This window comes from Microcaecilia unicolor, chromosome 8, assembly GCF_901765095.1.
Source record: "Microcaecilia unicolor chromosome 8, aMicUni1.1, whole genome shotgun sequence".
NCBI classification, from domain to species: domain Eukaryota; kingdom Metazoa; phylum Chordata; class Amphibia; order Gymnophiona; family Siphonopidae; genus Microcaecilia; species Microcaecilia unicolor.
This window is the reverse complement of record NC_044038.1, coordinates 16,451,897-16,523,985: the sequence shown is the minus strand read 5'-3', so window position 1 is coordinate 16,523,985 and position 72,089 is coordinate 16,451,897. Positions and strand designations below refer to the sequence as shown.

At 44.6% G+C, this 72,089-nt stretch overlaps 1 protein-coding gene across 1 annotated transcript; it reads right to left on the bottom strand.

Moving 5' to 3' along the window:
- Positions 1 to 36,832: 36,832 nt before the first annotated feature.
- LOC115475955 (galanin receptor type 1-like) lies at positions 36,833 to 38,092 on the bottom strand. Its single transcript, XM_030212041.1, has one exon. The coding sequence runs from the start codon at positions 38,090 to 38,092 to the stop codon at positions 36,833 to 36,835; it is 1,260 nt and encodes a 419-aa protein (XP_030067901.1).
- Positions 38,093 to 72,089: the final 33,997 nt, after the last annotated feature.

Genomic DNA, 72,089 nt, shown 5'->3' with positions numbered 1-72,089 from the left:
AAGATTAGATACAAAGAGAAAAATGCCCCGCGCGCCGTTAGGCGCGCGGCACCTAGAGCGGAGGCCCTGAGTGGATCGGGGTGGACCTGGGTGTCACCCCGGAGAAGGCTGTAAGGATATGCAGATGAGCTGCAAGTCCTCCACAGCACCTGAAAGGCAGCCGGTGGTAGAGGTGGGTACCTCTCAGCTGAGGAAAGGCTTACCAGGGGTTAGGCCGAAGCCAGCATTCCTCCCCCTGAGGGTCGCCTGATCCTAGCCAAAAAGCACCTGGGAACTCTGGGCACTTGGAGAGAAGGCCCTGGGAAGGTCGGGGTGGAACTGGAGTCACCCCGGATACAGCTGTGAGGAAATGCAGAAGGGCTGCAAGTCCTCCACAGCACCTGGTGGGAGCGCTGGGCACCTAGAGCGGAGGCCCTGAGTGGATCGGGGTGGACCTGGGTGTCACCCTGGAGAAGGCTGTAAGGATATGCAGATGAGCTGCAAGTCCTCCACAGCACCTGAAAGGCAGCCGGTGGTAGAGGTGGGTACCTCTCAGCTGAGGAAAGGCTTACCAGGGGTTAGGCCGAAGCCAGCATTCCTCCCCCTGAGGGTCTTTAATGAATGAGCCTTGACCCGACACGGGCCGTGTTTCGGTGACTAGCACCTGCGTCAGGGGTCACAGTGATGACGTGGAAAACTTGGGGAATAACTCGAATATTTTCATCTACAATATTCCTTACCCCACGTCTCATGTAGTAAAAGCTACAAAGCACCAAGGCACTTTCACTTTCTGTATCAAAATGGATGAAAAAGATTTGCTGATGGAATCTCAAGAATCCTGACTTTGAACTGATATCTGGGTGACAAAAAAAGAGACCTGGATCGGACATTCTTTTTTTTTATTTTTATTTTTTTTATTTATCATTTAAATTTTTTACATGCGGAACATGCAATATGTAATACACTGTACAACTTGGTCAAAAACAAAGGTAATTACAACATTACTTACAATAAGGAAAAGAGCAAGCTATACAATTAATTAGACCACAATTCTGCCTTGAGGGGGAAGTGATTTAGATAATAGGAGATCTTAAACAGGAAAAAAAAAGAAAAATGCATATATGGCCTGGCCTTCTATCCCCCTTAGTTTAATACTTGAATGATATCGATTACTCTACAGGTTTATTAACTAGTTTTTTCATCTCCAAGAATGCTTTAAGATGTTCCGGTTCAAAAAAGGTATATTTTACGCCTAAATATTTAATCAGACACTTACATGGGTAAGCCAATAAGTATGTTGCCCCCAGAGCTCGGGTCTCTTCTCTATACAATAAAAATTTCTTTCTCCTGTCTTGAGTTGTTTTACAGACATCCGGGTATATCCACACTCTCTGACCACAAAACATTTTCAAGGCACTTCAGTACAGCGTTCAAATCCTGTTCAAAGACAAACGATATTAAAAGAGTTCTACGTTGCTCAATATCAGATATAGATGTCTCCAAAATTAATGAAATATCCAACTGTGTTTGAAGGTTTGAAGGTTTGTCCAAATTATTTTTCTTGCCACTATCTCCCGGCTCAGCTAGTAAAGGACTTGGTAAGTAGTATGCTCTATTTAAGGGAGGAATAGCTGAGTCCGGGTACAGTAGAATTTCTTTTAAATACTTCTTAAAGAGCTCAGTAGGACTCAATTCCTGAATCCAAGGAAAGTTTAATATTCTAAGATTAAGTCTTCTATTAAAATTTTCAAATTGCTCAATTTTTCTATGTATCACCATTTTATCCGTTACTAAGGATTCAGTCACTGCTTTTAATGATTTTACTTCCTGCTGGAATACCTCAGTTTGTAACGTCGCTTCTTGTTTAGTTTTTTCAAAAGAGTTGGTCAAAGAGTCAATTTTACTTACTAGTTGAGAAGTATCTCGGGCAGATTTTGTAAGTGTCTGGTTTAAAGCCTGCAGCATTCTCCATATCGCCTGTAGACTTATCTCCGCCGGAGGATTCCCCTCCAAAGTTGTTGCCTCGACGTACAGGGGAGGGTTAGCGCCAACCGAGGTTTGGTTTGAAACGACTTCCGTAGCAGACTCTTCCTCCTCTCCCTGCCCCCTAATCGCTGGATGCGGAGGTCGATTATCAGGCGGCGAAAGTGATATTTCTAAATCCGAGGGGGCCGGAGCTCCTCCAACGGCCCCCAGATCGGCGTCGCTCGCCTTCACAGCAGGGAGGGGCGTTGTGAACCGGTCCAGTGTTTGCTGAAGTGGGGAGGAAGTTCGAGCCGTTGGCGTCTGGCTCTTTACTATCCCCTTCCTTTTAGTATGAGGCATTTTCAGTGAGAAGATAGGTAAGAAGAAAAAACAAGGCTCTCAGCAAATTCACCGTGGCTAGTCCTCAAACGCTTAGGCCGCCATCTTGTCTCCTGGATCGGACATTCTGCTGTCAATATTCAGATGGCAGTGATCAGCATTTTATTGATTTCCGCCAGTGTTAAATCCATAAATTCAATACCGGGCCATGTCTAGGCACCGGTATTGAGTTTCTGGGTTTGCGGATGCAGCTAGCATAGAGCCGGTTAAGTATGATATTCACAGTGTGTTTTTTCTAGCAAAAAGGGTGCCGGTACTCATATGCCAGGCCACCTTTCAGGGGTGGGGTGATCACTGAGGGACCCACCCCTCAATAGCCAGGCCCCCTGCAACCAGTCATAGAATCTTTGACAAGGCAGAATTGGTGTAGAGCCTGAGCTCTTTCATTAAAACTTGGGGACCATGGGTCAATTTTAGCAGACAATGGAAAAGGTGCCGGTACTCAGTACCCCCAAGTACCCCCTCAAAAAAAACCCTGGATATTCAGCTATGGCCCGCAGTGGTGTGCTGGAGCAGGCTCTCACAGGCTCTCAAGAGCCATTTGTTAAGTTTTTAAGAATTTTGGGAGCCGGTTCTCCATGGCTACTTTAACAAATGGATCCCAAAATGTGGGCTTGGGTCCCTCCTGAATTCTCTCTTACTTTGCTGGCGAGAGAGAGCCCACTGTTAACAATTTACCAGCACACCCCTGGCTATGGGCTACTGCATAAAGATAGGACTGACTTTTATATAGTTAACCTGGCCCGTTAAGTGATGAATATCAGCACTTAATCGGTCAACTGCTGACTCCGCCCGTAACATAGCCGGTTTTCATTTCGGCACTAACCAGTTATTTTTGGCAGCATTAACCAGTTAAGTGCCTCTGAAAATGAGTGGTTATCCCTGAATAGGCAATTTAACCGGCCAGGAGCCGATGTTGATGGGAAAGACCCGATCATGAAAAGGTTCCTAAAAAGAGAAACCCAATAACCTAGGCTGTTTGAGTGGCAATTTATAAGCAGAAATACACAACAAAAATATCGGAATCTGGAACGTGCTCTCAGAAATGCACTCTTGCTCGTGAGAGGACTGGATACATGAAATCTGGGGGAATCAGCATACAAAACCAAACACAGGGTGGAAGAATACAAGTCCCAGAGACCAGCCAAAACACAAGAGTAAGGCTCCAAAACAAAACAAAAAGAAAAGGGTCCCAATAAACTTTGCTTTGGAGCTCTTACTCCTGTGTTTTGGCTGGTCACTTGGACTTGTTTTCTTCCACGCTGTGTTTGGTTTTGCTTGCGTTACTGTGGAAGGAGCGGGACCCCCTTTCTCCTTTGTTTCCATTGGAACCAGCATACACACAGTCCCAGGATAGCAACATAAAAGGTGTAATGCTGTTGAGTGAAAGGATGAGGCATTTTTATCTCTATGTGGAGAAACAGATGAATGGTAAACGCATGTATGAATGAAAGAGTATTAGTGAGCCCTGTGTCTCAGTATTTCCCAAAGGAAAAAGCTGGGCTTCCCGACAGCTGGCTACAGGCCCGGGAAACTCTTGCCAAGGTCTTCTCATATTAATACTCGTATCATCCAGTTCCATGTGTGTTAGAGAAATCAGTGACTCAATAGAAATGCTAAAGTGAAAAAAAGTCTTTCAAACCCCCTCCCCCCCAATATTAGTATAAGGACCGGCCTATTACATAATTCAAAAGCATGGCACTTCAGGGATAAGGAGCAGGGGCATAGCCAGACCTCGGCGGGAGGGGGGTCCAGATCCTGAGGTGAGGGGGCACTTTTGCCCCTCCCCAATGCCGCTGCCCCTCCTCCGCCACTTTCGATCCTCCCACCTCCGCCGCCACTTCCGACCCCCCCACCTCTGCCGCCACCGCCGACCCCGCTAGGTACCTTTGCTGGCAGGGGTCCCCAACCCCCGCCAGCCGAAGTCCTCTTCAGCGCCGGTCTGATCTGTTTCTGTGAGTCCTGATGTCCTGCACGTAGGATTGTGCAGGACGTCAGGAGTCAGCACTCACAGAAACAGATCAGCGAACGTGCCTAAAGAGGACTTCGGCTGGCGGGGGTTGGGGACCCCGCCAGCAAAGGTACCTGGTGGTGGTGGGGGAGGGTCGGCGGCGGCGGAAGGAGGGGGTCAAAAGTGGCAGGGGAGGGTTGGCGGCGGGGGGGGGGGGGTCGAAAGTAGAGGGGGCCAGGGCTAAATCTGTGGGGGGCCAGGGCTAAATCTGTGGGGGCCCATGCCCCCGTAGCCCCCCTAGCTACGCCCCTGATAAGGAGTAAGAGAAGGGGGAAGGGGAATTTTCATTAGGAAAGTTATTGAGGGGGATTTAACTTAGTAGGTCCTCTTTCATATTCCCGGTCAACCGGAACCATTGCTGGGATCCAGGATCCTGGATCCTGGTGCCATGAGACTCTCATTGTTTCCTAATCTGATCACTAAATGATGGTATGCCTTATGAACCTGTGTCTCCTGGCTAGACAGGGGGTGAGCAACAACCTCGGTCCTCAAGGGCCGCGACTCAGTTGGCTTTTCAGGATTTCCCCAATATGCATGAGCTCTATCAGCATACAGTGGAGGCCGTGCAGGCAAATAGATCTTATGCATATTCATTGGGGAAATCCTGAAAACCCGACTGGGTTGCGGCCCTCAAGGACTGAGGTTGCCCTACCCTGCTCTAGATCCAGTCACCAGCTATATTCCCCAGGGCCGTGAGTGTTGCATTCGTAGCTTCCCCACCCCTGGTTCACTGAGAGAACAAAAGTCTTGACCCAAGAATCGAAACGGAACCTTCTGCATGAAAATATACAGCACGTGATACTGAGTTACGAAGCCAGCCCCCCCCCATTTTCTTTGGGTGGTTAATAGATTTTAGTTACTGTCCTAATGTCTTTAATGTTACTGACTCACAATCATCCAGTAGACGGTGCCTGCTATTTTTCAGTGGCCGCTCTGCAGGTTTTTTTTCCCCTTAGTTAAAGGGAAATTGATAATCAGTTTAGAAACCAATAAGCAAACCAACTGTAAACAGATTACTGTAGATAGTGGTGCATTAAAAACAAATGAAAGAAGATTCTTTGAATAATGACATTGGTTTCCTCACCATTCTCGCAATGGAAGTATCATTTTTGACCGACTACGATTAGCTGTACTATATTCTGTGATCTGATGCTTCAGAACTAGTCTTTATTTTTTATTAAGTATTTCTAAAACAGAAGAAAGAAGAAAAGGTATTTTAGGATGATGCAAGATGTATGATGAGGCCAGATGCTGAAGGGATAACTCTTAACCTGCATAATTTGTTTCTTTTTTATTATTATTTTATTACATTTTGAAAAATTAGTACTACTACTACTTATCATTTCTATAGCACTACTAGAGATACGCAGTGCTGTACACTTGAACATGAAGAGATAGTCCCTGCTCGACAGAGCTTACAATCTAATTAGGACAGACAAACAGGACAAATAAGGCATAAGGACAAAGAGAAGCAAGATTCCGGAATCTCAAAGAGTAGCAAGATTCTGGAATCCCAAAAAGTAGCAAGATTCCGGAACCCAAATAATAGCAAGATTCCGGAATCCCAAAGACTACTACTACTACTTCTTATTTCTATAGCGCTACTAGACATACGCAGCAATGTACACTTGAACATGAAGAGACAGTCCGTGGTCGACAGAGCTTACAATCTAATTAGGACAGACAAACAGGACAAACAAAAGATAAGGGAATATTAAAGTGAGGATGATAAAATAAGGGTTCTGAACAAGTGAATAAGGGTTAGGAGTTAAAAGCAGGTGGGAAAATGTGGGATACAATGTGGGACAAATGCAACAAATAAATAATATACAATAAGAATCTAAAAGGATATAGTGGAATTACAAAAAGTACAGAGAAGGGCGACGAAAATGATAAAGGGGATGGGACGACTTCTCTACGAGGAAAGGCTGAAACAGCTTGGGCTCTTCAGCTTGGAGAAAAGATGGCTGAGGGGAGATATGATAGAGGATTATAAAATACTGTATGGAGTGGAACGGGTAGACATAAATCGCTTGTTTACTTTTTCCAAAAATACTAGGACTAGGGGGCATGCAATGAAGCTACAAAGCAGTAAAGTTAAAGCGAATCAGAGAAAATATTTCTTCACTCAACGTGTAATTAAATCTGGAATTCATTCCCAGAGAATGTGGTAAAAGCAGTTAGCTTAGCAGGGTTTAAAAAAAGGTTTGGCTATCTTCCTAAAAGTCCATAAGCCATTATTAAAATGGACTTGGGAAAATCCACTGCTTATTTGTGGGATGAGCAGCATAAAATGTATTGTACTGTTTTGGAATCTTGCCAGGTATTTGTGACCTGGATTGGCCACTGTTGGAAACAGGATACTGGGCTTGATGGACCTTCGGTCTGTCCCAGTATGACAACACTTATGTACAATTAAATGCACCACCATAACTTATTTAATACACCACATTACGGGAGCTAACCCTAATGCAGAAAAAGGAAAGAAAATTACAAAACGAATTAGGGTATAGGGTTGACTTTTATAATCCCCCTATACCCATCTTCCTCAAGAAAATAACAAAGGAGAAACTATATTTACTTATTCATAAGAAAAGCATCCAGTTGAGACAGATCATCATTAAAAACATAATTGCTCTGCTGATAGAAATGTAACATCTACAGGGAAACCATGAGAAAAAAACTAGCTCAATAGCTGACACAGATTTTAATTGAAGAAATTGTCTCCTCCTCACCTGGGTAGCTCAACATACATCCGGAAAAATAGTGATCTTTTGACCACTATACAGCAAATCTTTCTTTGAAAAATAAGCCTTTAAGGGTAACAATTTATCTTTCTCAGTTGCAAAAGTAACAAGCAAACTAGCTCTAGTAGAAACTACATCCTGTGAAGGTCTCAAGAAACTGAGTTAAGTTAGCAATTGCTGTCCTTGCTCTGCTGCTATTGAACTTGACGAATAAAGTAATTTAGACGATAACAGAACAACAGAAATATCCACAACAGAAACACTCAAAACCTGCTTAAGATAATTCCTAAACAGTACCTCTGGTGGCAAATGATGGGTTTTTGGAAAATTCAGTAACCTAAGATTTTTGTTCCTTAGGAGTCCTTTTACTAAGGTGCGCTGAAAAATGGATTGACGCATGCCCAAAACCCATGTCTACACTACCGCAAGCCTGTAAAAAAGGCCTTTTTAAATTTTTTGCCGAAAATGACAGCGGCAAAATCAAAATTGCCGCATGTCCATTTTGGGTCTGCGACCTTACCGCCAGCCATTGACGTGGTGGTAAAGTCTCACGCGGTAACCGGGTGGTAATGACCTACACACGTCAAATGCCACTTGGCACACGTCCGATACGTGCATAAATGATTTTTTGGCCACGCGTATCGGACACAGACTGAAAATGAAATTACCGCAAGAGCCATGATGTAGCTGGACAGTAACTCCATTTTGGCATGTGTTGGGCGCGCATAGATGCTCACGTGGCTTAGTAAAAAGGCCCCTTAGTGAATTCTTCAAAAATTCAATGCGCCTTTGAAGAGTAACGTTATCCTTTATCCTTGCTAATCCAAGAGATTGTACGGAAGACAATTGAGAAGAAAAGTGTCTTCAATCTTTTTAAGTCTACCATCTACTTCACCCATTTTCACAGCTGTTCCATTTGGAGAATTTCACAATTTGGCCAGTCATACCCTTTAGCAACAAATTGTTACTGGAGAGTAGAGTCCAAATAATCTTCAAAGTAACTTGATCTGAAACCACTGGAGCAGCAGACGTTACAAGAGAGTCCATAGGCAAAGTTATTAGAACTGGAATAGGTAACAATTTCCTAGGAAAGACAAAGACACCTGTTTATCATTTAAATTTCCACCACTTCTAGAAGTAGCAGGGACTTGTAACTCTGTTGGTAGTAGAGAGGTGTGGTAGCCGTGTTAGTCCACTTTTAAAGATAATCAATAGAAATCAAACAAAATAAAACATAGAAAAGAAAATAAGATGATACCTTTTTTATGTTTCAACTGTTTTTATTGATGATTCAACATTATAAACATTTTAACATTGCCAGTATATCTAACATTGGGCATTGTAAGTAATACAGCATATTAACTCGCATACATCAATAAATTCTATCATCAATAGTTTTGCGAATCTCCCCCCTGTCCCCTTACCTACCCTCCCAAGCATGCTCATTAACAGCCAAACATTTATGGGGTGTTTGTTAAATATACATCACAGTCATCTTATACATTCCCCCCCCCCTTCCCCCCTTCCTGTCCTCCCCCCCCCCACCTCCTCCCCTCCTAATGTTCACTAATAGCTACGTTGTATTTATGGGTTCATGTATGCGTACCATTATTCTATAGGATTATCAAAGCGTATTGAGTATAAGACTCCGGCCTCTCTGCGATAAGATATCCAACACAGGCCCCCAAACTTTAAGGAAACATTTTTTTCGACGACATGATCCTTTTGCATCTCTTGCTTCCCATGTCATTAAAAGATGCACCTGGTTTCACCAATGCCAGTATTCTGGGGGTTTATCCGAAGTCCAGCATTGCAAAATACACTTTTTTGTCACCAAACATAACTTGCGACTTAACAATATTTCATCTGCCGTAAGGCCGATGATACCTTTTTTATTGGACATAACTTAATACATTTCTTGATTAGCTTTGCCCTTCTTCGTCAGATCAGAAATAAGCAAATGTGGTAGATGACAGTATATATGAGTGAAACATCAAAGCATTTTAGTGACAGTCTTACAGGGTGGGGATGGATAGGAGATATGCATGGGAACATCAAAGCATTTCAGTGATAGTCTAACTCTGTCGGTGAAATTGAATCACGTGCACTTCCAGGAACAGGGGAAGGCACCCTCTCAATAGGGCTAAAAGATGCCCACAAACTTGAAGATGACTGGATTGAAGAATTCAAGTGAGAAGCTGTACTCAACGGAGCTGGAGTTGATAGATTTCTGTCCATGATGGGACCACTCACGAGGGTGTAGAAGACACCTTCCCTTTAACCTTACGCTTCACCATTTTCAAAAGAAGAAAGAAGCCTACCGCTCCAAACTGACACCAAATTGGCACTTAGGTCGCACGCCCCACGGGCCATGCATCCGCAGCCACTAGCAGGGAGGCTCAAAGAAGTAGGCAGCAGTGATCTCACTGCCAGGGGTGGAGCTAAGATGCAATGTACTGGGAAACTAAATTTGTTCTTTGGGCTTTCTTTCTCCACACTCCAGGTCAGATTCCCATTATTTGTTTCTATTTATTTTTTAATCTTACCTTGGTATATATATATTTTTTTTAACTTATACATTTTTATTGAAACAACATCTCAGTTACAACATAGAGCCTCTGGCTCTAAGCAGGTTACAACTTATATTTTATCTTAACTCTTAGCTTTACATAAACATTTATCCCCCCTTTTCCCCCCTGCCTTGATATATTTTCTTATTATCATGGGGAAAAGAAAAAGGAACTTTGGTCACTCACCTGGCGAAGCCCTTGACATCGGCTTGTGGCCTATAAAGAAGAGATACCGAACGTGGGGGACGGATAGTGACAGGTACAACGAGGAGAGATGCTGGGCAGGATGGATAGGGACACAAAGCAAAGATGGATGCTGGATGGAGAGACAGAAGAAATGTCAAAAGACAGGAGACCCTGGAGAAAAGTTAAGAAAAACAGAGAAAAGCAGAAGAGAGACACTAGGACTAAAGCAATGCTCGAACAACAAGGCAGAAGAAAAGTATTTTTTTCTGAATTTATTAATTGTAATATGTCAACTGTGGGAAATATGTAGCCTCCCCCCCCCCCCCCCTCCGACCCCACTACCAGGGCCCATTCCGTCTTAGTTATGCCACTGGAAGTGACTGGCAGAAATTGTTCTCCCCCTCTCTCCCCCCAAGCACACTTGCTATGCAGCAGAAAAAGGTACATTAAGGAGTGTTATTCTTGAACAAAACTGGCAGATTGTTAGGAAACTGGAGATCTGTTACTTTCAAATTTAGGACTCATGATCAGAAAATTGCAGAAGATGAAAATAAGTGAGAAGCTTTGGGGGGATTGCGCTAACAGCCCTTCAAGCTTCTAATGGGACTATCATTAATGATAACTGTGTGCTCAGTATTAAGACAGAACATCTGGAGAATATTACCAAAAATAGCAATTTGAGAGTCTTGAATTTCCCCAGAACCAGACTATCATTAATGCAGGATCTTCTTAAGAAGCTCTAGTGCGGAATTTAAAACTTCTCTCTGCAGTTGTGAAGATGTTCTGCATATCGGTATCGTCTAAGAATGACAGCGTAAAAGAGGGAGCATTGGATGCTGTTCTCAGGACACAACAGAGCCTGGAGCTCAAAGCTTTTGCAGAGTCACATTTACTAAGCTGCGGCGAAAAATGGCCGGCACTGTGTTGGCGTGTGTATCGGACGTGCCCAGGTCCATTTTTCAGCGTGCCTGTAAAAGAGGCCTTTTTATTTGGTTGAAAACGGACGTGCGGCAAAATAAAAATTGGTGTGCGTCCATTTAGGGCCTGAGACCTTACTGCCACCCATTGACTTTAGCAGTAAGGTCTCACACATTAACCGGGTGGAAATTGTCAGCGCACATACACTGCCGATTACCGTCCGGTTCGCGGCATGCAGTAGAAAATAAAAAAATATTTTCTGCCGTGCGTATTGAACGAACGTAAAAAAATAGAATTACCGCCTGGGGCTTGTGGTAGCCGAGCGGTAGTTCCAAATTGATGGGCATTGGACGAGCATAGGCGCCTTCATGCCTTAGTAAAAGGTCACCATAATGATGAGATCACAACGCAAGCCCCTCTGTTAGCGACTTTCGCTTGCAAGTCCAATAAACATGTGATGATATAAAGACATTTCCTGTGGAATCGAGATTTGCTTTTTTTTTCCATCAGAAGATAAGAATATATATCCAGATTTTTCACATGTAAAAGAAGTTTTCATCAGATGAAACAACAGGATTTGGACCTGGGTGCAGATTTTGAAATAAATTTTCCATGCAAATGTTTAGATAGATTTCAGAGAATTAAATATTATGAACTGTTTTCAATTAGCGTTTTCTTTACAGAATAATATTACTGTTGATGGGGTTACATTACCTCAGGATTAGATATTGACTATAAAATGTAATAATCTTTGGACTCAGAATTTAATTGATTTTTGCTTTTTTTTTTCTTTGATCTGATCTTTATTGAATCCTCTTTGATAGGGCCAAGTGCATGCTGGTACTTTTTGTAATTCTTTTTTTTCCCCTTTATCTATTACTAGTAAAAAAGGACCGTTTCGGTATGAAAGGAAACGGGCGCTAGCAAGGTTTTCCTCCCCCCCTCGCTCTCTCCCTCTGTCCCCCCAAGTTCCACAGCCCCCTTTCCTCCACTCCGTTTTCCATGGCTTCCTCCCTCCGTCACTCTCCTTCACTCTGTTGTCCCTCCGAGTTGCAGGCCCCCCTCCCTCCCTCTCTCTGTCATTCTCCTTCACTCTGTCCTCCCTCTGAGTGCCAGTCCCCCCCTCTAAAATCGCCAACCCCCCTCTCCCCTCTCTTACTGGGGTCCCGTCGGCAGCATTGAAGAGCGAACAGACTCAGCGAGTGTACTGCCTTTCCTTCTCTTTGCTCTGAGCTCTGACTTTGGTCCTGCCCTCATTTCCTGTTTGCGCAAGGGCGGGACCAGAGTCAGAGCGCAGAGAAGGGAAAGCAGCATACTCAAAGGGATGTATGACGTCAGTGTTATCTACCGCAGGTAGCAGACCACATCCGAGGGAGCCATGGTCCCAGGCAGCGTCAGAACGTTGGTGGTGAGAATTATTATATAGGACTACTACTTCTACTACCTTAGGCCCTTTTTTACCAAGCTGTGGCAAAAGGGGGCCGGCGCTGGCGTGGGCACGTGTTTTACACACGTGCCAAGGCCCTCTGTTATTGCAGCTGGTAAAAGGGAAGTCTCGCTTTCCTACAGGAAAGACCAGGCGGCAAGTAAAGCACTTCACTCTGTGGCCATTTCCAGGGGGAGCCCTTACCGCCACCCATTGAGGTTGAAGTAAGGGCTCCTGTTAATATGTGGCCTGGCTTCAGACCTACCACTGGAATAGTGGTGGGCTAAGCTACACAGGCTAGGGCAACTGGAAAAGTACTGACTAGGCCAAATAACAAGCTAATGATATCATATTTGAGAATCTGCAAAAAGCAGGTCTGAACAATGGGTCTTCACACAACCAGGTACAACTTTCTAATTGAATATAGCATCTATAATGAAATAATAATGGGTAAAAGGAATAAAATGAGGTTTTTAAAGTGGGACTTATTTTCCATCAGATGGCACAGAGATCATAAGATGTTATGAAAGGTATTACAAAAGAAAGATGTGAAACTGGTATCTTAACAGAAAGATATTTTGGTAAACGACAAAAACAAAATGTTCCAAAAACATGTTGACTTTAACGGATATGGGGCAATCTCTTGAAATAGCTAGAACGGAAAGACAGATGGTACAGATGCGCATCTGGCCGGATACGAAAGTATGATCTCAGAAATTGAGAAATATTAGAAAAAAAGGTACCTCACAATAGACTCCTATTGGGATCTGTGGCTATAAAAGGGATAAGATTTTGAGAGAAAGTTGGAGTCCTTCCCCAACGCTTTCTCAGACAGCGGAGCCCTGTGCGAGTGAACCCAGCATCTGTTTGATGTCTGTACTTTGAACAACTTGGTAAGAATAAAGCCTTCTCTCTGAAATCTATCTCTGTCTTTATTTCCAAGTATTCTTCATCTTTCATTGATACTACAAACTAAGCCACACACACAACTAACACTCTATGTCTATATAAATTACTGTGACATTTTAATAGAATACATGCAACTACATAGATGACCAAGGATTCACTTAGATCCTGATAGACAGAAGGCCATGGTCATGGACAGTATCCTAGACTTACGCCTTCTGGTATCTACACAAGAGACATATCACTGGGATGGAATATCAAAAGGATTTAGGCAGGCAGCCCAACACATAGTGGAAGCGCAGACCCTTTGTCTCTGGAGAAGGGTATTCCTGGGGCGCAATGAGGGCCTTTAAAATTTACACTCCCGTGTTAACCAGGCAGCATGCGGCACTGCCCGATTACCACCAGGTACTCTCAGGCACTGCAAAAATAAATCAATTTTTGTAGCGCCAGAAATGACGGCGTGCTAGGGGTGGGAAGTACCACTGGTCTGCTACAGTAGCCTGGCGGTACTTCCCGTATAGTGAGTGGTAAGCCCGTGTTTGACTTACAGCCGCTTTGTAAAAAGAGCACTTATAGTCCTTTACTAAGCTGCAGTAGCATTTTTAGCTCATGATAGAAATCAGCTGGCAGTAAACACTGAAGTGGCCATTATATGGGAAGCTGCCAGGTGCCCTTGACCTTGATTGGGTACAGGATGCTGGGCTTGATGGGCCTTTGGTCTTTTCCCAGTATGGCATTACTTATATTCCTACTAGTAAAAGAGGCCTGTTTCCAACAGAAAGGAAACGGACGCTAGCAAGGTTCCAGGGCCCCCTCCCTACTCCTACTCCTCCTCCTCCTCCTCCTCCTCCCCCCTCTGACCCCCCTCCTCCTCCCCCTTCCCCCCTCCTCGTCACCCCCCTCCTCCATCTCCCGACTCCCTCCTCCTCCCCATCCCCCCTCCCACCAGGACCCCACCCTCTCTCGTCTGAGGACCCCCTCCCACCCCCTCCCCACTCTTATCTCAGGACACCCCCTCCCCCTCTCATCTCAGGACCTCCCACCCCTCCCCCCTCTCTCTCGTCTCAGGAACCCCCCTCTCTGATTTCTGCCACCCAGCGCCTCCCTCCCTCTGTCTCTGTGGCTTCCGAGTGCAAGGAGGACATGTGCTGGTGCCCCAGCCCTTCGTACGTGGCAGCTGCTGTTTAAAACGTTTTAACTCCTGCTCGGCCGGCAACACTCAAGTCCACCAAGTACAGACGCTACTTCAGACAGGCTGTGGTTTGCTGTTCCTCTGGTCCCGCCCTCATTTCCTGTTATTAGCTAAAGATATTTAGGGGGTCTTTTACTAAAGATTAGCTCGAGTTATCTGCAGCAGGATAGAAAATGGGACCTGCTGAAGATAACTCGAGCTAACCTTTAGTAAAAATCCCCTCAGTGAGGGTGAACAGCCGTCTTCAAATCCAGGCTAAAAGCCCACCTCTTTAACGCTGCTTTTGACTCCTAACCACTACTCACTTGCCCTGTACCCTTTTATCCCCACCTCTTTAATTCCCTTACCTCTTAGTTGTTCTGTCTGTTTGTCTGTCCTATTTAGATTGTGAGCTCTTTGAGCAGGGACTGTCTTTTCATGTATGGTGTACAGCGCTGCGTATGCCTTGTAGCGCTATAGAAATGATAAGTAGTAGTAGCAATGTAGAAGCCTGCCCTTCCAGATCAGCAACGCGGCCGCACAGGCTTCTGTTTCTGGGATAAGCAGTATAAAATGTTTTGTACATTTTTGGGATCTTGCCAGGTATTTGTGACCTGGACTGGCCACTTTTTGAAACAGGATGCTGGGCTCAATGGACCTTTGGTCTTTCCCAGTATGGCAATATTTATGTACTTATGTAAAAAGGGCTTTTTTAAAATGGAGGCAGTAAATGGCCACGCGCTAAAATAAAAAGTAGCGTGCAGCTGTTTACCACCTGAGCCCTTACCGCCATCCACTGACCTAGCGGTAAAGGCTCACTTGCTACACCTGCAGTACTCATGCAGCGCATGCCAATGTGGCCGTGCTGCCGATTACCACCAGGAATGCCCGCCCTGTGAGGTAGAAAATAGAAAACTACTTTCTACAGCAGGAAACAGCGCACGCCAACTTCGAAACTACCATCAGGTGGGTGCACTAACCGGGTTGTAGCATTGATCTGGCACATGCTACAGGCGCGGGAGCTCTACTGCCGCTTTGTAAAAAGGCCCCAGAGAGACTAGTAAGGCCATTTTTACAAAGCAGAGGTAAGCCCAACGTGGGCTTATCGTTCGCTAAAAAGGAAGTAGCGGACCTGTCAAACCTCTTTTGTGGGAGGATTGTGCCTTGAGCACATGCACAATCATCCTGCAGAAGTCCCGTATGATCAATGCTAATAATGTGTCTAAATTTGCATGTCATTAGTGTTGATCATGGGGCAGTGCTGTAGCGAAGGCGGCTGACACCCGGGGCGGTTCGGCGCTGCGCACCCCCCCCCCCCCAGGTGCAGCACGGCACACTCCCCCTTGGCGCAGCACGGCGCACTCCCCCTCAGCGCATGCACGCACCCCCCCCCCGGAGTGTGCACCCTCCCCCCCCCCGAGCACATTCTTACCAAAGGGGACGGTCGGGAGGGCCGCTCCGCCCCGAGTGTACGTCGCTGGGAGCTGCGTCGGCTCCACTGGTTCCCTGCTCTCTCTGCCCCGGAACAGGAAGTAACCTGTTCCGGGGCAGAGAGAGCAGTGAACCAATGGAGCTGACACCCCCCCCCCCCCAGCGGCGTGCACCCAGGGCGGACCGCCCCACCGCCCCCCCCCCCTTCCTATGCCACTGTCATGGGGAGTTCATTCCCTACACTATTCCGGCGGTATTTTTACTGCACTGTTTGGAACATAACCGGGATTCTGAACATCGCCCCCTAGTGTCTGAAAGTGGGCTCTTTAATAAGATTTTTCACAACAATTATATCTTGATACAAAAACTTACATTGTACTAACAGCATAACACTCATAAAATGACCAAATGTCAGCATAAAACACATTAAAACAATGAGGTAAACTCCTTAGTTTTGCACCATTCTGACCATTGGAGGGGAGTGGGAAAGAAGAGGGTAAGTGGTGCATTTCATTCCTTTTCTTTATTATGTGGTGTAGACTTCTGTCTAATGTGGAATTGGACAGGTTCCAGAGCAATGAAGCACAATGTCGCAGAGATGCGGTCTTGATCCATCTCTGCTAATATTCTTGATGGGCATCGGACTGCAGACTCATCTGATGGAAATCAAGACAATTAACAGAATATCAGCTCCAGAGACAGGCAGTCGATGAGAAGAATGCTACCATCTGGGAACGTGTCATTCTCATTAATATCTGGATGCCAGTCTTTCTCTTGCAGAAATAAGAAAATACTTTCTTTAGACTGTGGGAGCCTCTGTTAACATCCACGATCTATGAGGATATTAGTGGTATAAAAGCTTGATGGATTTAACTGTCTGAAAATTTGGCATAATTTATTAGGAGCTATTTGGGAGTTCTAATAGGCTTAACAATTCTATTTGTTTCTCAGTAATATGTTTATGATTGTATCATTTGTGTAGCCTCTTTAGTTCTGGTCTAATTTATTTTCTATTTTAGCCACATAATTATGTACTGCACAGGGAAATAAGCCCTCAAAAATGTATAACAGATTTGTTTAATATTAACATATTTGTTTTTCTTTAACTCGGCAGTTTCCTGAGGCTCTTTACTATTTCTAGCTCAGTTGGAATCAGAGCTGGGATTTGGTACCATTAGCCTTCATAGACAAAGACCCAGCGAGAGTCCGCAGCTGGGGTCATGCTCTAAGGTTCTTTCTGGAATTCTCCAATCATAGGTCCTGAATCTAACCATTAGGTGTCACTCTTAAGCAATGACATGATGCCCTCTGCTCCAGAGGCTGAAAATGCTGTCTCTGTAGCAGTGGCGTAGCCAGTATGGGGCCACGGGGGCCTGTGCCCCTGTAGATTTGCCCCTGGACCCCCCTGACGATGACCCAGGACTTCAGACTAGAACGAAGCCTTGCGTGGGATTGGGAAGAAGAGGATCTCGGCTGGTGGGGGTTGGGGTTCCCCCCCAGCAAAGGTAGGCGACGGCAAGTTGGCATCGTGAGGGGAGGTCGAGAGGGTCGGCGGTGGGGGGGGTTTGGCAATGGCGGGGGGGCAAAGTTGGTGGTGGGGGGGGGGGTTCAGGAATGGTGGGGGGCGGCTAAAATGTGTCCCCTAACCTCGGGCTCTGGACCCCCTTCCCGCCAAAGTCTGGCTATGCCCCTGCTCTGTAGATCCCAGCCCCAGGAAACTAATGAAGGGATTAAGCCGGGGTGGGGGATGACCTTCTCTATGGAAGGCACTGGCCACCTGAGCTACCAGGCTAGCCCATTATTAACCTACAAGCAAAAAAGCCTGTTTCTCCAAAAATGAAACGGGCCCTAGGAAGACTATCGTCTAAGCGATTTCTCCTCTCTCCCCTGCCCTCCTCTCCATGTCCAGCGACTTTCCCCAGCCCTCACCTGCCCCCCTTTTAAGTATCCAAGTTCCACTTCAATCCCAGCTCTCACCTGCTTGCCCTCTTCTTTCACAACAGCCCTCCATTCCTTCCTGCCGCCCTTCCTTTAAAACTTTTATTTTACCCGAAGTCGCAGCGGCGTCAGTGAAAGCGGCAGGCTTGGCTCGGCTCGCCTTCAGCCTTGACTTTCTTTCCCTCTCAGTGTCCCGCCCTCGCGGAAAGAGGAGATTATATCACTGGAGGGCAGGACACTGAGGGCAGTAAAGGCTGGAGGTGAGCTGATTATGTAATAGCTCATTTGCATATGGTTACGAACCCAGCCGGCCGGCCAGCCAGCCATCCAGGGACGTAGAGTGACAAATTATTATATAGGAGATTTTTAGTTCAACTACTAAGCCCACACAAGGCAGAGAAGTAGCCTAATGGTTAGAATAGCAGGCTGGAAATCAGAAGGCTGGGATTCAAATCCCACAGCAGCTCTCTGTGCTCGTAGGAGAGGGCAAAATTGCAATAGTTGCCATTGGAAATGTGTTGGAACTAGCCAAGGATTAAACATAATGTTGCTTTTTCTACCTCTTACATTATAAACTCTTTCTAGATATGTGATGTCACTCAAGTGTATGTCTCAGAAACCAATATTTACATTTACATGTTGAAACATTTCAAGAAAAATCCTTCATCTGTAGTGGAGAAATGTCAAATTAATTGACATGACGGACAGCAACAGATATTAACAGCTGTTCTCAGTCTTGCCATAGAGATCTTCATGGTGATGGCAACCAAAAGGTGTTTTTGCAAAATAATCTAAGAAACTCGCAACATTTTTCAGGGAACAAGCTACTTCTTCTAGGCAGGGAACCATGATGAAAGCCTTAACTCTGCTGGTTGAAGTTCATCCACTGAAGAGGATCCCTTGTTTTTTGTTTTGTTTTTTCATAGCATTATTTTGTCTCTTTGTATCTCATAATTCCCAAGTGGCTGAAGGTAACATGGAATTGTACATTGACCTTTTGTCAGGCAATTACAAATGAGGCAATGTGAGTTATCAAATTAAATAGCAAACAGGTATTGCATATAATCTTCTAAGTGTGGGGCTTTAGGTTATTTTTTCTGGTTAATGCAGCGACAATCTAAACTGTAATTATGCAAATAAGCTGATACAATTGGATTGCGTTTTGCAACACAAATCAATCCACACATCTGTTAATAATGAAGTAATGGGGAATTAGCTGGAACATATTTATGCAGAATAAAGGATGTGACAAAATGTGGGTCGCTTCTGGTGAGGACAAAGGGGCTGGTAGGAAATCTAAAGGTGTATAATTTAATGTAAATGTGAATTCCACAGTAAAGCAAAACCGAAAGACTCCATCATCAGCAACTTATGAAATGTCTGACAGACTGAAGCGGTAGATTGCTAATACATTTTTTTTTCTTGTTAGCTAAAGATATTTAGGGGGTCTTTTACTAAAGATTAGCTCGAGTTATCTGCAGCAGGATAGAAAATGGGACCTGCTGCAGATAACTCGAGCTAACCTTTAGTAAAAAAAACCCTCAGTGAGGGTGAACAGCCGTCTTCAAATCCAGGCTAAAAGCCCACCTCTTTAACGCTGCTTTTGACTCCTAACCGCTACTCACTTGCCCTGTACCCTTTTATCCCCACCTCTTTAATTCCCTTACCTCTTAGTTGTTCTATCTGTTTGTCTGTCCTATTTAGATTGTGAGCTCTTTGAGCAGGGACTGTCTTTTCATGTATGGTGTACAGCACTGCGTATGCCTTGTAGCGCTATAGAAGTGATAAGTAGTAGTAGTAATGTAGAAGCCTGCCCTTGCAGATCAGCAACGCGGCCGCGCAGGCTTCTGTTTCTGTGAGTCTGATGTCCTGCACGTACGTGCAGGACGTCAGACCCACAGAAACAGAAGCCTGCGCGGCCGCGTTGCTGATCTGCAAGGGCAGGCTTCTAGATAGAATGTTGCTAGTGGAAGAGTAGCCTAGTGGTTAGTGCAGTGGAACATGGGATGTTGTTACTATTTGAGATTCTGGAATGTTGCTATTACTGGAGATTCTACATGGAACGTTGCTACTATTTGAGATTCTACATGGAATGTTGCTACTATTGGAGATTCTGTTGCTACTATTTGAGATTCTACACGGAATGTTGCTATTCCACTAGCAACATTCCATATTTAGATTGTGAGCTCTTTGAGCAGGAACTGTCTTTTCATGTATGGTGTACAGCGGTGCGTATGCCTTGTAGCGCTATAGAAGTAATAAGTAGTAGTAGTAAGTAGTAGAATATCACGCAAGGTTCAGGGCAGCCATAAACTGACTACTACAAAATAGAGGATGGCCAATGCAACACCTGCTATTTTTCTTATGAATTTCCTCTAAACACTCACTGCTGGCCTAAACTTGAACATGTCTCTATATCAGTTCCCAGTTGTCTGAGTTCATGTCGGGCGTTGAATGGGGTGGGGGGGGGGGGGTTGTTCTCTCCTGTGTTTTCCCTTGCTGACCTCACTGATGGTGATTATAGTTTAATCAACCATCTTTAACTCTATCTCCCTCCCATCTCCACTTCTCTACAGCAATACATTTCACACGGGCATCCCCGAGGTTACTCCATCAATCAGCAGAAGATGCTTCCAGCCAACAAAAGGGCTTTGATTAAATGACACCAGACTTGAAACCGTGTTTGTGTTTTATTTCATAGCTTAGTACAAAAGTGACCTCGATCCCAAAACAAAACAAAAAAATGGAAAACAAAGAAATAAAAAGTGTTGGGTCATTATTTCTGCAGTTCAGAAAAGCCCAAGGGCAATGCAGTGAGCAAGTCTGTGATTCAGAGTTCTGTGTTCACTCAGTTAAAGTGCTCAATACAAAACCAAATAAAGAAACGTTTCATTGAAGTTTTTCACTGGTGGTGTTTTCATTATTTAGGGGTCCTTTTACTAAGCTGCCTTAAAAGGGGGCCTGCGCTAGCGTCAGTGTGTGTTTTTAATGTGCGCTGAGGCCCCTGGAAAAAAGGCTGTCTTTTTTTTTTTTTTTAAGAAATGGCCATGCGGTAAGTGAACCACTTACTGCAAGGCCATTTTTTTTGGGGGGGGGGAGGGGGGCACTTACCGTCACCCATTGAGGTGTAACAGTTCCTGTGCTAAAGGGCAGCGTGTGGCACTGGCCGATTGCCACTGGATAAGCACTTCAAAAAATCATCTAATATAATAATTTGTACCTCAACGTTCTATGGCTGGCTGGGTTCGTAACATCCTGACGTCAGCAAGCCTCCAGCGTTCCCTTTCCTCTTACTGTCCCGCCCTCACATAAAGACGAAATGACGTCAGAGGAGGGTGGAACAGTGAAAGGGAAGGAAATGCTGGAGGCGAGCTGACGTCAGGTTGTTACGAACGCAAGCAAGTGAAGGCAATGGAACGCTGGAGGAGACGCGAGACAATGGAGTGGAGGCCAGGGCGGAGGACAATCGCTGGACATGGAGGGGAGACCAGAATCCTGGGATATGGAGGTGAGGGCAGAGAAGAATCGCTGGACATGGAGGGGATGGGAGGCGAGGGGAGAATCGCGGCACACGGAGGGGACGACAGGGCAGAGGAGAATCGCTGCACGTGGAGGGGAGGTCAGAATCGCGGGACATGGAGGGGGGAGGGGAGGGAAGAATTGCGGGACACGGAGGGGAAGGCAGGGGAGAGAGGAGAAATCGCTTAGATGAGAGCCTTCCTAGGGCCCGTTTCTGTTTGACGAAACGGGCTTGATTGCACTAGTAGAAAATATTTTGGTAGCACTGGACATGGCGCGTGTTGGGGATGGGAACTACCACTGGGTTGCTGTGGTAGCTTGGCAGTAGTTCCGGATTGGCGTGTGGCATGCTAATTGCCACGCACCAACCCTTTAGTAAAAGGACCCCTTAGTCTGGCATCTTCAACCTGCTCCTTGAGCTTCCAGCTGCCTTGGAATCTGCCTTACCTGGGCTATCAGTTTTCATGTGCAAATACCCAGGATATTTTCCAGCTTTTATTAACCTCCCCCCCCCCCCCGCCTTTCTATGTGAACCAGGTAATGTAGTGACAGTACTGTGGCTGACAGCAGGGACCACGATTTCCTCTGGAATCCAGTATGCCTGCACTCTTGAACCAACCAGTAGATATCACTGTTGTGTGAGTGATGGGACTCCCCTACTGCCCCCTCCCCCTCATCTCCCTGGAGATGTGAATGGTGTTATCTCACATCCACAGCCTCAGCTGACTCAGACAGCAGGAGTCAGTTTACAGAATCTGACTTGGATTATTGTTGTGCTTCAAGAATGAAGGTAGACTGAGGTGGCCTCGTTGTTAATGTAGACATAACATCTGCCTCTGCTCTGTGAAAACATAAGAAGAGTAGCCATACTGGGCCAGACCAATGGTCCATCTAGCCCAGTATCCTGTTTTCCAAACAGTGGCCAAACCAGGTCACAAGTACCTGGCAGAAACCCAAATCGTGGCAACATTCAGGGCTGCCGAGAGACTGGGCCGGGCCCGGGACAAGGCCGCCCCTGGGCCCCCCCCCCCCCCCCCGAGGTCACGGCTGCTCCACCCGCCACCGGGCCGGGCCCCTGCACTATATGTATATCCTTCAAGAGGTAGTGTGTCATGATTTAGGCTCTACACTTTTTCTGATGTTTTGGTGCTACCTCAGTAAGGTCAAAACACAATCTCTCCACTGCAAAACACTATACACAAACTTGTGCAAAAACCCACTCATAACCTTACCAAACCATAACAGCACTAATTCCAAGGACAGGACGAGCTACAACCTTATGCATGGAAAGGCAGCACTATAATTATACCGGGCTCTAAAACACCAGTACACAACCTAATGAAAAACAAAACAAAAAGGGCTGCAAATACTACACACTAGCAGAATACTGTACCTTATCACACATGAAAAACACATGGCAACAGATATGACACAAGAACTAGAAATAAAAAAAAATATGAAGGCAAAATACTGAACTAGAAAGTTACCTGAAGAAGTCAGACTCAGCATGCAGCAATACTAGAAAAATTGAAACTTACATGAAAAACATCACAGATACACATTTCCAAAAGCTGACATAAAAAATTCTGAATAAAATACTTTTTTCTACCTTTGTTGTCTGATCATAGTTTTTCTATTCGCTTTGGTCCCAGTGTCTTCTGTTTTATGCAGTGTCTTCTTTCCATTTGATATTTTTTTCTCTCACCATGTCCACCATCCTCCTGTGTCCTTATGCGTCCTGTCTACCATCTGTAGCCCTGTCCCTATCATTCCTCCAGTTTCAGCATCTGCCCTGAAAGTGTTCCGATCCAGCCCTTAAATTCAGCAATTTCCCCTACATCCATGAGCATTTCTCCTCACTCCCCTCCATCCATGTGCATGTACTTCCTGTCTTCCCTCCCCTCCATCTATGTCCATCATTTCTCCTCTCTCCTTTTCCCTCCATCTGTGTGCATCTCCTTCCTTTGTCTTTCCTTCCCTGCCCTCCACTCCATCCATGTCCAGCATTTCTCATCTCTTCCCTCACCTCCATCCATGTGCATCTCCCTCCTGACTTCCCTCTCCTCCATCCACCCATATCCAGTACATTTCCTCTCTCCCCTGCCCCTCCAATCATCCATCCATGTTCAGCAATTCTTCTCTCTCCCCTGCCAGGCATCCCCTCCTGTCCAGCAATTCTCCTCTCCCCCTGCCCTCCTATTCAGCAATCTCTTCTCTCTCCCCCATGCCTCTACCCTCTTATCCAGCGATCTCTTCTCTCCCCCCTGCCCTCCCCTCTTGTCCAGCAATCTCTTCTCTCTCCCCCTGCCCTGCCTTCCCCTCTTGTCCAGCAATCTCTTCTCTCCCCTCCTGTCCAGTGATATGTTCTTTCTCCCCCCTGCCCTCCCCTCCCTCCGAGATCCAAGGCCCCCCTCCCTCTCTCTGAGATCCAAGCCCTCCCTCCCTCCAAGATCCAAGGCCCCCTCCCTCCCTCTGAGATCCAAGCCCTCCCTCCCTCAGAGATCCAAGACCCCCCTCCCTCCCTCTGAGATCCAAGCCCTCCCTCCCTCAGAGATCCAAGGCCCCCCCTCCCTCCCTCTGAGATCCAAGCCCTCCCTTAGAGATCCAAGGCCCCCCTCCCTCCCTCAGAGATCCAAGCCCTCCCTCCCTCCCTCGGAGATCCAAGACCCCTCCCTCCCTCCCTCCCTCTGAGATCCAAGCCCTCCCTCCCTCAGAGATCCAAGGCCCCCCTCCCTCCCTCCCTCTGAGATCCAAGCCCTCCCTCCCTCCGAGATCCAAGGCCCCCCCTCCCTCCCTCTGAGATCCAAGCCCTCCCTCCCTCAGAGATCCAAGGCCCCCCCCTCCCTCCCTCTGAGATCCAAGCCCTCCCTTAGAGATCCAAGGCCCCCCCTCCCTCCCTCAGAGATCCAAGCCCTCCCTCCCTCCCTCGGAGATCCAAGACCCCCTCCCTCCCTCCCTCCCTCCCTCCCTCAGAGATCCAAGCCCTCCCTCCCTCAGAGATCCAAGGCCCCCCCCTCCCTCCCTCCCTCTGAGATCCAAGCCCTCCCTCCCTCCGAGATCCAAGCCCCCCCTCCCTCCCTCTGAGATCCAAGCCCTCCCTCCCTCAGAGATCCAAGGCCCCCCCTCCCTCCCTCTGAGATCCAAGCCCTCCCTTAGAGATCCAAGGCCCCCCTCCCTCCCTCAGAGATCCAAGCCCTCCCTCCCTCGGAGATCCAAGACCCCCTCCCTCCCTCAGAGATCCAAGCCCTCCCTCCCTCCCTCAGAGATCCAAGGCCCCCCTCCCTCCCTCTGAGATCCATGCCCTCCCTTAGAGATCCAAGGCCCCCCTCCCGCCCTCCGAGATCCAAGGCCCCCCTCCTTCCGAGAACAAAGCCCCCACCCCTCCCTCCCTCCGTCCGAATGTCAAAAGCGATCTTCTTACCTCGTGGTTACAGCGCGAGCAGCACACAGTGAAAATCGTGCAGGCTCGCGCTTCAGCCTTCCTTTGTCTGTCTATCAGCTGAGGTCCCGCCCTTGCAGAAACAGGAAATGAGGGCGGGACCTCAGCTGATAGACAGACAAAGGAAGGCTGAAGCGCGAGCCTGCACGATTTTCACCGCGTGCTGCTCGCGCCGTAACCACGAGGTCAGATAAGAACAAGACGATCGCTTTTGACATGATTCGGAATCGGATGGAGGGAGGGACAGAAGGTGGGCCCTGGAACTCGGGTGAAAGGGACGGACGACGGGTGGGCCCTGGAACTCGACGGATGATGGGCGGGCCCTGGAACTCGGAGGGGAGGGGCGGAGCTATGGGCATGCGGCGTCGGGCCCCCCTGGAGGCCCGGGCCCGGGGACTTTTGTCCCCCCTGTCCCCCCCTCTCGGCGGCCCTGGCAACATTCTATGTAGAACCCCAAAGAGTAGTAACATTCCATTCAGAATCTCAAATAGTAGCAACATTCCATGTAGAACCCCAAAGAGTAGCAACATTCCATTCAGAATCTGAAATAGTAGCAACATTTCATGCTACCAATCCCAGGGCAAGCAGTTGCTTCCCATGTCTGTCTCAATAGCAAACTATGGACTTTTCCTCCAGGAATTTGTCCAAATCTTTTTAAAACCCAGATACGCTAACCGCTGTTACTACATCCTCCGGCAAAGAGTTCCAGAGCTTAACTATTTGATGAGTGAAAAAATATTTCCTCCTATTTGTTTTAAAAGTATTTCCATGTAACTTCCTCGAGTGTCCCCTAGTCTTTGTACTTTTGGAACAAGTAAAAAATCGATTTACTTCTACTCATTCTATACCACTCAGGACTTTCTAGACTCAATCATATCTCCCCTCATCTGTCTCTTTTCCAAGCTGAAGAGCCCTAACCTCCTTAACCTTTCCACATACAAGAGGAGTTCCATCCCCTTTATCATTTTGGTCGCTCTTCTTTGAACCTTTTCTAATTCCTCTGTATCTTTTTTGTGATATGGCAACCGGAACTGAACACAATTCTCAAGGCGTGGACGCACCATGGAGCGATACATTTTCAGTCTTATTCACCATCCCTTTCCTAATAATTCCTAGCATCCTATTTACGTTTTTGGCTGCCGCCACTGCACACTGAGCAGAAGAGGTCGAGGTTGTATACAAAAGAATTCTCAAGACCAGTTTGGTTCTTTCTCTTTTGTATAAAACATTTTTATTTTGGTCTCCAGGCCATTAGGGTTTGCTCACCTTTCAATCATCTGTACGTATCAATCAAGGACAAATATTTTTTTAAAAACACCACAGACTTTGTTTACGTACTGAACAAGTTGTCAACCTGGTGCTCTAGCCACTAGGCTACTCCTCTACTTATTTAAGACTTCATTACAATTTATGATATATCATGCAACACAGGGTAATATTAGCAATAAATCATGTAAACAGTAGTAATTCCTTACTGATATTAAGTATTCAGAAAGGTTAAACCCTCAAGATAATGTGTAGGGCTAGTACACAGTCATTAATTATATTCAGACTTCCCCAGACCTAGACGAAATGCAAATTTTCACTCATCGGCATCACAGCAATTTAATTCCAGTCAAACCTAATTCTGTGTAATTTCATACTGACAATGCTGAATATTTTCTGATTTAAGTAATATTATGCAACTGCTTAATAATTTAGGTACTCTGATAATAAATTGGATTGACGCAGCAATTAGGCAGCTTTGTCACTTGACTGACCAAGAGGACTCATTCACTTTGGAAATCGAGTGAATGCAAACACAATAGGAAGAGAATGGGAAAAGAGAGGCCAACTTCTCAACACCATGACCTGCTGGTTTCACCTACTGTCCATGGGTCAAGCATTTCTCTTCTATCACTTCAGTGGACATGTAAATAAACTTAGGCAAAGGGAGTTGCTGAAAACTCATATGGAATCATCATCATTATTATGTAGGTTCTGCAGGATAGCGTAACATAGATAAAATTTATAGGATGAGTTGACCAGATAGATTTCATGGACCATCACTCACTGTATCTGCTTCATTTACAGAGGCTACAACATACTTTCAGAAGTGTATGAGAATATAACAACATAAGAAATGCCACACTGGGTCAGACCACAAAGGTCCATCAAGCTCAGCATCCTGGTTCCTTGTGATTTACATCCAGAGATACGTGGTTTCTAGGGCCAATATTCAACCTGCGGCAATCAGTGTTGTTCCAAATGCTGGCCACCATGGGCTGAATTATATCTGGATATTTAATACTTGCTCATATCTGGGGACTGACATGGAATTTCTGGATCTTTCCAGAAGTTATCCAGATACTCTGATATCTGAACCTGGAACCCAGCTAGCTATCTTGTCAAATTAGGACTATTATGTACACTGTTCTACTTGCCTGGATGGTTATCTGGGCACTGTCAATATTAGCAGCACTCAGATCACTTCCGGCTCTTCCCCAGACTACCTTGGCATTAACCAGATAGTGCCACAACAGCCATATGTGATATCCAGCAGCACTATCTAGTTAAATGGGGGGAGCTGGTCGTCAGGAGTTAACCAGATAGGAGCTGCTCTTGCCTGGATAACTCCCATTGAATATTGACCCCTAATAATGGTTTATTGACCTTTCCAAAATAAGGAGGAAAAGACCTCATAAAGACCAAGATCAACAATACTCAGGCTCCATTGAAATATAGCCACTTGACAATGTGATCGGTCAACACATAATCATTGGTCTAGAAAAACCTCCAAAAATTGTTTAGTAGACTTAACAATATCAAAAACTTGAATTACCCTTTATAATATCTATCAAAGTCATATGTCAAAAAGTGCAAAGCAGTAGTAATAATTCTACTACTCAGGCCCGGGAGTCTACCTGGATGGCTTGGGAGGGTTGGCGGTGCTCTGGGGGGTTTCTTATTATGGAGGGCTAGGGACGGAGAGGGAAGGAGGGGGCATTATCAGGGGTGGGGGTAGGGGCTTTGGAGTGTTTTTTAAAAAACGTTATACGGGTGCCGGCACCCACAAAGCTAAGTGGCCTTATTTAGGATAGTTTTTCAACTGAATACTGCTGGCACCCGCAAAACCTTGGGCTCCTCCCCAGTGCCGACCCTGGTGCTGCCCCTGACCTTCCCACTTTTTGTTTGGGAGGTCTGTGGGAATATCTAGCAGCACTGCCCGGTTAAATGCCACTGAATATCCCTACTTGGGCGCTGAGAAGTGATTTAAGTGGGCAGAAGAGGCTCCTGTCCTCTTAAATCTCTTTGAATATCGGCCCCTTAGAGTTTCTTGAATACATGTGTCTATTTCTTTCTCTAGATTCACAAACCTTTCTTGGCATAATAGCTCTTTTGTAAGATCCCTACAAGTGTATGAACATGAGAAGAATTTAGCTAAGGAAAGTTGAGTACATTTCCTTTTGGACTTCTTGCCACACCATGGCCAGTTAACCAGCATTTCTTCCTCTCCCGAGAAGCAGCAATAATAATTAAAACTGGTCTCACCTATCCTCTGCTCCTGGAGGATCCATTCCAAAACAACATGCACAGTGGGAATTGTGTGTGCGTGAATGCGTGGTGATGTGGCCTGGAACAATATTGAAGTCCTTGTCATTTGCTGTCATTGAGGAAATCAATATCTAATTACCTTGTTTATGTAAATTGAAACTGTTTATTGTGCCGGTAGGTCTGTGGTAATAATGCATTAGGAACATTTAAAGGAATGAAGGCAACTTTGTTAAATGTATTTTTGCAAATGCAGCTTGTGAAAGTTTGTGAGAAGGAGAACCTCCCCACCCCCCATCTGTGCTGGATCTTCGAAACATAGAAACATGATGGCAGATGAGGGCTGTATGGTCCATCCAGTCTGCCCAACCTTAGAAACCACTAACTCCTCCTTTTCCTAAGAGATCCCACGAGTCTGTCTCATGCCTTCTTAAACTCTGACACAGTCTTCTTTTCCATGACCTCCACTGGGAGGCCATTCCACGCATCCAGCACACTTTATGCGAAATAGTATTTCCTCAGATTCGTCCTAAGCTTCATCGTACGCCTCCTCATTCCAAAGTTTTCCTTCATTTGAATAAGGCTCAGCTCCTGTACATTAATGCCACTGAGGTATTTAAACATCTCAATCATATCCCCTCTCTCCCGCCTCTCTTCCAGCATATACAGACGTATGAGGAGAGACTTGTTGACCTGAACATGTATACCCTGGAGGAAAGGAGAAACAGGGGTGATATGATACAGACGTTCAAATATTTGAAAGGTATTAATCCGCAAACGAACCTTTTCTGGAGAAGGGAAGGCAGTAGAACTAGAGGACATGAAATGAGATTGAAGGGGGGCAGACTCAAGAAAAATGTCAGGAAGTATTTCTTCATGGAGAGAGTGGTGGATGCTTGGAATGCTCTCCCGCGGGAGGTGGTGGAAATGAAAACGGTAACGGAATTCAAACATGTGTGGAATAAACATAAATGAATCCTGTTCAGAAGGAATGGATCCTCAGGAACTTAGCCGAGATTGGGTGGCAGAGCCAGTGGTGGGAGGCGGGGCTGGTGGTTGGGAGGCGGGGATAGTGCTGGGCAGACTTATACGGTCTGTGCCCTGAAGAGGACAGGTACAAATCAAGGTAGGGTATACATAAGAAGTAGTACATATGAGTTTATCTTGTTGGGCAGACTGGATGGACCGTGCAGGTCTTTTTCTGCCATCATCTATTATGTTACTATGTTGAGGTTCATAAGTCTGTCCCCATACGTTTATGACCGAGACTACTGACCAATTTTGTAGCTGCCCTCTGGACCCACTCCATCCTATTTATATCTTTCCGTAAGTGCGGTCTCCAGAATTGCACCCAGAGTGATAACTACTACTACTTATCATTTCTATAGCGCTACTAGACGTACACAGCGCTGTACACTTGAACATAAAGAGACAGTCCCTGCTCGACAGAGCTTACAATCTAATTAGGACAGACAAACAGGACAAACAAGAGATAAGGGAATATTAAAGTGAGGATGATAAAATAAGGGTTCTGAACAAGTGAATAAGGGAGTTAAAAGCAGCATCAAAAAGGTGGGCTTTTAACTTGGATTTGAAGACGGACAGAGATGGAGCTTGACGTACCGGCTCAGGAAGTCTATTCCAGGCATATGGTGCAGCAAGATAAAAGGAACGGAGTCTGGAGTTAGCAGTGGAGGAGGAGGGTGCAGATAAGAGAGATTTACCCAGTGAACGGAGTTCCCGGGGAAGAATGTAGGGAGAGATGAGAGTGGAGAGGTACTGAGGAGCTGCAGAGTGAATGCACTTATAGGTCAGTAAGAGGAGTTTGAACTGTATGCGGAAACAGATAGGAAGCCTCACACAATAATTACAAAATCTAAAATAAAGAGCAACGGCAATGACTTTATTTTAAGAGACAAACAGAAATTGTAATGGCAGCTTACAGGCAAAATCATTTATTTTCAAACGTAAGATTTAAAACATGCAAGAGATTGATGAATGTTTTGCTAGTATAATTATTTTACATTTTAGCGTGAAAATCCTCCAGGGTGGGTGAATTAATTAAGAAAAGTCCAAAGAATGTAAGTGCTTTGCTTTCGTACCAATAATTTTACAAAGCATAGGAAAACTGATTCTCATGTTCTTTCAGGGGCCCTATTACTATGCCGCCTAAGCATCTACTCGCGCCCAATGTGCGCCAAAATGGAGTTACCGCCTGGCTACCACGTAGCTCTTGTGGCAATTTCATTTTTGGTGCGCGTCTGATACATGTGTCCGAAAAATTATTTCTGGATGTGCAAACTGGGTGCGCGCCCAAGTGGCATTTGATGCGCATAGGTCATTACCGCCCGGCTACCGTGTGAGACTTTACTGCTAGGTCAATGGCTGGCGGTAAGGTCGTAGACCCAAAATAGACACATGACAAAATGTATGTCCATTTTCGTAAAAAAAATTTTTTAAGGCATTTTTTTGTAGGTGCGCTGAAAAATGATTCTGCGCATGCACAAAACACGCGTCTACATTACCGAAGGCCATTTTTCAGCACACCTTAGTAAAAGGACCCCTCGGTGTCTTTTATAAGCTGTTAGATCCTGTAAGAAATCAATGACAATGCTGTAGAGTTTGGGTGACATAATTGTAAAGCATAGTTGAAATAGGTGACAAGAAGTTTTTAAAAAAATTTTCAAACCTTTATATACCACAGTTACTGACAAACAGATCACAGCGGTTTACAAGTACCAAAATCCATAAAATAAAAAAAGAAAAGAACACCAGATAGGAAAGACCCCTCACACAAGCACAAGCAGAAAGAAAATCACACAACAAAGTAAACAATCAATACGTATAAACAGGCGCTGGACCAAGATCAACACAATAGTTTAGGTGCAATCACTAAAGGAAATTTGAAAAAAAAATGGTTTTCAAGAATGGTTTCAATTTAATAAAAGACTGCTATGCACAAATGAATTATGGAAGGTCATTCCATTATTTTGCGGCTAGAAACTAAAAAAGCAGAATGATGGGTTGTCTCATAATGAGCTTGCTTAGGGCCCGGTAACGCCATCCAATGGGCATCAAGGGATGTAAGTGACTGTGTTGGCGTATATGGAATTAAAATCGAGGACAAATACTGGGGAGTACCAAGGTTACGAGGCCCCTTTACAGAGCGGCGGTAAGCCCAACACAGGCTTACCGCTCGCTCTTCCGAGACTACCGCCGGCCTATCATTGCCGCTGGCAGTAGTCCCGGCCTGAGCGTGCACCATTTCCAGGGGAAAAAGAAAACCCCAGAAATGGCTTGTGTGGTGGTAATGGTAATCGGGCATCATCGCATCCTGCCTGGTTACCTCTGGATTAACGTAGGAGCCCTTATTGCCACCTCAGTGGGTGGCGGTAAGGGCTCCCCATCGCATGGCCTTGCGGTATGAGCTCTCTTACTGCATGGCCATGTGTCTGGGGGCTTTCTATCCGCAAGGACCGTGGTGCGTGCGAAAAATGGCCCCTGCCACTAGCGCGGGGCTCTTTTTCCTGCAGCTTGGTAAAAGGACCCCTTAAGCGTTAAAGAAAATACGGTATTGAAAAGGTAACCAGTGCAATTTTTTTAAAAATTGGGGACAAATGATCAAATTTTTGAGCTCGACATAGAAGCCATGCTGATGTATTCGGCAAGGGTTTACAGAGGTTTAAGATTGTTTTTAGAAATATCCTTGTAGACAGAATTACAGTAATCAAGACAACTGATTCAGTAGGCATGAATCAAAGTATGAAAGGAAGCAAAGCCTACAAAATTTTGAAGTTAATGAAGTTTCCTTAAAGCCAAAAAAACCTGCATTAACTACAGATAAAACCAGGTCAGTAAAGATTACACCTGAACCAACAAAGACACCCAAATATCGAAAGCTTTGTACTAGAGTAAATGCAAGATCAAAAAGAAAGGGCTTTAGGTTTGGTTGGAGAAGAAGTCTAGTAATCCAGTTCACTACAGTTTTAGCGGGATTCAGCACAAGTCTATGTTCAAAAAGCCACTGTGCTAAAGAATTTAAGCAATGTTGTGAAGGATGTAAGCCAATATTCAGTGGTGAGGTAGGATAGATCTATAAAATATCGTCAGCATAAAAACGTTGACTTGACGTTGAAAGAGTAGCTAACGGACTATTTATTAAAAAGAAAGTTCTTTGTGGACACACACGTGGGGAGGGGGGGGGAGTGAAGGGGTAATTCTACAGGTTTGCCTAAAGTTAGGTACTTCTAAATGTGAATTCTATAATGGCAATTGTTATTATAGAAAACTAGCGTAAGTTAACATTTATGAACCTAACTTTGGGCATGAGCATAGTTACACTAGCTCAATGGCTGGAATAAATGCTCATGCCTAACTGTAGGCAATTAGTAAATGCTAGTATTCTCTAGCTTGTGCATATATCTGCTAGGCATACCCTTGATCCACCCATCCCCCCTCCCAAGTCTACGCACTCCTTGCATTTGCGTGCTCTGCATGAGCAACTCTTAGAACACCAACTAATGGCAGTTACATATGTAATTGCTAATTAGTGCCAATAAGTGCAACTTAAGACCAATTATAACTAAGAATTAGTAATTCATGTCAATTAGCAGCTAATTAAGGGCCCCTTTTACCAAGCTGTGGCAAAAAGGGGCCTGTGCTGGCATCGGCGTGTGTTTTTGATGTGCCCCCAGTTCCCCTTTTACCACAGCGGGTAAAAGGTAGGTCTTTCCTTTTTTAAAGAAATGGCCATGCAGTGTGATAGGGCTGGTAACCGAGGCCCTAGGGATAAACAGCAACCCCCAGAACTACAATACCCAGAACCCCTTGGGAGACTGAAAGAGAAGGGCAGGCTCGAAAACCCAGAAGGGATTTTTTGCATTGATAGGAGGGGGAGTAGCTCAGGGAAAGGTGGGCCATTTACCCCATTCACCAGTAGGGGGAGCAGACGAGAAGAGGCCCAATTCCCATGGCTGCAAAAGCAATATATAATTCCACCCAGCTGTGAAGGGAGCAGGGCGCATTTCTTGAAAGCTCCCAGAAACCAGGGAGGGGAGAAGACCTACTCATAAGAAAGGGAATCCATGGAGTATGTGGAGGATGGAAAGGACCTGCCTATAGAACTTCCTTACCTAGAGAAGCAAGCTACCATGGATTGGGAAAATACAAATCCAGACCTTTCCAGCACTTAAAGGCAGTGTGGGAGGCCACAGAAGTTTTGTTGCTTTGAAGTGGGAGGTGAACTGGCTGCCTTGATTGTTGCAGGGCACCTGAAATGCACTGGAGAAGGAAAGGTGATTTAATCATTGTTTTTTTTTTTGTTGTTGATGAACTTTCTGAGTTGAATTGTCTGAACTGTCTGGGACAAAGAGAAGGGGGAGAACTGATAACAAGCTCTTTCGGGGGAGGGAGAACCCCACACTGAATTTTTAGGAGACTGCTTTTGAACTGAGTTTTGAATGGAGCATTTGAACTGAGCTGGAACCCTGTGAGTGGAACAGGCTTCCCGTGGACAACCCCTAGTGGAATCAAAAGACCCCCTTACAGTGGCCATTCCGGGGCACTACCCGATTACCACTGGGTATGCACTGGCTCTACAAAAAGAAATATATTTTTGTAGCACCGGATATGACGGTGCACTGGGGGTGGTAGCCCAGAGGTAGTTCCACTGCTGTGGTAGCCTAGAGGTAGTTCCTTTTTAGCGAGCGGCAGTGACGATCCTAGGTCGGCTGCCACCCGAGGCGGATCGCTGATGCGCACCCCCCTGGGTGCAGCACGACCCCCATGGCTCAATGACACCCCCCCAGTGCATCAACCCCCCCCCCCCCCCGGTGCATTCTTGGCTGCTGGGAGCGGCCCGCATGACTCTGGGCTCCGCTGGCTCCCTGCTCCCTCTGCCCCGGAACAGGAAGTAACCTGTTCCGGGGCACAGGGAGCAGGGAAACAGTAGAGCCGACTGGCATGCGGCTGCTCTCTGCACCCCTCCAGCGGTGTGCTGGGGCGGACTGCCCCCATCGCCCCGCCCTTGCTATGCCGCTGGCGAGCAGTAAGCCCGCAATGGGCTTATCACTGCTTTGTAAAAGGGGCCCTAAGCTATTAAGTTACATACACAACTGCCCTGATTCTATAACTTGCTTGTGCAGCTTTGCACACTAAGCGTAAAAACTGTGTGTCCAAGTCAGTGGCGTAGCTACGTGGGGTCGGGGGGGGGCCTGGGCCCCCATAGATTTGGCCCTGGACCCCCCTGCCGACAACCCGCTCGACCCCCCCCCCTCCTGCCATCGCCTGCCTTTGCTGGCAGGGGAACCCAACCCCCGCCAGCCGAGGTCCTCTTCTTCCCGCAAAAGGCTTCCTTCTGTTTCTGATGTCCTGCAAGTTGAACGTTGGGGGTTGGGGTCCCCCGCCAGCAAAGGTAGGCGACGGTGGGTTGGCGGCGGGAGGGGGGGTCGAGAGGGTCAGCGGCAGGGGGAGCAAAGTTGGTGATGGTGGTGGTGGGGGGTTGGCAGCACCGGGGGGGGGGGGGGGAGCTAAAATGTGCCCCCTCACCTCGGGCTCTGGACCCTCCTCCCGCCAAAGTCTGGCTACGCCCCTGGTCCAAGTTTATAGAATTAGAGGGAGGATTAATGTCAGGGTATCGAGCCACTCTGGGGCAGTAACGTAGTTAAAATTAAAGGGTCATAGATATTGCCTTCTTGTGGTACAGCCAAAGCGGTTTACATATATCATATGCAGGTACTTTTTCTGGCCCTAGTGGGCTCACAGTCTTCCTTTTGTACCTGGGGTAACAGAGAGTTCTGGGCTCCTTTTACCAAGCTGCAGCAAAAAGGAGCCTTCTCTGGCATTGACGTGTGTTTTTCACGCGCACCGAGACCCCCTTTTACCGCAGCAGATAAACAGGAAGTCTCTCTTTTCTGCAGAAAATGGCTGTGCAGCAAGTAAAGCACTTGCCGTGTGGCCATTGTTTTGGGGGGGGGGGGACCCTTACCATCACCCATTGAGGTAGTGGTAAAGGTTCCCAAGCTAACCCGATAGTAACTAGGCAGCATGCAGCACTTCCCGATTGCTGCTGGGTACACTCCAGCGCTACAAAAATATTTTTGTAGCACTGGAATGATGGCGTGCTAGAGGTGGGAAGTTGGCTTACCGCCGCTCAGTGGCGTTCCTAGGCTGGCTGACACCCGAGGCGGATCGCCGATGCGCCCCCCCCGGGTGCAGCGTGGCCCCCTGCAAAATTACACCCCCTCCTGGGTGTATTTTTACCTGCTGGGGGGAGGGGGCCGTGCGCCTGTCAGCTCCAAGTCCGCTCATTCCCTGCTGCTCCCTCTGCCCCGGAACAGGAAGTAACCTGTTCTGCGCAGAGGGAGCAGCAGGGAGGGAACGAGCGGACTCGGCCAACAGGCGCGCGGCACCCCTCCAGCGGCGTGCACCCAGGGTGGACCGCCCCCCCCCTTGGTACGCCACTGCCGCCGCTTAGTAAAAGGGGCCCAAAGTGTTTTGCCCAGGATCAGCAGGAGCAGCAGTGGGAACTGAACCCAGTTCTCCAGTTCTTGTCCTACTGCAGATAACCACTGGGTTGAATAAGGTCAGAAAACTCACTGGTATTGCAGAATTTTAAGATCTGATATTCAGGGATGTCCACTAATTTCCTTATTGGCTGAAGAATATAGTGCGTGTGTGTGTGGGGGGGGGGGTTGTTTTGTTTTTTTACTAGAGGTAGGGGAGGGAGATAGTGGTATGGATAGGGCTTCTGCTTTAAGGTTTTGACCTATCAACTCTAATAAAACATTCTGGCTGCAAAAAAAAATTAAATATAGATTCATTGGCTAAACACAGGATAAGCATCACTTCCACTACCTCTTTCTCACCCCTCCCTGGCTTCTTTTCTGTCCTTCATTCAGTTTTTACATATTTTCTGCACTGATGAGGCCTAAGTGACAGAAATTTACATACTTGATTCAACCAAAAAATAGCCATTTTTGTATCCTGAAGAACCCCAAGTTAACTGGAAAATGCACCATTTATAAACAACTATGAATAGAAGTCCTATGTATAGCGCAGTGGTCTTTCCTGGTTCACCATAAATTAATAATAATTACCCAAACTACTTAAAATGATGTCCTGCCCCTATGAAAATAATTCTAACCTTATGCACAGATTGTGCAAACTTTGAGCTGTTTAGGCTGCAGAGATAACATCCATTGATGTTTAAAATGATATTCCTACATGCTGATAGACTGTTGGCGCAATGGGATTTATGGTACATTAAATACTGCTTCTTTTTTTTTTTTACATGAAGTCTCACAGGCAAACTGTCTAAAGGTAATTTAATTTCTCTGGGTGGCAGGATCCTAATGGGGAATGTGTAATTTTATCAATGGCCCAAAATAAATGTTAACGATCTTTTGTTTTCTTGAGTACTTTGGAGTTCCTCTTAAAATGTACTTACAGACTTGAAAGCCATTAGCATTCATTAAGCAATATTCTCACCGGTGACATTTTTTTTTTTGGGGGGGGGGGATGATGGAAATAGAAAAAATTCAGTTCCTTTCCCGCTTCAGTAAACTGGACAGACACACTTGATGGGGAACACTTCACAGGCTTGCTCGATGGCAAAATCAAAGGAGACGTTTACTCACTGGCAGTGAACTTCAAAGCAGTGGGATGGTTGGATCTGACAGATGTTTCGTATACATTTAGAGAGAGATGACAGTCCTCTCGCATCTGCCGGATTTTGCTTGAGAGCAGCTGCGCTCTTTCCTGATGGTGGAACTTACCGAGTCCTGACACGAAAGTGTTTCTGGTGTCTGATGGGTTACCGAGCCCTCCGAGAAAGAAAAATTAAACAGCGAAGTCATTCGCCTGTGGTATTTGCTTTTGATTTCCTTGGCTGATCTATAAAGGTCTCCCACGAAGCAGTAGCAAATGGGGTTGAGACTGGAGTTGGTGAGGCCAAGCCATTGAGCAAAAGGTCTTAGGTGCAGTATCCAAGGAGAGGGGGCCACGTACTGGGACGACTGCGAGATGTTGAAGTCTATCCAGATGTCCAGTATGTAGACGGGCAGCCAGGAAACCGCAAACAGGGAAAGCAAGGCTACAACCATTTTGGCAATCTTCTTTCGGATTTTCAGTCTGGACGGTGCCACCGGTTGACTGCTGGAATCACAGCCTTTAAAATTAGACGTGGCCCACCAGAGTTTGCGCACTGTCAGGAAGCAAATGATGGAGTTGAACAGAACTGGCAAGCAATACAGAGCAGAAAAGAGTAAAAAATTGTACGCGTGCTTGAGCCTTACTTGAGGCCAGATTTCCCTACAGATTGGGAACACCAAAGGTAGACCTTCAAAGATTCCTATCTCATCCCTTTTATTCATAAATATAAGAGGCATGCAGATGCTTGAAGACAAAATCCAGACGACCACTATGGTACAGAATATCTTCCTCTGAGTGAAAAATGACCTGGCATTTAGAGGGTTGTGGACATTATAATATCTGTTTATGCTGATGACTGTAAGGCTTAGCACACTTGCCGAAACAGAGACCGCTTGAATGAAAGGTACTGCCCTGCACAGAAAGTCTCCGTAGACCCAGACTTTGTAAATCAAGTTTCCCACCGCGATGGGCATGCAGAGACATACAACCAGTAGATCACAGATGGCCAGGTTGATTAACGGCGTCCTGGTGGCACTTAAGCTGGACATCTTGCTATTACGTTTCTTAGTAAGCACTTTAATAGACATTATATTACCCACAAAGCCCAAAACAAATGAGATAACGTACATCGTAATAAGAGTAATTGTGGTAGGCTCTTGCACAAACAGGAACAGCATCTTTTCTAATTCTTCCACATTTAGTTCTTGGCTTCCATTCCCTATCGCTTGCAAGGATAGGTTTTCCCTTTTCAGTAATGATAGCAAGGTCCAGTTGTAACGTGATTGACTGATCGAAGAATTCATTGTTCTCCAAAAGCTAGACGCCACCTGGCAAGAACCTGCAGTCGGTTGTCAATCCAAGCAACTCCTTTCTCCTTACAATATTCACCAAATGAATGGTTCTAGTTGGTTGTGGCATGTTTTATTTTACTCTCTCTGGGGAAAAAAAGAGACACGGATTAGAATTTCCCACCTACTTTTCTAAACACCGACTGCAAAGACAATTCGCAGTTTCTGCCAACTGATTATTACTCAAATATAATCATTTTTTTAGGCTTACAGTTTTATTTGCAGTGTGTTGTGGAAATGCATTTGGAAAGAACTGTCATGCTGCTGTGCAAAAATAGCCATTCCCCTCATCCTTTGAATAATTTAAATGCAAGAAAGCGGATTTGTAATACTTGTTTGTTAATGGTAAACAGCTGGGGGTTTTTTTTCCTGCTTTAAGTTTTACTATTCCATCATGTTTTGAGCAGAAAAGTTTGAAAATGCTGATCCAACTCGGTTTTAATCATAGAAACGGTTTTCCAGGCAATTAACATTGGCCCTTCAACAGTGCAGCCAGAGCTCACGATTCCCTCGTCTTTCCTTATAATTAAGGCCCTCCATCTCCATTTCCAAGAGGGAACAAGCGGGTTGTGGTGCTGAACGGACAGCTCCTGCATCAGCATTGAAGGCGCTGCTAGACTGCCACATTACAGCAAACCCCCTTAAGATTTTCTGACCACACACCAGCTTGAAAATCTGCTCCCTACAGCACATACATTTAACACTTCATGTCGTTCACATATCTAACTAGAGAAAATCTCCCAAATGCTGGTAAACAAATTACTCACCTTGTAAAGATGAGCACCTGCTTGACGCGTTGGAGCCTGTTTGCAGGGAGAGTTGCAGAATGTGTGAATGCCTTTTGCACCGGTATTCCAACGATTGATCCGCCAGCCTCTCTGTGTACAATTCTGTTTTCTCAATACACACCACACAAAACCGAAAGTCTCAGGCCTTGGTTTGGACTACCGTAATATATATATATATATAAAATTACAAAACTCCTTCCTTTGTATGTTGAACACAAAGCTTTTATAAAATAATAAACTTTATTGATAAATATATATACATTTCTTTTTCAAAATTGAAGATGCTACATCAAGATGCATTGTAATCAAAAACGTTGAAGAAAAAAAATAAGCTATTTTTTTTCTGTAAGATTTTTTTTTTTTGTCAGGTTTTTGATGGTGCTTTGTGTAAGCTGTTTTCATGCTCCCGGTATAACCTTGAAAGCCTTCTTCATAAGATATTGTCTTCCTGACTGTCCAAAGTTAGTCTTGGTTGTACACTTTTGCAACGTTTCTTTTTATTTGGAAGGGGGCGTGACCTGATTAAACTTGCGTGGCCTGAACTAGCATGTAGTGTGGCTCTGAAGACCATGGCTCCTGAATAGTAGACCACTATGCCGAGTGTAATGGGAGTCTGTGCCAACAGCATCAATCATGCATTTCACGTCTCTCAGGGACAGATGCACGATCGCCCAGTTCAAAGTACTCTTGATATATTCTCAGAAATGCATTCTTCCCACTAATGCTTCTTATATATTGCTATGGTTTATGAAATGATCCTTTCAGTGCCCAACGTTGGTGCACAGACTGGATTTGAACACATCAAAGAGCAGATTCGCAGCACGTAATAGCCCCGTTTTTATCTTTCTTGTTCTGTTTTCAGGAAATCGATTTTTTTAAAATAGTTTTACTTTTAAATAAAACCCAGCAAGGTTGCTGTTTCCTTCTGTCCGTCATGTTTGTATGTATCATTGATTAAAGCGTCAAATCTTTGCATTATCCTTTAACATCTGATGGCAAAAGAAGGCCAATGGCAGCTGTGACTTATTGCTCATATCTGTAGGTTTGTAAGATTTAGGTAGGGTATCAGGTCCCTTAATTTGATGTTCTTTAAGGTTGATGTCTTTCTTACAGATTTCTCTGCTTTGTGTATTTTAACTCCCTCCCGTGTCCCACCAGCAGGGGACTGTATAGGGCACAGTTTGCTCTCTTCTTTTGAACTGCAAAATTCAATTTCTTTCTTGGTAAATCTGTTCAGCCCGTGTGTACTTGTAATCACATGTTTCCCAAAATATGTCTGTCTATCCAGCCCTCTTTTCTCCTTATCGCTGTAGGGTTTATTTTCATTTGCTTTCTCGCTGATTTCGTGCTATTTTCCCCCTGTCTTTTGTACTATTAGTACCTGATCCCTGCTGGTGGCTTATTGTACTTTGTTATTGAAAGGTCACAGAATAGTGGAACAAATTATTTTTCTATCAAATGGGGTATTTTGTTTCTTCGTTTTCTGCTTCATTTAGTGTGCTCTCATGGATGCTAAAGATGTGGATATTTGCTTCTGGCTTTTGACTGCTGGAGTTCTGTAAACCTTGGAGGCTGGGGATCTAAGCAGAAGTCCTTGAATGGTTGAGGGAGGGGGAGGGGGAAGAGGCGCAGTTTACCTTTCCTGTTGTCCCATACAGGCTAAGGAGAGGTTTGTTGGAACTGGTAGCAACATGGAACCTTGCTACTTTTTGTGGATCCTGGCAGGTACTTTTGACGTGGATTGGCCACTGTCGGTTTGGCCCAGTATAGCAATTCTTATGTTCTTAAGTAGCTCCCGGTAGCGGTCATCTTCAGACTGCATCAGGGGCGTAGCCAGACAACAGATTTTGGGTGGGCCTAGGCAAGAAGTGGGTGGGCACCAAGTGTTCTCCTTCCCCCCCCCCCCCAACCACCACCCAAAAAATATCTCAGCTGGTGGAAAAATGCTTCTTTCCACCTTGGCAGTCTGCAGCAGCATGCGCAGGTGCCGGTATCGTGGAGAGTAGCGTTTTCATTACCATCAGGAGAAAGTCTTCTGCTGCTTGAGCTTGGGATCCCACCAGCTACCATTAAACGTGTGCTACTGTTGGGTGGGCCTGAGCCCTGAATGGGTGGGCTCTGGCCCACCCAGGCCCACCTGTGGCTACGCCACTGGACTGCATACAAGAAACCCTTCAACCGGGGCCACATTTATTTATTTATTTAATTTATTAATTACATTTGTACCCGGCGCTTTCCCACTCAAAGCAGGTTCAATGTGGCTTACATAGTAATTGGGATTACAAAGTATTGGTGGAGAGAAATAAGTTGAGTATTATCGGAGTAATAAAAGAAATAGGAAGGTAGGGATGTAGGGAGCAGGAGAAGTATGAGCAAGGGTAAGTGAGCCATTGGAGGGTAGATGAGGCAGATCATTTAATAATACTATCCACTTCCAATAGTATTCCCTACATTTTTGCCAAATTACTATAGCTTGCATATTTTCAGCTTTTAATTTAAGGGGTGTGGACCAGAAGAAGGAACTGCTACGGCTCAAACGCTGGTCTTGAAATCCAAAAACAAAAAAATTCCCCCTTTTATTATTTTGTTGTTTATCAACCTTTAATGTCTATGCATACCTGTGACTAACAGGCACTCACACTGTTCAGAATTTAAGAGGTGAAACTCTGATTTGGACTAAAATTTAAAACAGGAGTAGGGGAGGAAGGAGGATTAGACAGTACTGAAAGTGTTGAGAGGCAACAGAGGTCAGCAAGACAAATATATCTCATGAATAATCATTATTCATAAGGACATAGTGAATGTTTGGTGCACCGTAGGGGCATAGTGAATATTTGGTGAACCAAATCCACTATGGATATTTGGTGCACCGAATCTATCAATGACAGTTGCTCTGTAAATGGCAGTTCTCAATTATCACCTGATGGATTACAAGATAAGTGTTCCTGTGACAATAATTCTTTGATACCGTTTATGGATAAACTAGTGAAAAGGGCCCGTTTCTTAACGCAATGAAACGGGCGCTAGCAATGGAATGAGTTCCTGCCATTCATGTTTCCATGGTTGTATTCTGAATATAATTGTTGTTTACATGTGTAAGATTTCTTTATATACAATATTTTTTGTGTAAACTGGGTTCAATGTGGTAAAAGTTTTCCTTGTTCAGGCCCTTCAATCAGTTTAACAATCACATCAGAAGAGCTCCTTACTCGTGAGAATGCAACATACAGTTGCCCATGTGAGAGACTGAGAGTGACAGTGTGTTTTACAGACAGTGTAAGAGAGAGATACACAGAGTGATTGAGTGTGTGTGTGTGTGTGTGTGTGTGAGTGACAAAGTGATTAAATGTTTGTCTTCCCTTCCGTTCTGTGCACTTGCCTCCACTGATGTTCCTACCTCCCTGTATATGATTGTTTGTTAGAGATTCAATCCACTCCACTTCCCTCCTCCAAGTTCCGTTCTGTCTGATTGGTGAGGGTGGGAACAATGAGAGCCAATGAAATGCTGAACTACAGACTTACAAACCCTACACTGCCACAGTGCCACGGAGTCAGCTTCAGAACATTGGAGGTGCTTTTTATTATATAGGATGATTTACATTTTGGAACTGAAGTTATTAATGAGAACTTTGCTGTGTTTTATTACATGTTTTTTGAGGAATGTTGTCTTTAATTTATGAGGAAGTGCAATGATAGAAAACAGTGACCAGAACATAAGAGTAACCATACTGGGTCAGACCTCTGGTCCATCTAGCCCAGTATCCTGTTTTCCAAACAGTGGCCAAGTCAGGTCACAACTACCTGGCAGAAACCCAAATCGTGGCAACAATCCATACTACAAATCCCAGGGCAAGCGTTTGCTTCCCATGTCTGTCTCAATAGCAGACTGGACTTTTCCTCCAGCAATTTGTCCAAACCTGTTTTAAACTCAGATACAATAACTGCTGTTACCAAATCCTCCTGCAAAGAGTTCCAGAGCTTAACTATTTGTTGAGTGAAAAAATATTTCCTCCTATTTGTTTTAAAAGTATATCCAAGTAACTTCCTCAAGTGTCCCCTAGTCTTTGTACTTTTGGAATGAGTAAACAATCGATTTACCTCTACTCATTCTACACCACTCAGGATTTTGTAGACCTCAATCGTATCTCCCCTCATCCATCTCTTTTCCAAGCTGAAGAGCCCTAACCTCTTTAGCCTTTCCTCATAAGAGAGTTCCATCCCCTTTATCATTTTGGTTGCTCTTCTTTGAAACTTTTCTAATTCTGCTATATCTTTTTTGAGATATGGTGACCAGAACTGAACATAATACTCGAGGTGCGGACACACCTTGGAGCGATACAAAGGCATTATAGTATTTTCGGTCTTATTCACCATCCCTTTCCTAATAATTCCTAGCATCTTGTTTGCTTTTTTGGCCACCACCACATACTGGGCAGAAGATGTCAGCATATTATCTGCAATGACTCCCAGATTTTTTTCTTGAGTGCTGACCCCCTAAGGTGGACCCTAGCATCAGGTAACTATGATTCAGATTATTCTTTCCAATGTGTATCACCTTTCATTTGTCCATATTAAATTCATCTGCCATTTGGATGCCCAGTCTTCCAATTTCCTAAGGTCATCCTGCAATACTTCACAGTCCACACATGTTTTAACTACTTTTAATAGTTTTGTATCATCTGTAAATTTTATCACCTCACTCGTCATTCAGATTTCCATATCATTTATAAATATGTTAAATGGCACCAGTCCCAGTACAGATCCCTGCAGCACTCTACTGTTCACCCTGCTCCATTGTGAGAAATTACCATTTAACCCTACCCTCTGTTTTCTGTCCAATAACCAATTCCTAATCCACACCATAACCTTGCCTCCTATCCCATGGCTCTCAGGAGTCTCTCATGAGGAACTTTATCAAAAGCTTACTTAAAATCTAGATACACTACATCAACTGGCTCACCTTTATCAACCTGTTTATTCATGCCTTCAAAGAAATGAAGCAAATTGGTGAGGCAAGACTTCCCTTGGCTGAACCCATGCTGACTCTATCCCATTAATCCATGTTTGTCTACATGTTCTGTTATTTTATCCTTTATAATAGTTTCCACTATTTTGCCCGGCACTGATGTCAAGCTTACTACATAAGTACATAAGTAATGCCACACTGGGAAAAGACCAAGGGTCCATTGAGCCCAGCATCCTATCCATGACAGCGGCCAATCCAGGCCAAGGGCACCTGGCGAGCTTCCCAAACGTACAAACATTCTATACATGTTATTCCTGGAATTGTGGATTTTTCCCAAGTCCATTTAGTAGTGGTTTATGGACGTGTCCTTTAGGAAACCATCTAACCCCTTTTTAATTTCTCAGATCACCCCTAGAACCCTTTTAAAAAAATTGGCGTCATATTGGTCACCCTCCAATCTTCAGGTACTATGGATGATTTTAACGACAGTTTACATATTACTAACAACAGACCAGCCTTCTTTAAATATAACAAATGTCAAAAGACCTGTACATTGCACAGTTATGCTACTTAAAGAGATGTAAAATAAGAAAAGAAGGAAATAGAAAATTAGAAAATAAGGGTGATCTTATGAGGATTTGCACTTCAACCATTTTTTTCGGAGAAGAAAGAACATGATTGTTCGTATGGTGTGAGATGCAGTTAGATCTGATGATCCCCATAAAAAATTAAAAATTCACTTATGTCATTGCAGTTATATGGAAAATTGGTGACGAAATTTTGGATGTTTGGGACATTTTTGAAATTTATATTTACATGTTAGTCCTCATATTTCTCTGTTTGGTGGTTTTCAATTAGAATTCATGTATTCCAATGGGCATCTCTAGCTTTTATTGTGTGCTAATAACGCTAGCACACCTTTGTAAAAGACCCCCTCCCCCCTAGTTTGTACCTAAGGCAATGGAGAATTAATGACTTGCCCAAGATTGCAAGGAACCACAGTGGGATTCTGGTTATCAGCCTGCTGCTCTAACAATTAGGCTACTCCTCCACTTCAACAGATGAAACTAAATATGGAGAAGAGTGAGGTATTGTGGATGGATAAGGGATCAACAATTTCAGCTGGAGGTCAAGAGGTTGCAGTTGAAAATGAAGTAACTGGTGCATGATTTAGGAGTGCTGCTGAATTGTCAACTTATAGCGAAGCCCCAGATCCTTCAGTAGTTCACAGGTTTTTTGGACAAATGCGGAAAATTCAATATACAGGGATTTGGGTTTTTTTTTTGCTGAAGAAAGATCTAGTAATGTGGCAAATTCTTTTGTAATAACATGGATAGATTACTGCAATGCAATGTATGTGGAGCCAAATCACTATCTGATTAAAAGTTTACAGTTGATACAAAATTGAGTGCTCTTGGAGTAGAAATCATGAGATCATATTTTGCCAATTCTTGAAAGAGCTAAATGGGTTTTTAGTCCTAATTTTTAAAATCTTACATTCTTGAAAGTGCAGATATCTAGAAGAGAAATTGCTCCCTTATCTTCCACATTATGAATAAGATCAACTCTCCAGTGTCTGTTAGGCATTCTGAATCAAAGAGAAGAATGAAGGAAAGAGATGGGATGCAGGGATTTCTCTGAAATGGACTCAATAAGGTAGAACTGTTTACCAGATGACATAAGAAGAGAAAGGGAATATAGGAAGTTTAGGAAATAGGTAAAGATATAATTCATTCAGGCTTGGGGGGGGGGGGGGGGTGAGGGTAAGGTGCACTATGAAGGATGAGGGGAGGGGAGGGCAAGCATTGTAATTTTTTTTTTTTTTTTATTTATGTTAATTTATATACCGTATCTTATTGCATCTGCAAAACAGAACGGTTTACATATATATAAAAAAATTGGTATATACAAATAAACAGACATAGGAATTCCATTCATGACAGGAAAGCACAGCAATCAAGATAAACTACATAATAAATCAATACAAGTTAAAAATCTAATATCCAGTTAAGCTATCCCATTTTTCTTTGTCTTTTTGACCTTATCTCATTATGCTAAGTTCTGTTCTACGTAGCTTATAAAGAGAAAGGTTTTCAGAAGTTTTCGGTAATGGAGATAAGATTTCTCTAATCTGATCTCCTTTGGAAGGCTATTCCAAAGGGAGGGTGACAGGTAGAAAAAAGCCGATCTCCGTGTAGATTCCCACTTAGCCTTAGTAAGAGGGGGAATGACTAACCTGTTATCTGTTAGGGATCTGAGAGTTCGCATAGCGGTGTAGGGGATTGTTAAATTCGACAAGTAGCTAGGGTTTAATGTGTGAAAGGCTTTGTGTGTCAGGACAAGAGCCTTAAACTTTATTCTTGCTTCGACCGGGAGCCAGTGCAGATGATGCAATAAAGGTGTTGCTCGATCATCCCTCCGGGCCCTGCAGATCATACGTGCTGCTGTATTTTGAATTCTTTGTAATCGCTTTAAGTTTGCTTGAGTAATCCCAGCATATACAATGTTACAGTAGTCTAAACGTGAAGTAATATATGCCGATGTCAGCGTTTTGAGAGAGTCCTTACTTATTGAATTTCTGACTGACCGAAGCCGTCTCAGATGAAAGAAAGATTTTTTCACTACATCGGATACTTGTTCCTCAAAGGTCAATGCGGAATCAATAATGACCCCGAGATATCTAAAAGACTTAACTGTTGGAATATTCTGACCAAATAGGTAAAGCTTGGGTAAAGCTTGGGTGCATATGGAGAGGAATGGCCAGTAGGAAAAAGGAGATGATGATGATGCCCCTGTAGAGCCTCATTTGGAATATTGTGTACAATTCTGGAGACCGCACCTTCAAAAAGATATAAACAGGATGGAGTTGGTCCAGAGGGCAGCTACTAAAACTCTCAGTGGTCTTCATCATAAAGTGTATGGGGACAGACTTAAAGATCTCAATATACTTTGGAAGAAAGACAGGAAAGGGGAGATATGATAGAGACATTTAAATACCTACATGGCATAGATGTACAGGAGATGAGTCTCTTTCAGTTAAAAGGAAGCTCTGGAATGAGGGGGCATAGGGTGAAGGTGAAAGGGAATACACAGGAAATACTTCACAGAAAGGGTGGTGAATTCGTGGAATGGCCTCCTGGTGGAAGTGGTAGAGACGAAAGCGATGTCTGAATTCAAGAGACCTTGGGGCAAGTACAGTACATGGGATCTCTAAGGGATGGGCAGATTAGATAGGCCATATGGAGGTGTATTTTCAAAGCACTTAGACTGACAAAGTTCCATAGGTTACAATGTAGCTTTGTAAGTCTTAAGTGCTTTGAAAATGAGTCCCATGGTCTTTATCTGCCTACATGTTTCTATGTTGTAACTCAGATGTGGAAAGTATACTTTGGAAAGGGATTGACTAAGAGGGAGTGGAGGAAAAGAGTATATCATTTTGCGTGCTGTACACTGAGACAATTTAATAAATGTGAAAATAAAATAAAATTTGGGCAGTAATTGGGAAGTAGGACTGGTGTCAGTCTATGCCCCAAAATTGGTAGGGAGAGAGAGCGATTAAATAGATCAGTGTTTAATCCTGAAGAAGTGGAAACCGTGCAAAGTGCCAGATTCACCTTTAACTCTGGCCACCTTGTTGAACAGGCTGGATGGACTATGCAGATCTTTATCTGCTGACATTTACTATGTAAAAGCAGTTTCAATTGGGCTACAATCTCTATTGAACAGGAATGATCTCTTATAAGTATTTGGACAGCAGCACATCTGACCAGTAGCACTATAGAAACATTAATTACAGGTTACCGATTGATCAAAGAATTAAATTAAAATCATGTTACTAGTTTTTAAAGTGCTGAATAGAATTGTTTCTCCACGAATCACAGCAACTTTATGAATTTATCAACCTTTGCAAACTTTGAGATCTGCAAATGAGGTTTAATTAGAAATTTCATCTGTTCACCGTATTAGATTGGAAGAGTACAGAAGATCAATGTTTAAGGTAATTGATCCAGTCTTATGGACTTCTCTACCGATGAATTTAAAGACTGGCTCAGAACCTGGGGAGGTTTAAAAAAGAATTGAAGACACTGTTATTTGAGCAAACATTTTAGGGTCCTTTTACCAAGCCACGCTAAAAAGTGTCTAGCGCTGGTGTCAGCGCATGGGCGTTCTGTGCGCTGTAGCTATTTTTAGCATGGCGGTTAAATGGCCTCCTTGGCATATTTTTCTGTAATGGCCACTTGCTAATTTCCCCATTAGCGCATGGCCAGTACAGAGAGAGCCCTTACAGCCACCTATTTAGGAGACGACAGGGGTTCCCTTGCTACTCCCATGCTAATCAAGTAGTGTACGGTAATGTACTCACACTATATGATTAGCAAAGGCACACCTACTGCCTGCCCATGGGCACGCCTCCCACACTGGAAAATAAAAACTGCGTTAGGTCTACTGTGCCGGAGTATAATAGAGTAGTTCTGCTTTAAAAGTAATGTATATAGCTTTGATGAGAAGATCAACTGAAGAGAAGACTAGCTGCAGGATGGACTAATTGTAATTAGTCTTTTTAGATTGCAATTTGGGCTAGATTCTCTATATGGCGCCTGAAAAATGCATGTGGTAAAAAAATGCGCCTAGGCATATTCACTAAAGGATGCCTAAATTTTATAGAATTGGCTTAAATTTCCACGAGGTATAGCCAACATGTTGAGTGCCTCTCCACACAATCAAATTTGGTTGAGTCCATAAATCCAGACACCTAAATTAGGCACAGAGCGGTGTATTCTATAATAATGCGCAAAGATTTTCATAATGCCCAAGACCCACTCACTCCACACCAATAACCACACCCCTTTTTCAACTATTTGGTTTCGAATTTACACGCATCACTTTACAGAATACACTTAGCAAGTTGTGCGCATAAATCTTAAGGCCAATTAGTGCTGATAATTGCTTGTTAACATCTAATTAATAGCACAGATTAGCTAGTTAACCAAATGATTTGCATGCATTGTTGTAGAATACGCTTCGATTTCCACGCAAAAATTAAGGCACGATATATAGAATTTGGGGGTTTGTGTCTATGTTTTTATTGCAAGCCTCCAAGAACTTGACAGATTGTGTGGGTTAGCAAATTTTTTAATAAATAAACTAAATAAATAAATAAATAAGTAATATTAATTTACAGGCCTATTGCCAGGCTTGGCTCCTTAGCAAACAGGAGTGAGGGCTCAATGTGAGTCTACCAAAGTAGACCTTCTGAGGGTCCCCTGAGGTTGTCGAGCAGGGGAGATTCCCCTGGTAATTCAAGAATATCTGCCATTTACTTTACCTCTACTAATAGTGCGACAACTCCTGGCCTGGCAGAGGGGCAAATTTCAAAGGGTAGAGCTACTATGGTTGTTCAAGGCCCAGGGCAGTTCCCCTTATTCAGGACCCAAATCCCAAGAATGATCCTGCCAAAAACATGAAGCACAAACATAGTCCTTCAATATCCCTGTACACGTAATCTAAACTAGTCGTTACCTTTCAATCCTTATTGCCACCCTCTCTGGGACTCAAGAGCCATCTTCTATTTTCTTTTTCCCCCAGTTTCTGTAATACTATTTTCTCCTTTCTTAGACCTTCAATGCCATCTCCATCAAGATCTTCATCCCCACTCCCCTCGTAAACCTCATGGTTCTCTGGACTCTGCCCTTGCTGAGGATTCCCAGCAATGACCCACAGTAGCCTTTGGTAGTGTTGGTTTTGGAGGTGACAGTTTTCTATCCCCTTCTTCCCCTTTCTCCCAAATTTCCTACTCTCGGCACAGGCCTGATTAAGGCTCCCTGAACAACCTGGACATATTGTTTTAGGGAAAAGAGAGGACGTGGCAGAGACCATCAAGGGAGAAAATAGTTATGAAAGCTCAGGGCCCTAACGGAGTCCAATTTTGATTTATCTGGAAATGTAGAAGGAAACTTGATTGGAAAAGAGAAAAGCTCCTTGGATTTTCTGCCTATAAATACGATACTCAAGTAGATGCAATAACATGGATTTTAACGTTTGCTCAATTAATAAAATGAATTTTCATGCTCATTTGCCATCGGTATGCTGCAGAATTTTAAAACTTTGCCCACAGAATTCCCGGTAACATCTAGCAAAACCTATGGAGGGGCATAATCGAACAAAAACGTCTATCTCCATGGGCGTTTATCTCCGAGAACGGGTCCGTGAAGGGGCGGACCAAACCGCATTTTCGCAAAAAATAGACGTCCATGTTTTATTCGACAATTTGTGAGCTGGGCGTTTTTGCTTTTCAGCGATAATGGAAAATGAAAGCGCCCAGCTCAAAAACGAATAAATCCAAGGCATTTGTTCATGGGAGGGGCCAGGATTCATAGTGCACTGGTCCCCCTCACATGCCAGGACACCAACCGGGCACCCTAGGGGGCACTTTTACAAAAACAAAAAAAAAGGTAAAAGAGCTCCCAGGTGCATAGCACCCTTCCCTTGTGTGTTGAGCCCCCCAAATCCCCCTCAAAACCCACTGCCCACAAGTCTACACCATTACTATAGCCATAAGGGGTGAGGGGGGGCCACCTACATGTGGGTACAGTGGGTTTGGGGGGGTTGGACGACTAAGCATTAAGCAGCACAATTGTAACAGGTAGGGGGGGGGGATGGGCCTGGGTCCACCTGCCTGAAGTCCACTGCACCCCCTAACGACTGCTCCAGGGACCTGCATACTGCTGCCAGGGAGGTGGGTATGACATTTGAGGGTGAAAATAAAAAGTTGTGAAATATCATTTTTTGTGGTGGGAGGGGGTTAGTGACCACTGGGGGAGTCAGGGGAGGTCATCCCCGATTCCTTCCGGTGGTCATCTGGTCATTTAGGGCACTTTTTGGGGCCTTATTCGTGAAAAAACAGGGTCCAGGAAAAGTGCCCTAAATTCTGGCTACAAACGCATACTTTTGTTCCATTATCGGTGAAATGCGCCCATCTCTGTTCAGCCGATAACCACACCCCAGTTCCGCCTTCGCCACACCTCTGACACGCCCCCATCAACTTTGTCCGCATCCGCGACGGAGTGCAGTTGAAAACGTCCAAGTTCAGCTTTCGATTATACCGTGTTATTCGTTTTTGTGAGATAAACGTCCATCTCCCGATTTAGGTCGGAACTTGGGCGTTTTTCTCGTTCGATTATAAGCAGGATTGTCAGTCACACTAAAAAAAGAAGCCTCACTTATCTACAGAAGAGGTAGCAAGGCCTAGTCACATTTCTTTAACTAGAATTTAGTGTAAAAATACAGCTTATGTGAAAATGGATAGTTCGTCCCTATCTAGCATTGTTTAAATATTGCACCCAAAAGGCATCAATCAAAATTCAATATCTTATCATTTCTGTGAAATGGTCTGGCTGGTTTCAAGCAGGTTGGGGATAGGGAACGTCATTTTGGATAACTTTACTTTGATTGAAACATATTGATTTCAAAGTGCTCCACAGGCATAATACACATTTCAAAGGAAAATCATTGGATAAACACAGAAGTTCATGCATTTCAACAGAAATGAAGATCAGTCTTTTTTGGGAATGAACGATATTGATGCTTGTGAACGCGGAGATATGTGTATCACAGAAGTCATTCAGAATATACTTCCCTGGCCTGAGATCTCAGGCATTACCTACCAATCAACTTTTTATTGTGGTCAACTGTTTTTTTTTAATTGAATTTTAAAAATGTCAGCATTATAGTTTTCAAATATTGTAAGAAATGGCAATTAACAGAAAACCAACTGAAACTCTAAATAGATTACAACAATGTTACAATTGATGAAGAATCCAGCAATAATATCCAAATTTATATGGTCACTTTGGAAATTTTCAACAACATGCTAACAGCAAGTCCGAAGGTTATCATGTAAATACATGAGACCATCCTTTCAAAATTATGATGTCGATGTACAACCCCTGAAGAAGCCGTTCTGAGTGAAACGGGTCTGGCAGCCGTCGGGTGTCAGTTAAGCGCTCGACCTCCTTTATGTTTCATTAATATGAAGATGAAATTGTTATAAAATGGGAAATTTAATCAGTAATTGTTGTGCTGCAAAATTGGACATTGTTGTATGAACAAAAGTCAGAGTTACCTATAGAAATCCATGGGAGACGTATGTGTTAGGTGGGAAGAGTCTGATAGGAACGGACGGGGAGAGGGATCTTGGGGTGATAGTATCTGAGGATCTGAAGGCGACGAAACAGTGTGACAAGGCGGTGGCTGTATCTAGAAGGTTGTTGGGCTGTATAGAGAGAGGTGTGACCAGCAGAAGAAAGGGAGTGTTGATGCCCTACTACTACTACTTAACATTTCTAGAGCGCTACTAGGGTTACGCAGCGCTGTACAATTTAACATAGAGGGACAGTCCCTGCTCAAAGAGCTTACAATCTAATAGATAAGAGTGAGACAAATATAGGACAATCAAGCCATTGTGACATCACTGATGAGGTTGGCTCTTAGGCATTGGTGGAATGAGGCATTATGACATCACAATCTCAGCTCTGGATACCAGAGACTGAAACTCTTCACACTAAGGGGGGAAGTGGGCCAAGTATAGGACAGTCGAGCCATTGTGACATCACTGATGAGGTTGGCTCTTAGGCATTGGTGGAATGAGGCATTATGACATCACAATCTCAGCTCTGGTTAAATCACTGCTATATGTAATACTGCTACTACTACTTAACATTTCTACAGCGCTACTAGGGTTACGCAGCGCTGTACAATTTAACATGGAAGGACAGTCCCTGCTCAAGGAGCTTACAATCTAAAAAGACAGGTGTACAATCTAAAGACAAGTGTAGAGTCCGTCTGGTAGGTAATACTATATCTCATGAGAGGTTAGGTGCCAAACGCGGCATTGAAGAGGTGAGTTTTAAGCAGAGATTTGAAAATGGGTAGGGAGGGAGCTTGGCGTAGGGGTTGAGGAAGATTGTTCCAGGCAAAGGGTGAGGCAAGGCAGAATGAGCGGAGCCTGGAGTTGGCAGTGGTGGAGAAGGGAACTGATGCCCCCGTATAAGTCGTTGGTGAAGCCCCATCTGGAGTATTGTGTTCAGTTTTGGAGGCTGTATCTTGCTAAGGATGTAAAAAGAATCGAAGCGGTGCAAACAAAAGCTACGAGAATGGTATGGGATTTGCGTTACAAGACGTATGAGGAGAGACTTGCTGACCTGAACATGTATACCCTGGAGGAAAGGAGAAACAGGGGTGATATGATACAGACGTTCAAATATTTGAAAGGTATTAATCCGCAAACGAACCTTTTCCGGAGATACGAAGGCGGTAGAACGAGAGGACATGAAATGAGATTGAAGGGGGGCAGACTCAAGAAAAATGTCAGGAAGTATTTCTTCACGGAGAGAGTGGTGGATATGTGGAATGCCCTCCCGCAGGAGGTGGTGGAGATGAAAACGGTAAAGGAATTCAAACATGCGTGGGATAAACATAAAGGAATCCTGTTCAGAAGAAATGGATCCTCAGGAGCTTAGCCGACATTGGATAACAGAGCCGGTAGTGGGAGGCGGGGCTGGTGGTTGGGAGGCGGGGATAGTGCTGGGCAGACTTGTACGGTCTGTGCCCTGAAGAAGACAGGTACAAATCAAGGTAAGGTATACACAAAAAAGTGGCACATTTCTTGGGCAGACTGGATGGACCGTGCAGGTCTTTTTCTGCTGTCATCTACTATGTTACTATGTTACTATAGAAATTTGGAAATCTCTTTAAAAAAAGTTTTACAAAAGGATTTGTTAAAATAATAAAAAAATTAATAAAGCTATAAACGGGATATTTATACCACGAGGTTTTTTGAGACCAGTGATGAACGATACAACCCCAGCAGAAGACACCGAAATTGTAGTACGCGTTTGAGTGTTTTGAGGTCTTTTTCCTCGTGTTTTAATTTTATTTTCAAAGTGACCATATAAATTTGGATATTATTACTGGACTCTTCATCAATTGTAACAAATATTGTGAGAACAAAGATAAACAAAACTTCTAGACTCGGCAGATAAATAGAAGGAAAACTTAAAATACGCAGGTTCCCAGCTCTGTTGAAAGAGGTATAAGGTGTTAAATCTTTGGATTCAATCATTATCTCGAATTGCTATTATGCTCCTACTAAAAAGAGAAGCTCAGCTGAAGGTAACCAAGAGCCGCAGTCATTAATTCCCCAGAACTTTGACCCTACAAAGTTTTTAGAAGATTCACAAGATGAACCTGGTTGGTTACCTTTGCTAATGAGAGAGAGAAGCTTATGATTTTGAAAAAGCTTTTCAAGAAAAAAAAAAAGACATGCTTTATTGTGGCTCCAAAGTCCAAATATTCCCTGATGTTTCTAGAGATAACACAACTTTGGAGGAAAGCATTTCTTGCTTTGAAAGCAACTTTCTTTTTGAAATATCCATATAAATGTCTCTTGTACTGTTTTGGGATCTTGCCAGGTACTTGTGACCTGAATTGGCCACTGCTGGAAACAGGATGCTGGGCTTGATGGACCTTTGGTCTGTCCCAGTGTGGCAATACTTATGTACTTGGGATTCTGAATGGAATCTTGCTACTCTTTGGGGTTCTAAATGGAATGTTGCTACACTTTGAAATTCTGCATGGAATCTTGTTATTCTTTAGAATTCTATAATCTTGCTACTCTTTGGGGTTCTACATGGAATGTTGCTACTATTTGGGTTTCTGCCAGGTACTTGTGACCTGGATTGGCCACTGTTGGAAACAGGATACCGGGTTTGATGGACCTTCGGCCTGTCACAAAATGGCAATGCTTATGATCTTATGTTTAGGGTCTTATGTTTTTTTTGGGATTCATTACAATTAGAGAAATGTTTGTAGTTATAAATAAGAGGGATAAAGTCAGTTGTAACATCATAATTTTTGTTAGGAAGTATTCCTAACTATTCTGCAGAATTCAGAATGTATTTTTCTTGTTTGTATAATCCATTCAGTTCTCTTGGTTCTGTATAATTAAAATTCTCCGTTTTTTAAAAACAGCACAATCCAAGACAATGAAAATAAAAGTGTATCTGTTTAAGGTCTCTCAAGTACTACTGGAACAAATCTAAACCCCCTCCCCTTCACTTTACTCTTTATATCCGAGCACAGAAAAAAAAATGTTAATATATTCATAAAAGTTGGATTGTTGAATGAATCTAATCAAGGTCAGATCAATCAAGTATTTTTTTTATTTTTGTTACATTTGTACCCTGTGCTTTCCCACTCATGGCAGGCTCAATGCAGCTTACATGGGGCAATGGAGGGTTAAGTGACTTGCCCAGAGTCACAAGGAGCTGCCTGTGCCTGAAGTGGGAATCAAACTCAGTTCCTCAGGAACAAAGTCCACCACCCTAACCACTAGGACACTCCTCCACTGTTGCTACTATTTGAGATTCTACATGGAATGTTGCTATTCCACTAGCAACATTCCATGTAGAAGTCGGCCCTTGCAGATCACCAATGTGGCCGCGCAGGCTTCTGCTTCTGTGAGCCTGACGTCCTGCACATACGTGCAGGACGTCAGACTCACAGAAACAGAAGCCTGCACAGCTTTCTACATGGAATGTTGCTAGTGGAATAGCAACATTCCATGTAGAATCTCCAATAGTAGCAACATTCCATCTAGAATCTCCAATAGTATCTATTTTATTTTTGTTACATTTGTACCCTGCGCTTTCCCACTCATGGCAGGCTCAATGCGGCTTACATGGGGCAATGGAGGGTTAAGTGACTTGCCCAGAGTCACAAGGAGCTGCCTGTGCCTGAAGTGGGAATCGAACTCAGTTCCTCAGTTCCCCAGGACCAAAGTCCACCACCCTAACCACTAGGCCACTCCTCCACATTTTCTTAAATGTTTCTCATAAGATAACAGCACAATTTCCCTGTTTTCTTTTTCAATCGTGTAAGAACACCTCTGGATGACCCACTTCCTATAATCCTGCTGCATTCCATAAGAGCAGCTTTTAACTGAACCCATACAAAGAACAGCTCAGAGGAAACAAGTAACCTGAGGGATGTGAGTATGCAGTAACCTTCCTGCCCCACCCCCATCAGCCGGAATTCATAAAGGGGCCTTTTCACTAAGCTGCTCCAGAAAGTGGCCTGCAGCAGTACGAGCGCGTCTTTTGGCCGTGCGCCAGGCCATTCTTTTTTTTTACCGTGTCCTGGAAATAGGGCCTTTTATTAAGGGACTGGAAAATGGACGAGCGCCAAAATGAAAACCAGCACACATCCATTTTCAGCCTGAGACCTTACCACCACCCATTGACTTAGCAGTAAGGTCTCACACGCTATCCGGGCAGTAAGCATATAGCGCGTGTCCACTGCAGTTTACCACAGGTAAGTGCCCCAGGTAGAAAATAGAAAAGATCTTTTACTGCGCGTGTTCGGCGTGTGCCAAATTCAGAATTACCACCCAGGGCATGCGGTAATGCCGATTTGGCACAGGGTAGATGCATGTAGGTGCCTTTGTAAAGTGGAGGAGTGGCTTGCTGGTTAGAGCAGGGGCGTAGCCAGACTTCAGCGGGAGGGGGGTCCAGAGCCCGAGGTGAGGGGGCACATTTTAGCCCCCCGTGGTGCCGACGACCCCCCCTGCCATTTCTGACCCCCCCTACCACCACCGCCACCACTACCAACTTTGACCCCCCCCTGCTGACGACCCTCTCAACCCCCCTCCCGCCGCCAACCCTCCCCTTGCCACCGCTGGCTACCTTTGCTGGTGGGGGACCCCAACCCCCACCAGCCGAGGTCCTCTTCTTCTGGCGCAAGGCTTCGTTCTGTTTCTGCGAGTCTGATGTCCTGCACATTGTACGTGCAGGACGTCAGACTCACAGAAACAGAACGAAGCCTTGCAGATCAGCCAGCAACGCGGCCGTTGGCTGATCTGCAAGGCTTCGTTCTGTTTCTGTGGATCTGACGTCCCCAACCCCCAGCAGCCGAAATCCTCTTCTCTGGCGCGGCCGCGTTGCTGATCTGCAAGGACACGCTTCTGTTTCTGTGAGTCTGATGTCCTTCGGCGGCGGCAGGGGAGGGTTGGCAGTGGGAGGGGGGTTGAAGGGGTTGACGGCAGGAGGGCCAGGGCCAAATCTATGGGGGCTCATGCCCCCATGGCCCCACATAGCTACACCCCTGGTTCAAGATGCTCCGTTTAGCCTGTGTAATTCTGCAGGGGTGTAGTGTGCCTTTTACCCAAGACTTAAATTTGCCACAAAGTGGAAAAATTGCACATGGACCAAAATATAAAAGTAAAAATCGATGAAAAAGCATTGGTAACATTTTTCTCTAAGACCTCAATCTGGTGTTGAGTAGGGAATCCTGTTACTTCACTTTTGTACGTCCTGTATATATGCTGCTTCAATGAGGAAGTTGAAATTTTAAAAGGTTTTTAAAAAATAACCATTACCATAGCCAGACTACCATTATCACAAGGCCCAGACTGAGCCCAGTCCTGGCTTTATTCCATTGCCTTTATGAACGTATTGGTTCAGTTTCTGCAAAAATTGTGCGTGCTCCGAGGAAAACGAATGGAAACTTTTATATCTTCGCTTCAGATTTCTTTTTGTTTGTTTTTTTGTGTGTGTGATGCAGCAGTGAAGCTATGCAAATAAGAACAGGGCTGGCAGTGCTTGCTGAACCTGTTTCACAGAGCTGCTGCTGCAGAGTCTGCCCTGCTTCGCTCGCTATAACTTTACTGCTGCACCCATCGTCCCCCATTTTAACAACACAACCGTGAAACTGTGGCGGAGATCTTTCGTATTATTTGTTTAGACTGGCTTACGGCAATAATTGACCATTTTGTTTTATTTGATTTAAAAGTAGGTTTAGGAAGACTAGTTTATTATCCAGCTTATAATCGAAAAAGAAAAACGCCTATATTTCGACCCAAATCGGGAGATGGGCGTTTTTCTCGCAAAGGCGCCCAAATCGGTATAATCGAAAGCCGATTTTGGGTGTCTTCAACTGCACTCCGTCGCGGGAACGAACAAAGTTGACGGGGGCGTGTCGGAGGCGTGGTGAAGGTGGGACTGGGGCGTGTTTATCGGCCGAGGAGAGATGGGCGCCTTCGGCCAATAATCGAAAAAACAATGGCGGCAGAAGTGAGAATTTGGGTCGCTTTTGCTGGACCCTTTTTTTTTTCACGACCCAAGTCCCCAAAAAAGTGCCCCAACTGGCCAGATGACCACTGGAAGGAATCGGGGATGACCTCCCCTGACTCCCCCAGTGGTCACTAACCCCCTCCCACCACAAAAAAAGAACTTTAAAAACTTTTTTTGACAGCCTGAATGCAAACCTCAGATGTCATACCCAGCTCCCTGACAGCAGTATGCAGGTCCCTGGAGCAGTGGGTGCAGTGGACTTCAGGCAGGCGGACCCAGGCCCATCCCTCCTACCTCTTACACTTGTGCTGGTTAATGTTGAGCCCTCCAAAACCCCCAAAACCCACTGTACCCACATGTAGGTGCCCCCTGCACCCCTTAGGGCTATGGTAATGGGTGAAGCCCATCTTTTCGACTCTGCTTTTGGCACTTAACCTAACCATTACTCCTCTATTCAATACCTCTACCAATCTGTCTGTATTATGCATTTGCATACCTTAATTGTCTTTAGCTGTTTAGATCTATTAGTCTGTCCCTATGAACTATTGTGTAATCAGATGTACTATGTTGTCCAATTTGATTGTCTCTGTTGTTATGGCCTTTAGATTGTAAGCTCTTTTGAGCAGGGACTGTCTCTCTTCATGCTTGATTGTACAGCGCTGCGTAAGTCTGGTAGCGCTTTAGAAATGTTGAGTAGTAGTAGTAGTAGTGTAGACTTGTGGGCAGTGGGTTTTGGGGGGGATTTGGGGGGGCTCAGCACACAAGGGAAGGGTGCTATGCACCTGGGAGCTATTAAAAATTTTTTTTTTAATTTGTAAAAGTGCCCCCTAGGGTGCCCAGTTGGTGTCCTGGCATGTGAGGGGGACCAGTGCACTATGAATCCTGTAAATGCCTTGGATTTGTTTGTTTTTGAGCTGGGCGCCTTGGGTTTCCATTATTGCTGAAAACCGATAGCGCCCAGCTCAAAAACGCCCAAATCCTAGGCATTTGCCCCGCACAACCCGTATTATCGAAAAAAAGATGGGCGCCCATCTTTTTTCAAAAGTACGGTTTGTCCCGCCCCTTTGCATGGCCGCCCATGGAGATGGGCGCCCACTTTCGATTATGCCCCTCCAGGTGTTCTCTTATGATTTTGTAATTAGGTCATATATGATTTATTATGAATGTATGTTGTGAACCTCCTAGGACTGTTTGGATAGATGGATTATAAATTCGTTAAGGGGTTCTTTTACTACGTTGCGGTTAAAGGGGGTATACACTAGCCACAGTGTGTGTTTTTGACACACTCCGAGATCCCCTTTTACCGCAGCGGGTAAAAGGCTGTAACTTTTTAAAAAAAAAAGAAATGGCTGTGCGGTAAGTGAACCACTTACCACATGGCCATTTTTTTTGGGGGGGGGGAGAGCACTTACTGCCACCCTTTGAGGTGGCGGTAAGGGCTCCTGCGCTAACTCGGCTGTAACCATGCAATGGATTACCGCTGGGTAAGCACCGGCACTACAAAAATAGAAAATATTTTTATAGCGCCAGAACCGGCATGCGCTGGAGTTGGGAACTACTGCTGGGATCCTGTGGTAGGCCGTCGGTAGTTCTGGATTGGCAGGCGGCAAGCTCATCGCCACCCACCAACCCTTTAGTAAAAGGGCCCCTCAATGAAATGACAAATCTACTTGCCCTTTCTAGTAACTTTTAACTGTCTTCTTGGAAATGACAATTAAAAAGAAGTCTTGAATTCTTGCATACATTGCTGTTTTATTCCTCTCTCCTGCTTCTTTTTCTGTCACTCACTGTTTCCTGATATGAAGGATGAGCATCACTGAAATCCTTCTTTTCAGATAATCACTTCTCTTCCACTTGAAACGGAAAAAAAAATTGTGTTTTAGTGCCCTCTGCTGGTAGTACTTCAAATTTCCTTGCTTTGAGGTTATCAATAGAAATCAAACAAAATAAAACATGGAAAAGAAAATAAGATGATACCTTTTTTATTGGACATAACTTAATACATTTCTTGATTAGCTTTCGAAGGTTGCCCTTCTTCGTCAGATCGGAAATAAGCAAATGTGTTAGCAGATAGTATATATAAGAGAAACATCAAAGCATTACTTTGACAGAGTGGGAGGGTGGGGGTATGCATGGGGACATCAAAGCATTTCATTGATATTCTAACAGGATGGGTGTTGGTAGGTGAGAGGAGGGTAATAAACAGAGAAATAAACAGAGAATTACAGCTTTATGGTTTATAATGGGTTAGAAAACCCAGATCCTTATTAAGTCCTGTTTGTTGGGTGTCAAAATATTCAATCATTCTTATTTCAAAGGTCTTACATTCCTGTATTGTTTTATGTATTGCTTATTTCCGATCTGAGGAAGAAGGGCAACCTTCGAAAGCTAATCAAGAAATGTCCAATAAAAAAGGTATCATCTTATTTTCTTTTCCATGTTTTATTTGGTTCGATTTCTATAGATTCTACATGGAATGTTGCTATTCCACTAGCAACATTCCATGTAGAAGTCGGCCCTTGTAGATCACCAATGTGGCCGCGCAGGCTTCTGCTTCTGTGAGTCTGACGTCCTGCACGTATGTGCAGGACGTCAGACTCACAGAAACAGAAGCCTGCGCAGCCTTCTACATGGAATGTTGCTAGTGGAATAGCAACATTCCATGTAGAATCTCCAATAGTAGCAACATTCCATGTAGAATCTAGTGGAATAGCAACATTCCATGTAGAATCTCCAATGGTATCTATTCTACTGTCATAGTAATGCTTGAAGGTTTTCACTTTTATACACTGTCAGCTAGCACATTTGCTTATTTCCGATCTGAGGAAGAAGGGCAACCTTCGAAAGCTAATCAAGTAATGTATTAAGTTATGTCCAATAAAAAAGGTATCATCTTATTTTCTTTTCCATGTTTTATTTTGTTTGATTTCTATTGATAACCTTTAAGAGTGGACTAACATGGCTACCACACCTCTCTTGCTTTGAGGAAAATATATAGTTTAAATTGTTGAAATTTACCATGAGGACCAGTTTGATAGCAAAATATAAATTAATATAAATAAATATAAAGCTATTTAAAATCTAAGAGCAGACTTAAATTAACAAAACATTTTTCAGTGTTGTATTCTACGCAAGTTGAGTGTTGCTCAATCATCAACAAGAAATGCCTCAAAAGAGGTGATTGTCTTCCCTTCTTCTACGGCTCTGAATATGCCACCTCCACATGCTAACTAGGCCCAATTACCTCTGAAAGAAGAGCGATCTTAACTCAGGTCTCCGGCTCCTATTTGTTTTAAAAGTATTTCCATGCAACTTCATTGAGTTTCCCCTAGTACTTTTTGAAAGAGTAAAAAACCAATTCACTTCTACTTATTCTACATCACTCAGGATTTTGTAGACCTCAATCATATCTCCCCTCAGCCGTCTCTTTTCCAAGCTGAACCAGCCCTAACCTCTTTAGCCTTTTATCATTATGGTCTCTCTTCTTTGAACCTTTTTGAATTCCACTGTTCTATTTTGAGATATGGTGATCTTAACTGAACATAACACTCAAGGTGCGGACGCACCTTGGAGCGATACAAAGGCATTATAGTATTCTCTGTCTTATTTACCATCCCTTTCCTAATAATTCCTAGCATCCTGTTTGCTTTTTTGGCCACCACCCCACACTGGGCAGAACATTGCCTCCTATCCCATGACTCTAATTTTCTCAGGAGTATCTCTTGAACTTTGTCAAAAGTTTTCTGAAAATCTAGATACACTACATCAACCAGCTCACCTTGAGCCACATGTTTATTCATGCCGTCAAAAAAAATGAAGCAAATTGGTGAGACAAGACTTCCCTTGGCTGAAACCATGCTGACTCTGTCTCATTAAACCATGTTTATTTATGTGTTCTGTAATTTTATTCTTTATAATAGTTTTCACTGTTTTACCCAGCACTGACGTCAGGCTTACTGGTCTGTAATTTCCATGATCACCCCTGGAACCCTTTTTAAATATTGGTGTCACATTGGCCACCCTCCAATCTTCAGGTACTAAGGATGACTTTAACAACAGGTTACAAACAGCAGATCAACAATTTCATGTTTGTGTTCTTTCAGTATCCTTGGATGCATGCCATCCAGTCCAGGTGATTTACTACTCTTTAATTTGTTGTTTTGGCTCAGTACCTCTCCAATCCCACTGCATCCAAACTCTGCTGTACCCCTCCAATCCCATATCCAATAACTACTGTGCCCACTTTGAATGGGCTGTTTCGGCATTAGTTCATAGCAGCCGCTATCGCAGCTTAGTAAACAGGGAAGTCAGTCATTACGGCATCCATCAAAGCCTACAATATACATGTTCTCACCTAACTCCAGACTGCCAATTGTACAATTTCTGATTATTTTCCAGGAATTCCTTTATCTGATTGTATACCACTTTATCCAATAGTTTGGCAAGATGTAGCTGGTTTGCTCTTGATCTTTAATTCTTGCAATGTAGAGCATCTTCTGCCCTCGCTTTTAAAATTGGTCTTATTACCACCCTTTTCCAGATCTTAGAATCATTTTCACTCTCAAAGATACATTTAAAAAAAACTTTAATCACCCTCGATAACTCCTCATTAAAACTTTTAATAAGTATCAGATGACATGAATTCAAACTACAAGGGCTAGGCTTAATGGTTGATAAACACAACCAAATTTGCTTTGCAAAGTGGCACTTCCTGATGGAGGGATCCCACGAAGAAGGCATACCACGCTTAAACTACAGATGTCATACACGCCTTGAAACAGCTTACAATAGCGAAACTCTGGCCACAGTCAGTGTGACTGACTCTTCTTTCACGTTTGTCTTCACAAGCGGTTCAAATTCTTAAGCTAAGTGCTTGTTTTATCACTTTTCTTGGATCCAATATTCCTATGAAGTTTTTAGCAAGAAAACATTTGTGATATGGGTTTTTTTTATGCCAATGAAGAAAGTATACCCAGATATTTTCCTCCTTATCCCAGGAATTACAATGTTGGGTGAAGGCTGGGCACAGAGGCTTTTTCCCTTTCTCATTAAGAAGATCTTGCACTCCATAGGAATTTAGTATTTTTTGAAGTACTTTGCAGTGTATATTAAGAGAGACTGTTTTGCTGTGTTGTTGAGATTCTCTCTTGCCCTCTTATCTATTGCTGTAGTTCCTGATGGATATGCAGTAAACTCCTGCAGCCTTTAAGACATCCTATTTCCCACCTAAATACCCTATCCAAAATCGAAGTTTTTGTGTATTACATTGGGCAACACATTTACAAATTGTTACGTCATTAAAGTTTCTTGAATTTGAAGATTTGCTCAGAGTTCAAGTCTTGCTTCTCCCTTCTCCTACAGTTGATCTAGAGTACCAGGGCTTCTAAGGCGGGGGGGAGGGTGGGACTAATCACGGGCGGGGTGGTGCTGGGATTGATCACGAGGGAGGGGAGTTTCAGTTATAGCTGAAACCACACAGGCATTTTTGGCCGAAACCTGAACCCATATTTCAGGTCAGTTTTGATGCCAAAACTGAAACTGAAATTCGGTCAGCCTCTAATGCGTGGCCGCTGAAAACTTTAACGCCAGGGCGCTTACCACCTCCCCTTTGGTTAGCATGTGCTAATGTCAGCGCGCTGGCTGAACAGCGGTTCCACGCCCGTTCTCCTCCCGGTTAATATGTGCAAATGACAAAACTAACAAAATGCTTTACTGCAGCCTGACTTAGGCCATTTTCCTGCATAAGCAGACATTAGTGTTTAATGCCGTTTAGTACATGGACTCCTTTGTTTTATCATTTTAATTTTCATATAATTGTATGATGACATTATGTTCATGTATATGTAAGGTTAATTGTCTCTTTATTTTAATTACACTTTCAATAGCACATATATTTTTTATTGACGCACACTAATTCCCTTATGAGAGGTATTTATGTAAATGTTTACAAATTTTTTATTTTCAATACACATATATTCTGTTTTTTTTTATATTTGTGTCTATTTCAGTTAAGATTATAAATGTATTTTTATGTCTTAATATCCATGTTCTTCTTTTTATACTTATTTTAAATGATATTTTTATTGTTTCAAATTGTAAATATAAATATATGCTTTTTCTGTAGACTCCTGATGCAGGCCTAACGGCCGAAACACAACGTTTGTGTCGAGTCTTTTGATGAAATAAACGTTAGTTTTTTGAAGAACACACCCTTCCAGAGTTTGGTTTCATGGGTCAAGCATCCCACTTCCTCTTCTACTCCTTTGTTTTAAAAACATTTATATTACACCTATTAAATTCAATAAAAACATCACTTACAGCAACGGACAAAAAAAGAACTTAAAAACAAAGACATCACAGATATAAATAACAGACCGAAAGTACATTCAGTGAAAGCCATTTCAAATGTCCAGTTCTTCAGCCAAACTATAACAATCTGTTTCACGGCTGCAATCTATTTCCCTTTAAATGGCAGGTAAGCCTTGGACTTGGAAGGAGAATTGTTTCATTTACTAATTAAACTTTGAAATCCTTCTTGTTGCAGCTACTTAATTATATTCTGATCATCGAACTTTGTCGAAATACTTTCCCTGCAGTTTAAATGCAGATCCCAATAGGAGTCCATTGTGCTGACAAGCCCACGTTCAATCAGCATTATACTTAATACTCTTGCCGAATGCACATATTAAATAATGATTGGTTTTAAATCCTCTTTGCACTTCATCTATTTCCTTTTAGGCTTTTAAGTTAATTAAGGTCATGTATTTTTGTGTTAAAGACTATTATTGTAACTGAACACTGTCATCGTTCATCATAAGAGATTGCGATTTTGTTTTCAGCACCTATTTGAAAAATAAAAGCCCTTTAAAATGGTATTTTTAATATGCTACCTTGATAGTCATGTAGCATGATATGAGGAATCTTCAGTTATTGATTTTGCTGGAATCAGATACAAATGTGAAATATACAGCTGCAAAGACTTATTGGAACAGTATCACATAAACTGGTCTGACTTTCACCTTCCCCCTGGAGACTACTGATACCAGTGTAACAAAAGCTAGCCGGGTGGATGCTTAAAATGTCATTCACCACGTTGCCAAAGAACAAAAGTCTGCATATTAAAGGCATACTCCACCGATCCAACGTAAATGCCTGATCCCTGCAACACAACAAAACTAAAGTACGTAATGGACAAAACTCAACTCTTCCGGTGTATGTTTTCCCAATGTGGCCATGCCACATGAACTTTATCTTACCACAACATCACTGTGTATTTGTTCTCACCGGAGTCTGCAAACGCCTCTCCGGTACTATGTAAGCCACATTGAGCCTTCAAATAAGTGGGAAAATGTGGGATACAAATCTAAGAATGAACAATATTGACAGCAATCAAAAAGATGGGATGAAACTCACACAGACAATGACCTACCTAATCTGATAAAAGAAGCCTCACCTACTCTAAACAATGACTCTTTTAGTATTCAACATATTTTATTGATGACAATTCAATGAACACACTTCAAAATAATATCAATACCCTCCACCCCCCCCCCCTCTTGTTACTCTCCATATCATTCCCAACAGTTATTGTAACATTCCATCCGAGACACCCTTCCACTAATTCCCACTACCATGTGCAAATTATCTCCCCTTTCTCCCTCTTACCCAATACAATGACTCTTTTAATCATGTCAGATACCTGTGTATTTACCAGTCCAGGCAGAAACTCTTATGATGTCATTAAAACACATGACCAGTTACCATGCTCCCTCTCAAAACTAGATGGAACTAGTTTTCAGCTATCCCTGAGTTTTCATTGGATCAAACATACCCCACCTGACTTCAGCCTGTGGTCCAACAAGAAATTATAAAAAGCCTGGAATATTCTTGGATTTTTCTCTTTCCTCTCTGCTGCTTCCTGATCTGCACCTCTATGGACCTTCACTGAATCCCTGGGCCTTGCTGGACTTCACACACATCCAAGATAAGACCCTCTCCAGGCTCCAGCAACAACTCTGCAACAAAAAGACTTCTTTTCCAGCAAGGACCTCCTTCATCACTCCAACCAGCAGCCTCCATCAAAGTGAGTTACTATTAATCCAGCCTAATTTGTAATTCAGACTTTCTAATCTTGTAGCACATTTCCCTTGTGTAAGATCCCCAAAGACTGCCTCTTTTTAACATTATTGCATTACCTGTATTGTAAATAAAGGTAAATATCTAGTCTTTATGTTATGAGCACATGTCCTTAAACCTTACAGTGCAGGTTAATGTAATTCCCCAAATATATCCTTTAATTCCCCCCTTTCCCTATTTTACATCTTATTATTATTTTTACATTTAATAGTAAGACTGGGCTTCTGATGTTACTGCAGGAATGTTGTTCCATATTTGGAAGTGCTGTAATGTCCCTGCAGCATGTGGTGACAGAAGCCAGGTTCCCACTCTCACGACACAATCGACAGAACAGTTTCTGTATCAAATACAGCAGTGGCGTTCCTAGCGGGGGCTGACACCCGGAGCGGATCGCCGATGCGCCCCGCCCCCCCGGGTGCAGCGCCCCCCCCCCCCCGGTGAAAGGACACCCCTCAATGAAAGAACCCCCTGCTCGGGTGCACGCCGCTGGGGGAGGGTGCTGCGTGCGCACACGCGCCTGTCCGTCGTTCGTTCCATGCTCCCTCTGCCCCGGAACAAGAAGTAACCTGTTCCGGGGCAGAGGGAGCATGGAACGAACAACAGACAGGCGCGCGTGGCACCCCCCCCCCCAGCGGCGTGCACCCAGGGCGGACCGTCCCCACCGCCCCCCCCTAGGAATGCCACTGAAATACAGTCTGTAATGTTACAATAGAAAGTGAAAATGGACAGACTCGATCTTTATCTGTCATCATGTGGTGTGTGTCTAAGACAATCACAGTGTGTGGGGATTTGAAATTGAAACACCCAGACCTCAAGGTGGGAGGGGGCCAGAACCCAAGGTGGGGGGGGCACATTTTGGTCTGCCATCCCGCCGCCGCCCCCCTCTGCTGCCTCACCGCCCCCTTCCGCCGCCTCGCCACCCTGCCGCTCCCCACCCACTGCAGCCACTGTAAATCTTGCCTGGCGGGGATCCACAACCCCCACCAGCTAAAGCACCGCCACCACAAATACCTTGGCTGGCGTTGGTCTCCAACCTCCGCCAGCTGAAGCCTTCGTCCAGTGCTGATCTCCGGTGCTGCCGCATTGCCTGCCTTGCTCTCTCTTCCCCTCACGTCTGGCACGCTCCTTTTAGTGAAACTGAAGCATGCTGGGCATGAGGGGAAGAGAGAGCAGGACAGGCAATGTAGCGGCGCCAGAGACCAACGCTGGACGAAGGCTTCAGCTGGCGGGGGTTGGGGACCCTGCCAGCCAAACCAGGGGCCCAGAGCAAATTTTAGGGGGGCCCAGGCCCCCGTGGCCCCACGTAGCTACGCCACTGCCTGAGTCAGCCTGTCCTTCGCTTTGCCACTTTAATCTGTACAAGAAACTATGCACACCGTTGACAGCATATGTACTTTTCCCCACAGAGAGGCGGAAACATCAAGATCCAGTGAGGGCATCGCCCTGATGCTACTTTTGTTTTCTGTGGCATTTAATCCACTGAGTGCTCTTTGAGCTATGGGTTTAGCCGTAATCCTAAAGATGGTAATGATGCAGGGGTTTGTAGATAACCTGAACCTCTACAGTTCCAGGTACCAAAAATTAGCAGAAGAACTCTATGTAGTAAAAAGCTTCTCAAGTGACATCAAGATGACTTTTGGTCTGGACAAAAATATTACGGTCTCTTTCCTTAGAGTTAAATCACAAAGTTCACACAGGTTTGCTCTCTGCATGTATCAAATATAAAACTAGCTTCTCGGTGGAGGAAAGACTTCAGTTTTAACAGCATCAGTGTGTTTTTTTCTAGCAAAAAAGGTGCCGGTACTCAAATGCCAAATGCCAGGCCACCCTTCAGGGGTGGGGTGATCACTGAGGGACCCACCCCACAATAGCCAGGCCCCCTGCAACCTGTCACAGAATCTATGACAAGGCAGAATTGGTGTGTAGAGCCTGAGCTCTTTCATTAAAACTTGGGGTCCATGGGTCAATTTTAGCAGACTTTTCTTTCATCCATGTGTAGCATTTCCCCCTTCTTCCTTTTCTTCTATCCATGTTCAGCATTTCCCCCTCTCCCTTCCCTCCTATACAAGTGCGGTATTTCCCCCTCTTCTCTTCATGCACATTTCCTCCTCTCCTTCCCCTTCAAGTGCAGCATTCCCACCCCCTGTTCTCTCCCCTTCCATTCAACATTCCCACCTTCTTTCTCCTGCATGTCCAGCATATTCCCTTCCCTCTGCCCCCCCCCCCTGCCCACAGGCCCCGGCACTGTTTACATCATTCTGGTGGCTGAGTCTTCTTAGCCTCTGCAGTGTCCTGCCTACAGGGCAACAGGAAGCTGTGACAAAGGGAAGGATCCCTGGGCTGGCCAGAGAGAGGCTGATGTAAGCGTGCCCGTAAACAGGCAAGGTTTTAGGGCCCACCGGGGTGGGGGGTGTGGGGGGGGAGGGTGACAGAGGGATGGGAAGAGATGTCAGACCTGCAGAATGGAATGGTGGAGAGGAGAAAGAGGTGAGACAGTGCACTGGGGCACAGGGACGGAGCCAATACGTGAGATAGGACCACTTAAGCATGTGAGCTGGAGAAGGGGCGGAAATGCATGTGCCACACACCGAATGCATGTGACTTGGCATGTCTGTATAAGTGATGGGAGCACAGAGCTGCTTACATATGTACTTTATACATTGTCCCAACAGAAGCAGCTATACATCCTTGTTTCTGATTTGAGCATCGGAGTTACTGTTGTAGTTCCTAGGTTTAGCCTGAAGATGGCAGCATTAGAAAGGAAAAGCACCAGTAGTACTGAAAAAAACCAGAGAGACCAGTGTAAAGAACAGCAGCAGACAGCAGTGAATCAAAGCTGGATGCAGCCAAGAGAAAAACATAGGCCACATATGGTCAGTGTGTTTTTTCTAGTAAAAAAGTTGCCCTTACTCAAATGCTAGGCCACCCTTCAGGAGTGGAGTGATCACTCAGGGACCCACCCCATAATAGCCAGGCCTCCTGCAACCAGTCATAGGATCTATTACAAGACAGAATTGGTGTGTAGAGCCTGAGCTCTATCATTAAAACCTGGGGTCCATGGGTCAATTTTAGCAGACAATGGAAAAGGTGTCGGTACTCAGTGCCCCCAAGTACCCCCTCAGAAAAAGCCCTGCATATGGTGCATACTAGGAAAGAGGTTACAGCAGCGGTTCCCAAGCCTGGTCCTGGAGGTACCCCAGCCAGTCAGGTTTTCAGAATATTCATGAGAGAGATTTGCATGCACTGCCTCCACTGCATGCAGTATGGTCAGCTGAAAAAGAACCCCAAATCTCAGCATTACATGGATTAACTTTACGAAAATGTTTGATAGGATCCCATGCTCATGGATAAGAAATTTGTATTGAAATACAGACTGAATCCTGGATCGATCAAGGACATTAAGTTCACTATGAAAATGTAGCTGCAAACTGCTCCACCACCTGAATTATGAAGACAACAATTTGCCATTTCTAGTATAAAGGTCCAGTGAGGAATAGATTTCAGGGAGGCTCCTTGTCATCACTCTTGTTTTGTCTGGTACTAAATCCACTAAAATGACCCTTTTACAAAAGACGTCAAATTGGCATTACCTCCCGGCTAGTGCGTGCACCTGGAGGTAATTCTGAGTTTGGCGCGTGTCAAAAACACGCGGTATTTTCTACCGTGAGGCAGGGGTGTAGCCAGACTTTGGCGGGAGGAGGGTCCAGAGCCCGAGGTGAGGGGGCACATTTTAGCCCCTCCCCCCCGGTGCCGCCACCCCCCCATTGCCGTCGCCACCACCACCAACTTTGCTCCCCCCTGCTGACGACCCTCTGGACCTCCCCTCCCGCCATCGCCTACCTTTGCTGGCGGGGGACGTCAGAAACAGAAGGAAGCCTTTTGCGGAAAGAAGAGGACCTCAGTTGGCGGGGTTTGGGGTCCCCGCCAGCAAAGGCAGGCGACGGCGGGAGGGGGGTCAAAAGGGTTGTTGGCAGGGGGGTCCTGGGCCAAATCTACGGGGGCCCATGCCCCTCAGGCCCCAAGTAGCTACGCCACTGCCGTGAGGACATTCCTGGTAGTTTTCAGCAGTTGGCGCACGCTGGATAGTTACTGTGTGGGTAACGTGTGAGCCCTTACTGCTGTCAATGGGTGGCGTTAAGGGCTCAGGCCGTAACTAGACATACATTGTTTTCATTTTGCCACATGTCCATTTCCCGGCCCCCAAAAACCCCTTTTTTCAAATGTGCTGGAGAAATGGTCCCGTTCGTGTCCAATATATGTGCCCACACTACTGCAGCCCACTTTTTGACACGCCTTTGTAAAAGGGCTCCCTAGTGATCTTCTTATCCCCTTGGCCATGGATTTAGTCTTAATATTAGACATGCTAATGATCCATACCACACATATTGGGGCCCTTGTACTAAGCTGCTCTAAAAAGAGGCCTGCGCTGGCTGTTTTTGCTGTACGCTGAGGCCTTTTTTACTGCAGTGGGTAAAAAGGCAGAAAAAAAACATGGCGGTACGATCACTCTTATCATGTGGCCATGAGGGTGGGAGCTCTTACTGCTACCCACCCATTGAGGTGGTGGTAAGGGCTCCCACGATAACCCAGCAATAGCCAAGCAGCACAGATTACCACTGAGTGACCCTCCCGAGGAAATATTTTTCAAGGTTCCGCGTTAGGAGGTACAGACCTAGAAAGGGATCTGGGAGTCATCGTGGATAAGACGTTGAAAACTTCTGCTCAGTGTGCTGCAGAGGCTAAGAAGGCGCACAGAATGTTGAGTATTATTAGGAAAGGGATGGAAAACAAACACAAGGATGTTATAATGCCATTGTATCGCTCCATGGTAAGACCGCACCTCGAGTATTGTGTTCAGTTCTGGTCACAGCACCTCAAAAAAGATATAAAGGAATTGGAGAAGGTGCAGAGAGGGGCGACAAAAATGGTAAAAGGGATGGGAGGACTTCCCTATGAGGAAAAGCTAAGACGGTTAGGGCTCTTCAGCTTGGAGAAGAGGCGGCTGAGGGGTGATATGATAGAAGTCTACAAGGTAATGCGTGGAATGGAGCAGACAGATGTGAAGCGTTTGTTTACACTTTTTAACAATAATAGAACCAGGGGACATAAGATGACGCTAGAATGAGGTAGATTTAAAACAAATAGGAGAAAGGTTTTCTTTACTCAGCGTGTAGTTGGACTCTGGAACTCGTTGCCAGAAAATGTAGTGACAGCAGTTGGCCTTGCTGAGTTTAAAGGGGGTTTGGACAGATTCCTGAAGGAAAAGTCCATTGAACATTATTAATTTACATTTTTGTTTTGTTTTGGGGTTTTTGCCGGGTTCTTGAGGCCTGGATTGGCCACTGTCGGAGACAGGATGCTGGGCTTGATGGACCCTTGGTCTTTTCCCAGTATGGCGGTGCTTATGTACTAGCAGTGGAAAAATGCCGCGTGCTGGAGGTGTAATAGCCCGACTTGGGCTGGTGGTAGTTCTGGATTGCCAAGCAGTTGGGCTTACTGCCCCATTGTTTGTAGATATTTTGAGGCTTTGCACCTCCTTCGGCTGTCACTAAGCAGAAAAACTCCAAAGATTGGCTGACTTTTGGCCTAAGGAAAACTGAACAGTGGCGTACCAAGGGGGGGGGGGGGGGTGGTCAGCCCCGGGTGCACGCCGCTGGGGGGGTGCCATGCGCCGGTCAGCGTCGTTCGTTTCCATGCTCCCTCTGCCCCGGAACAGGAAGTAACCTGTTCCGGGGCAGAGGGAGCATGGAAACGAACAACACTGACCGGCGCACGGCACCCCCCCCCTAGCGGTGTGCACCTGGGGGGGGAGTCTTTCGCTGGGGTAGGGGTGTCCCTTCGCCGGGGGGGGGGGAGGTCGTGCTGCACTGGGGGGGGGGGGGCGCTGCACCCGGGGGGTAGGGCGCATCAGTGATCCGCCCCGGGTGTCAGCCCCT

Coding starts and splice junctions, on each gene's coding strand:
- LOC115475955 (XM_030212041.1), bottom strand. CDS start 38,092: ATGAATTCTTCGATCAGTCAATCACGTTACAACTGGACCTTGCTATCA.